This window comes from Aythya ferina (genome assembly GCF_964211825.1).
Source record: "Aythya ferina genome assembly, chromosome: 3".
In the NCBI taxonomy this organism is placed as follows: Eukaryota; Metazoa; Chordata; class Aves; order Anseriformes; family Anatidae; genus Aythya; species Aythya ferina.
In genome coordinates, this window is record NC_140298.1 from 116,527,037 (window position 1) to 116,587,984 (window position 60,948).

At 51.0% G+C, this 60,948-nt stretch overlaps 3 protein-coding genes and 1 long non-coding RNA gene across 5 annotated transcripts; 3 read left to right on the top strand and 1 right to left on the bottom strand.

Moving 5' to 3' along the window:
• Window positions 1–7,756: 7,756 nt before the first annotated feature.
• Window positions 7,757–18,137, bottom strand: MCM3 (minichromosome maintenance complex component 3). Its single transcript, XM_084516314.1, has 17 exons — window positions 17,870–18,137; window positions 17,589–17,701; window positions 16,857–17,065; window positions 16,395–16,525; window positions 15,553–15,791; window positions 15,069–15,177; window positions 14,314–14,467; window positions 14,102–14,233; window positions 13,172–13,380; window positions 12,601–12,775; window positions 11,969–12,095; window positions 11,526–11,676; window positions 11,191–11,331; window positions 10,702–10,805; window positions 10,366–10,448; window positions 10,121–10,196; window positions 7,757–9,320 (listed from the first exon to the last, which is right to left on the bottom strand). Exons 1-17 carry the CDS (start codon window positions 17,948–17,950, stop codon window positions 9,122–9,124), a joined length of 2,433 nt encoding a protein of 810 aa, XP_084372440.1. The 5' UTR covers window positions 17,951–18,137; the 3' UTR covers window positions 7,757–9,121.
• A 648-nt stretch (window positions 18,138–18,785) lies between these two features.
• Window positions 18,786–21,641, top strand: LOC311434234. Its single transcript, XR_014691332.1, has 3 exons — window positions 18,786–19,631; window positions 19,818–19,894; window positions 20,283–21,641. It is a non-coding gene; the product is annotated as an uncharacterized lncRNA (long non-coding RNA).
• A 2,698-nt stretch (window positions 21,642–24,339) lies between these two features.
• PAQR8 (progestin and adipoQ receptor family member 8) lies at window positions 24,340–36,510 on the top strand. 2 transcript variants are annotated; one of them, XM_084514256.1, is made up of 2 exons: window positions 24,340–24,807; window positions 32,252–36,510. In XM_084514256.1, exons 1-2 carry the CDS (start codon window positions 24,355–24,357, stop codon window positions 33,350–33,352), a joined length of 1,554 nt encoding a protein of 517 aa, XP_084370382.1. In that variant the 5' UTR covers window positions 24,340–24,354; the 3' UTR covers window positions 33,353–36,510. The 2 variants fall into 2 exon arrangements, with proteins under 2 accessions (XP_084370382.1, XP_084370383.1); XM_084514257.1 differs by lacking the exon at window positions 24,340–24,807 and adding an exon at window positions 29,315–31,655.
• A 3,592-nt stretch (window positions 36,511–40,102) lies between these two features.
• Window positions 40,103–60,637, top strand: EFHC1 (EF-hand domain containing 1). Its single transcript, XM_084514255.1, has 11 exons — window positions 40,103–40,215; window positions 44,376–44,597; window positions 46,084–46,371; window positions 48,098–48,247; window positions 49,362–49,554; window positions 49,864–50,084; window positions 50,925–51,065; window positions 52,290–52,503; window positions 53,098–53,245; window positions 54,052–54,268; window positions 56,255–60,637. The coding sequence occupies exons 1-11, from the start codon at window positions 40,153–40,155 to the stop codon at window positions 56,324–56,326; spliced, it is 1,929 nt and encodes a 642-aa protein (XP_084370381.1). The 5' UTR covers window positions 40,103–40,152; the 3' UTR covers window positions 56,327–60,637.
• The last annotated feature ends 311 nt before the right edge of the window (window positions 60,638–60,948 follow it).

Consider the following 60,948-nt stretch of genomic DNA (forward strand, 5'->3'; position numbering starts at 1 on the left):
CCCTTTTTGCCCCTCACTGATGGCTTGCAGCGAAGGGAAAGGAGCATTGCCATGAGAATGGGTTGGATTTGGCAGATACAGAGCTAAGTGGAAATTGCTACGTGTGATGAAGCAGTGACATGATCGTGCCGAGTGCTGGCTTATTAGCCGTGACCACCACTTTCCACTCACATCTTCTGTCTTCAGCAGCTCACACTTCCAGCGAGGATTCCCTCTTTGACAAGGTATTTCCTACGACTAAGCTTACCTTCAGCTGAAGGTCGCTGAAAATTTGATCAAAAAGAGATCACCTAATACGGATCATTACAAAGAAAGAAAATTTTATTTCAAAATCATTATTACAAAAAGCTATTTAGTCCTGTGTTTCAAGGGCTCGGAACAGGAATAGGGATGAAGACTTGGAAATCAAAGAGAGGTTTTTAACTTTACATGGAAGAACTCTTGTATGCTTGAGTTATGTTAAAAAAAATAATAAAAAAAAAACACGTTTGCACTGTAGGGTTGCTTCAGGCATGTGACATGACTGTTTTCAGATTGGGTTTGGATGTCACATCCTTTTAAGCTCCTCTGGATATTTCATATTTAAGCCTCCACAACTCACGTGAGGCACCTCTATCACCCCCAAAGAGACGTGGACCAAGGGGACAGAAACCAAAAGTACTCAAACGCCTTTACACCTAGAGGAGCAAACTCTGATAGTTTCACTAATGTTCCTACAAGGCAAAACAAGTGACATTTCCTAGCTGCTCGCCTGCAAATATTCACAGCTGGTAGTCAGGCATCGATGACGTGAGCATTTTCAGCTTTGGAAGTCTATCCCTACCATGCAGGACCAGAGGGAATGGCCTCAAGTTGTGCCAGGGAGGTTCAGGTTGGAAATGAGGAGACATTTCTGCTGAGAAAGAGCAGTCAGGCGTTGGGACGGGTTGCCCAGGGAGGTGGTGGAGTCACCGTCCCTGGGGGTGTTCAAGGAGAGATTGGATGTGGCACTTGGGGACAGGGTTCAGTGGGTGACATTGGTGGTAGGGGGATGGTTGGACCAGATGATCTTGGAGGGCTTTTTCAACCTGAATGATTCTATGACTGGGGAGACAAGGTGTAGCTGAAATCCTAAAAAATTTATAGGATTTTTTTAGAAGTATTGTTACTCTGCTGCACTCTGCCTCATTACCACCTCATCCCATGGATGGGGTCCAGCTGACTCAGAGTTGGTGTTGGCACCTAAGCCCCCATGATTTCTGCTATGAGAGGGGGCAATATTTGGGGGCAGATGCCCCAGCCAGCTCAGCTGAAGTACATCAGAGGACCTTCCAGAACAGAAGAAACAGCAGAAAATGAGATAATGGGGTTGAAATAGTGACCACCTCTGGATCCCAAGACAAAATTAATATTTCAGAGTTGAGCTGAACAGGTCAGCTGTAGCACAAGCCCAGGGCAAGGCTCCTACCTCCAGCTCACGCTCCCACCTCGCTGCCCACCCCTGGTATTTCCCTTCAATGCGTGTGACACCATGAAGTCACCTATGTTCTGCTTCAGAAAGCTGACAGCACTTACCTGGGTTTGCTGACAGGGCTTTATCACACCAAAAAGGTGCGTGACCAAGCTGCCAACCGCAGACCGGAGATGTGGAAAGAGCAAATTTTGAGGGCAAGCATGCCTGGCCGAGCGTGCCACAGATGCTGGCAGCAAAAAATATCTCTGAACCAAGCCATCAGTAAGTATTGCCCCAGCACGACAGCAACCACAGCCCTGTGTCATCGCAGCCAATGGCACTGCCGAGCTCCCTCTATGGGCGATGGCCAACCTCACTTCACAGAATCACAGAATCACAGAATTTCTAGGTTGGAAGAGACCTCAAGATCATCGAGTCCAACCTCTGACCTAACGCTAGCAGTCCCCACTAAACCATATCCCTAAGCTTTACATCTAAACGTCTTTTAAAGACTTCCAGGGATGGTGACTCCACCACTTCCCTGGGCAGCCTGTTTTTTGGCTTTCACGCCCGGCTTGGCTTCACTCTTTGGCCAGGGCTGTGGGTTCAGTGGGAGGCAGGGATTAACTGGTGCTGCTCGCACCAGCTCGGGGATTTCAGCCCTAATCCTGCACCATGGGCACTCACCCATCCTTCAGCAGGCAAGCAGGACATTCAGTTTCTAGCACCAGTAACCCTGTCGAAAGTGAGGTGACTGAGGATTTATGAAGTGGAAGACTAAGGCACAGTGTGATAAATCAGGCTGTCTGCATGACCCGACTCTGCCTTCATGCCTCTGATGTAGGGAACAGCCCTGGTGGCACGAGCACCAAATGAGGGGATGCTAGGGGACACAGGCACTTTGCACCACATCACTCAACCCAAAACATGGGGCAGGGCCAAAACTGGGATTCCTGTTCTCCCATCCAGCAGGGATGACACCAGGGGAATCGTTAGAGCTACACTCGAGAGGAGGCAGCAGGCACTGCATGAGACCAAATGCCTCAGTTGCCCAGATTGGATTCACTGGCCCTGAACCCTTATCACTTGTGATCATCTCTTGTAAGAAGCATGATGACCCTCTAGAAATTGCACGCTCCCCATTTCCCAATGGAAGCTGAAGGTTATGCTCTTATCTATTTCGCAGAATTAAGATTAAAAAGGTCAGGTGCTTGCCATGGTCCCGCTGACGCCGCCAGCTTTGTAATCTGATTTTTTTCCCACCGAGGTAAGATTCAGTCAGCACGTTATCACGGCCACTCTGGGGAAAGCCCAGCGACTTCTTGCTCACATACAGGCTCTTCCTTAGATAATGTAGGTTGCATTTGCATTTCTACTCTGTACACTGCTGCCTGGTAGGTCTTCCCTAGGTCAGGTCCCAGAGATATCGAGGTAGCTGGCCTCCTTTGCTTCCAGCTCCCTTGGAAAGTTTGGGTCCAAATGCTTCTTAGCATGCAGTGTTCTGGGATGGCATCCCACAGCTAAAGGAGGTGGTTACAGAAACCTCATAGGCTTCTGTAAGCAGTGTAAAATTTCCCCTGTGTATTGCAGGGAATTGGGCTGGAAAGGATCCTGGATCATATCATATATGTATATTAAGGCTTATTTCTTTTTCTCTGAAACAACCGCGTCTTTTCTCTTTTAGACTACAGCATTTTAAATATCATATGGGGGTCCCAACAGCAGCATGACACTGTTGGCTCAAGTTAAGATTGTTCAATATCAAGTCTCTTCCTAACGGATTATTCTCTCCCCATCAGCCTCCCATCTCTGGGAGCTGATTTTGAAAAACAGTTGATTTTTCCTGCTTCGGTTCAGAGGTTTGTACACATCTTGACTGAACTGGGCGTTATTCATTTCATATTATTTCCTCAGTTCTAGCTGTGTCTTTTGGATGCTCATGGCCCTTCTCAATCAGCCATCACCTGCTGCTATTAGCAGGAAGATATGATTTTCCCGTGCCCACCCGCTAATCAAAGCAGTGACTAGTACTGGTTCGAGGTCAAACCTCTGGGGGAGTCCTGCTCTTGTCACCCTCCCATATGACAACTACACTCCATTAGGGTTTTTCCAGGCAGGTATTAGCCCACCAACTTGTAACTTCACTTCTAGTACACTTTTTTTTGGCATACTTATGAGAAAGTGATGTGCAAATTTATCAAAAGGCTTAATAACACCAAGATAAAACACACCTGTGGTTCATCTGCTAACCACAAGTCCCATAACCAGCCGCCAAACAGCACTGGGTATGATTTGCTGTACAGTTTTATTATCTCTTTATTGCATACAACTTCTGCTTCATTATCTGCCCCTGCAGCTGTCTACAAACTGTAGTTTTCCCTGTTTTCTCCATTTTTTAAACCACATTTTTTAAAATACTCTTTCCAGTTTTCTTCACCTGTCCCCCAACATTTCCAAAACCGAATCCAGTATATTCATTCAGTTCAACTGACATCAGTCATCTAAAATGTAGAGCTAAGCTTGACAGTTTAGGCTCACTTTAGACCCAAAGGAGGTGCATTTAAACCACAGCTAATCTCTATCAATCATAATCCCGATTAATTGTAATGCCTGCAGATGCTCAAACTTAGTTACATCTATATAGGAAATAATCATGACCTATGGGAATCAAAAATTTTCTTCACCTGGTTTACATTTAATAGTGTTTCTTCAATATTTAGAAATTATTTTCTAGAATGTCTTCCTGGGGGATATTTCCTATCAAACCCCTAATATTACTCAACCAGGTTTCTTGAAAATTGCAATCTTTATTCTACGGTCTCCATCCCTTTCTTTCTAAGTATCACAAACTCTATTATCATTTTCATCCACTCTGGAATTTTCAGAGGGTTCTTCTACATCAGCAAGAATGAAGCCTACAAATGGAATTTCCTTGCTCTTTTATGCAAATAATCAAACAAAAAAATCTCTAACAGACTCCAGGGACTTGCTTGGCAGATTGTGTCTGGTACACAACAGAGTTTGGGATAGGCACAATCCACCCCAACCCCACAGTCCTGAGCTCTCAATGATTTAGTCCAAAAGCCTCCAAAAAGATCATCTTGTCTGGAAAGCCAGCAAAACACCCCTACTTTGGCACCATGATGCCACTACTTTCAGGTTGTCAAGAAGAATGGCAAAAATCTTTATAACTGTCCACATCCCTACATGGACAAAAGCTCCCAGCCTCCAGAATGCGGTTACATCAAAACTGCTCTTTGGTCCACGCAGACTCCTGAGACATGGCCAAAACTTGTTTGGGACAGGGCTAATTAACCCCATCAAAACTGTGCCAAGGACCAATGCAGTAACAGAGCCAGAGGAGGTACAGTGCCCAAGTCTGCACCCTGGCACCATGAGCTTTATTAGTGCAGATAGAGCTTCAGTGCCCACGTAGAAGAGCATCCAAGAACTGGAGGACCTCTCCTGTAACACAGCAGATTCAGGCTGCTTGCAGGCAGCTGATCTCCAGAATCTCTCTGTCTTTGGGGCTTGTATGCCCAGGTCTTCCAACCATGGGGTTAGTTGACCTTTCACTGCCAAGACAATTTTCTTTATGTGGACAGAAAGCTGATGTTTTTCCTCAGGGCAGACCTTATTGTTCTCTGCAACTGCCTGAAAGGGAGGGATGGGGAGCTGGGGTCGGCCTCTTCTCACAGGTAACCAGAGATAGGACCAGAGGGAATGGCCTCAAGTTTTGCCAGGGGAGGTTCAGGTTGGAAATGAGGAGACATTTCTGCTCAGAAAGAGCAGTCAGGCATTGGGACGGGTTGCCCAAGGAAATGGTGGCATTACCGTCCCTGGGGGTGTTCAAGGAGAGGTTGGATGTGGTGCTTGAGGACATGGTTCAGTGGTGATATTGGTGGTAAGGGGATGGTTGGAGCAGGTGATCTTGTAGGGCTTTTCCAACCCGGATTCTGTGATTTTATGATTCTATCTCGCTGCTGCCTTCCATTCCCTAAGCTGCTGAGTCAGGGACACTTCTGGCACAAACCCATCCCTCCTCACGCGTGTGGCCGGGATTTACACGTGTCGGAGCAGGGATGCTGCAAGGCCTGCACAGGGAGGGAACTGACTACTCCTGACCTTCGTAGGCCACAGGATGGGAAAATAAACCTGAGGTTTGCCTACCCTGGAGCTCCCTCTGGTGCCTTGTCCTGGGAAATACACTATTTCTGCAGCTGTAGGGACAGGGGACACAAAAGCCTTAGAGGATGGAGAAGGGGAGGTGGCTCTGAAAAACCACTTTCACCACACACTCTCTGCTGTGACCCACAGGAACAGCCTCCAAACAACCTCCAGAGAAGTGGGGAGACAGGAAAGCCCTACAACAAGGCAATGTGGGAGCAGCAGAAATCACCAGGGAACATTTTACAGGTGCTGAGGCAATTTTCCACCCAGCTTTTCTCTCCTGGAAAGTGCAAAGGCTGCACAGACAGTATTTTCGTGGTAGCTCATCCTAGAAAGATTACCCAGCTAAACACCGACAGCTTCATCTCAGGCCCAATCTCTCCCTTCCATTTGTAGAAGCTGCATTTGTGAGGTTAAATTTCCAAGATTCTGGATTTTTATCTTTATTTTTTTCAGAGCATGCAGGATATTTGTGGTTCCCAGACGTGGAAATGGTGGTGTCGGTGCAGTGAATGGTTTTGGATGTCACACAGACATGGAAACACACGGCTTTGTAGCTGCCCTTTCATTTGAGCTGGAAGAGGCTCACGTTTCAGGCTCTGAGGATCCTCTTGTGCTGAACAACCTGGTGATCATCAGAGGCAAAAAGGAAGGAGAAAACTGCATCATAAGTTGCTCAACTCAGAGAAATTCAACAGCCAGGGGACTAGCCCAGCCTTTTTGACCTGCGTTACGTCCCATCTATTATTTAAAGTCCAAAAAAAGCAGGACTCTGTCCGTAGTGTCATATGTTTCTCATATGTCATATGCTCTCTCATATGTTCATGTCATATGGACTTGAAGATTTAGGTTTGGAGGATGCTCCAGGGGCTTAGCAGCCTGCCCAGAGTACCCAGCAAGCTTTTCCTAATGGTATGCATCAAAACCAGCTTTGCAGATTTTTTTTTCTTTGCTACAGCATCCAAAGTACTTAAAAACTGCTTCCCCTTTGCTTGGTCATGCTGCAGGGAGGACAAAACCACACATTTCACTTCCCTGTTTTTATTCTGGCACTGGGAGATATATATATATATTATTGGCAAAGAGATCAAAGCTGGCTGGATGCTTGCAAGGAGTGGAAACAGACACCCTTTGAAGAAAATGAGGAAAAGGAAAGCACTTTCCCCAGCATATTTCTGTGCTAGTTATGGATTTTGGTCCCCAAAATACACGTGGAAATACGCCGCCAGTTGGTGTTTCCTCCTCATTTTTGGTCTTTATTTTAAGTTATGTGTGTGTGGGGGGGGGGTTGTTTTGTTGGTTGGTTTTTGTTTTTTTTTTCCTCCAGCCTGTACACAGGAGCTTCCTTTACTGCTGCCATCAGGCTTTCTGGTCCATGATCCTCATGTGGATCCTGGGGCACCTTGACACCATGTACAGTACCCCCACACCATGCCCACAAGGTAAGGGCTTGCAAAAGCCCCAGATTTTTTTCCCTTATTGACAATAACACATCCCCCTTATTGCATTTACACCCTTACTGGTGCATAAAGATGATCTTTAAAGGTCCTTTTCAACCCAGGCCATTCTATGATTCTGTGATAAAGCTTGAACCGTCAAGACCTTATCCAGAGCTATTTGTGAACAGCGTGATTCCCTAGAGAGCAGGAGTGGCGTTTAAGGAATGAGAGGCATGCTAGGAATAAGGTCTTAAACTGTTTTTTTCAAACTGCAGCAAAGCTGACCTGCCAAATCCTGCACGAGGGAGCAGACAGCTCTGGGAAGGAGCAGACATCTTACAGAATTGCTGGCTTTGGGTATTTCCTGGGGGGTTGAGGCTCATAGTTTGGATCTGTGGAACCAGGCAAGGCTAACAGCAGATTTCCATCATCTCCATTTACTGGATTTTTATCTAGGACTGCATGTCTCCTGCTGCTGAGGGTGCTCAGTTGAAAGCACATCCTTGTTCATGCACAAGTTGGTAAGAAAACCACATCTACCTCCAGCAAAAGGTGTCTGGGTACATTCATCAGCCACCCACCCCCAGGGCAGTTCTGCAAGGTCCTGGTCCACCAAGGTGCCTGAAGAGGCAGGGTGGTGGGGAGATGTGTCCCAACCCATCCCTGAGCTCAGTCAGCAGCAGCCTGAAGGCTTTTTATAGCAAATCACGTGAGAAACGGTATCTGGATGCATTTTATTATTCAGGGTGATACTTACGGTGTCACTGACACAGAAATGAAGGCACATGAACCACGCAAATGCCCTGAGAAGGGCAAGGACACCAGAACAAGCCTGTGGTGCTCAGGGCCTTCTCCAAAACCTAACCTCAAATTCACCAAGACAAAGTTTAATAAAAATAAAATTAAAAATGTTAAAATCCCAAACCATCAACAGCTCTGATCACAGAGACAGTTTTGACCATATGTTCAGCTTTTCTTGAAAGCCAGGCCTGGCCATGGAAGCGTGCTGGTTTCTAGGAATATCCCATCTCCAGGAATTCGTCACCTAGACATTCCCAGAAAATCACTCAAGTTGCCCATGGGCAAGGGAAGGCTTTCATGGTTCAGTGTGGTCATCTTCCATGGGACTCAGGAAGTGTTGCAGCAACACAGCCTCAGGGGATGTACAGAGGACGTAGGATCCCAGGCCCCAGAAGTGCTTCTTAAACCCCTGACCTTTCTTAGCTACAGGTTTCCTCCTATTTTACATTCATACAAGAGCCACCCCAGACTAGAGAATGGCTGCAGACCCAAATCCATGCGCACTGGGGGCACAGCTGAGCAGCTCAGAGCACCCCAGGTCCTTCCCATCAACTCCGGGCTAAAAATCCCAGTAGGGCTGCAAAATCCAGCAACGGACCTGACCGTGAAAAAAGTGGGGGGAAAAAAGCTTCGCTATTAATAGTGAGTTTCCACGTTGCTTCTTACCATCACTGCTATCTTATATTGGATTCCTAAACCCATTTTGTTTATTCAAAGGCTGAAACCATTACCACCAAACTGTGGAACCTGCACATGGTTACACTGAGAGGGAAAACACATCTTTTTTAATTAAATGATAACAGAAAAAAAAAAAAAAAAGATGTAAAAAGGCTCCTTCAAGTCTGGGAAGTCCATGGTAGAGTAAAAATATAAAAAAGGATGATTTACATGGGCAAAAGCCCATGGGAGCCCTGCACTAAACCAAACTGGCCTTGAGTAAAATCAGCCTGAGCTCCCCAGCTTGCATAACCAAGACCAAAGCTAAAAACACTTTAAAAACATCAGTAATGTGCACATAAATTCTTCCTTTTGGCTACTTGCAAAACCAAACCTCTTTCCAAATACTCCAGCAGCTCAGAGGTGGCATGTCAGAGAGCTTTCAAGGTTTCCTGGCTTTTTGGTGCCAGCAATGCACAGCGAGGAACAACTAAAGTGCACAGGCTCAAGCTCCCCAAAGTTCAGCTCAGCCAGACGAAGCATTCAGGAGGGAGATGAAGGTAAATACAAAGAGTCTTCAGGCTAAAAGTCCATGAGAACTCGGGTTCTTCCGCCTCGAGGCTCAAATTAAGAAGATGATGTCATCGGACACCATGATCTGGTTGTCATCTTGCATGTGGGCCAAGGCCAGCTTCACCTCAGGCAGCGAGAAGGGCTCGGAGTTGTCGCGGTTGATGGACTCCATCACGCTCTTCAGGCCCACGGACTGGGCATGGGAAGCTTTGAAGACCTCCAGGAGCGCAGCCTTGAATGCTTTCAACCTAGGTGAGAAGCAATCCCCATCAGAGACCAAACACAAGCTCTTCTTCTCCCTTCCCAGCCAAGGATATCACAGCCCTCGACCATCCCAGAAGATGACCCGGGAGGAAAGCTAAAACCAGAGCAGGGAGCACCCACCAGAGGCCTGTTTCAGAGACTTGGATATGCCCCCAGAGCTGCTGCACCCACCCCACATGTCTCCAGCCCGTGGATACCAGCTCCAGGCCTGGGGCTGACCCAGCCCTGCCTCCTCCTGCGCCCTCTCTGCACCCACTCATCCACATCCAGCTCCAGCATCTGGCTGCAGTCACCACCTGAGGCACGGTGTTATTAAGCAGAGCACCCTTTAGTCCAGCTGAGATGTCCCCTGGCTGAAATTCAGCTGTCCAGGACAGAAACCAACATTTTAGACAAGAGTTTGGACCCACCAGCTAGGCTCCAAGCAGCATCAGAGCCTAAGCAGCAGCCTCGTGACTGCAGGGAAGAAGGGAACTGACTCTGCTCGCATCCCAGACAAAAGGCAACAGCCCCAAATATTGAGAGCTGTAATTACCAGCACCTCAGGAGGGACTGAACAGAAATCCCCTCTCCAAATCTAACTCAGGCTGCCTCTGCTTGGCTCACACAGCTGGGAAGATGCCACCATGCAACCCTACAACATGCTCACAGCTTTCTGCAGCAAAAAACCCTCCCACACCTGAGCTTTATGGGTATCAAAGCAGGAAAGGCTCAACCAGCTCATCCCTCCACGACTCTGGCAGGACAAACACCTCCTCCTGCTGCTTCTCCAGCCCCCACTCACCTCAGATCAGCCAGCTCCGGCTTCTTTGCATCACCAGAGGCTGAGGCTTCGGGTGTCTTGGGCGTATGTGCCTGGACTGGAGGAGGAAGAGGAGTTACCTTCAGCCTGCCTGGCGCCCAAAGAGCCAAAGAGCCAAAGCACGAGCTGCAGCAACCAAACCAGGCTGTGCTCGGCCTCTCTGGATGGGGTGGGTGAACCCAAACTCCCAGGAGATACCACACACCAACAAAATCCCACCGACTCACCCTCCGGCATCTCCTGCTCAGCGTCGCTGAAGTCATAGGGGTCATAGGACTCCTCCTGGCCCTCCGTGCGTGCCTTCTTCCTCCTGGGTGAGGGAAGAGGAGGTCACCCCCGATCCAGCCCAAGCACACACCTCAGAAGACCCCCTCAGAGCTCTTTCAGGACCACACGGGGTAGTTGTGGCCTGCGGGTAAGCCCAGGGCTCATCCACCACTCCCCAGCCACAAAAGTTGAGTTTTAGGGCTGTCACCAGTGGCTCCCCTATTACAAGTTTGGGCCAAATGATCTGCTGGGTTTAACGAAACGGGGAGTATTTCCCCAAGGCCTGCCGTAACTACCTTTGCTTCCTGCCCTCCTCCTTGGGCTGTGTCTCCTCGTCCTCCTTCTCGGTCTCCGAGTCATCCTCCACCTGTTTTTTGCGCTTCTTCTCCTTCTCCAGCACCTGCACAAGGGTGGCAGGCAGTTCTCAGCCCCCTTTCAAGGTGAGCAGGATCCCCCCCATCTCTCTTCCCTCCAAGAGCTTCACCCCGTTTGCTCCCAATGCAAACCTGCCCCCTACAAGACCCTCCCGAGCTTCATCCATCCACGCAGACCTGCCGTGAGTTTTGGGGCTCACCAACCTCCCCCAAAGCCTTATTCTGCATTCCCAAAGCCTTTTGCAGCTATTTTTGGGGTCTCTCAGCACTGCATGCCAAGATGCATCCTTCCCAACCAGGCAGATGGACACCAGCCCCACGTGCTCAGCCTGCACTCGCTGACCACCCAAATCTGCCCCTTTTAATGACCCCTGCGGGACCCCACAGCCACTGAGGGACGCCTTCCCCCACCTTTTTGAAGTAGGCAAACTGCACCAGCTCCAGAGCCGCCTCCGCGTCCTGCAGGTCGACCGTCTTGTTCATCCTGGCCTTGGCGTGGGCCGTGGAGAGGCGGATCAGGGTCTCCAAGGTACGGGCTGTGACCGGGGAGGTCTGGGGTGAAAAAAGAGGCAGAACCCATGAAGCTGTGACCCCCTAACATAGCATCTGGTTCACCCCTTTTACAACCCCAAAAGGGCTGCATCCAGATGACCTTCACCAGTCTCTTCCACTTCTGTGATCCGAGGTGGAAAAGACCCGTAAGGGGAGAGGTTTCCCTGCTCCTGGCACGGGTAGAGGGAGCTCACCCTGGCGATGTCCGAGCTCATCTGGTTCTGGCTGCGCAGGCGGGAGTACTCCTCCGCTATGTAGTTCGCCGACTCCTGGGTCAAGACGGGCTTGATCATCTTGGCTACGTGGATGTACTTCCTCATGAACTCCATGCTGACGATCTTCTCCCTGTGGGACACAAACACACACCCGTGTCCTTCAGGAGAGCAGAGGGGACAAGCAAAGGGTGCGTGCAGAAGCAAGGCTGCATCCAAGGAGGGCATTGCCCTTCATGAGCATCCAGACACGTGGAAAATTCAGCTCCAATGTTCCCCATCACCTGCCTCACCATCATTCTGACCACTTCCAGCACCCCTGACCCCAGGGGTAAGCCACCAGCTGGGTGCTCCAGCCAAACCCATAACGTTTTGGCATCGACTTGTCACCCCCAGAGCTACGGGGGCACGGGACAGGGACTCACTTGCGGCGATTGGGGCCATGCAGGAGGTCATCGTGCTTCTCGTACACTTGGAGCTCCTGCTCCTCCTCTTGTGCAAAGTCAGGGTCGTCCGTAGCCAGGATCTCCACGGCGCTGCCCAGGGGCATGGCTGGAGAGGGGAAGGTTCCCAAAAACAGAGTTTTAGCTTCCCGCAGCCAGAAGCCACCTAACTAGTAACTAGCAGCACTCTGCAAAACCAGACACTGAACTGCCAACATGTGACAGGGCAGAGAGGACAGCCACGAGTCTGGGGCAGAAAAGTTCACCAAGGACTTAGAGCAACACGGTGCTGCTCTTCTGCTCTCCATCTCAAGACAAACTCAACCCAGCAGCTCTTCTCCTGGTGCTCCCACCCAGAGAAGCTTGGGTTGTGCCTCAACACAAGGAGCCCAACTACCTCCTCCCCCATCCCCTGAGCCACACCATCCAAGACAAAGATGGGCACCAGCTAGAGGAGTGATGGATGCTCTTTTCCTCAAGGTCACAGCAAAGAAATGACCAAGATCCCATTGAGGACAAGGGTTCAGTCTCTTCTTGCCCCAGGCAAAAGAAAAGCAACCACAGGCAGAGAAATCCCATAACTTCTGGGCTCACACATGGCAGGAGAAACTCACCGTCCCCGTCCTGCTCGTTGGGGTTGCGGTAGCGGTGCATCCGCAGGACGTGGTCCGAGATCTCCCTGTCCTGCTCGGGGTCCATCTGGTCCAGCACGATGAAGAGCAGGTCGAAGCGGGAGAGCAAGGAGTCCTGCAGGCCGATGTTCTCCATGGGCGTCTTGTACTGGTCGTACTGCAGGAGGTTGAAATGAGAAGATGAAATAAGGTTGTGAGACTCTCACAACCCAGACAGCTGAACACTGAAGACACCACGCTAACCCCAGCCTGCTGCAGCACTAAGGCTGCTTTTTCATCCACAGAGATGGCTATAGCTCTCCCTTGCAAGGAAGTCTCCTATTTTTTGTGATCCTAGGTCAAACACCAAGCCTGGAGGTGACACAAGACACCCAGGCACCTGAGCTGGGCCGAAAAACCCCACAACCCCCCAGGAGATCCTAGCAAACAAATTCTCAGCCCCAAGCACCCCAGTCCCACTCCCAACCACATCTCCATTTCTGGGAGACCTTTGAGGTTTCGCCAGCTGCCTCCACCACAAAAACAGCCCCCAGCAGCCTTCCCCAGCACTCACCCGGCCGTAGACGGGGTTGGCGGCCGCCAGGACGCTGCAGCGGGAGTTGAGGCGAGCATGCATGCCGGCCTTGGCGATGGTGACGCGGCCCTGCTCCATCACCTCGTGTATGGCCGTGCGGTCGATGTCGGACATCTTGTCGAACTCGTCGATGCACACCACGCCCCGGTCTGCCAGCACCATTGCCCCCGCTTCCAGGCGCCGCTCGCCTTGGGGGTGAGGGAGAAAAAAAGGGGTCAGGACACGGCGGATGAGAAGGAAGCCCCCAAGGAAGAAGGTGAGCCCCAAGCCAGCTCCCACAGGGGGTACGCCTGGTAGAACAGGAGACCATCACCCACCAGAGGTGGGGAAGACACCCCTAAAACATCGTTATCATTGCCCTCAATCATCTGGACAAAGCAGGTCCTGCAAATGCCACCACGGAGAGGACAAGTCTTAGGAGGAGCGGCTGAGGGAGCTGGGCTTGTTCAGTCTGGAAAAAAGGAGGCTCAGGGGTGACCTTATTGCTCTCTACAGATACCTTAAAGGAGGCTGTAGCGAGCTGGGGGTTGGTCTGTTCTCCCACGTGCCTGGTGACAGGACGAGGGGGAATGGGCTTAAGTTGAGCCTGGGGAGTTTTAGGTTGGATGTTAGGAAGAACTTCTTTACCGAAAGGGTTGTGAGGCATTGGAACAGGCTGCCCAGGGAAGTGGTGGAGTCACCATCCCTGGAAGTCTTTAAAAGACGTTTAGATGTAGAGCTTAGGGATATGGTGTAGTGGAGGACTGGTTAGTGTTAGGTCAGAGGTTGGACTCGGTGATCTTGAGGTCTCTTCCAACCTAGAAATTCTGTGATTCTGTGAAACAGCAGGCGTGGACCTTGTAGAATCCCTCCCGGGTACTAACCAGCATCCCTCCACTGGTTCCCACTGGGAACCAGCCCGTTCCTTACCAGTTTCTTGGTCAGTGGTGATGGCAGCAGTCAGGCCGACGCCGGAGGAGCCCCTGCCGGTGGTGGCAATGGCGCGGGGCGCAGTGCACAGCACGTAGCGCAGCAGCTGGGACTTGGCGACAGAAGGGTCTCCTGAAAAGGGGAAGATCTATCAGCAACCACCACCTCGATCCCATGAAACCTGCTTCAGCCTCTCCTCTGCCCAGCCAGACCTATCAGCAAGATGTTGATGTCTCCTCGGATGCGGCTCCCGTTCTCCAGGATTTTCTCCACCCCTCCCAGCAGCATGCAGAGGATGGCCTTCTTGATGAACTCATGCCCATGGATGCTGGGTGCCAGGGACCTTGCCAGCTGGTCAAAGATATCCTAGGGCAGAAGAGGCAAGGCACAGCCCATAAGACGCACTGTAGCAATTAAGAACAAGGAGCAATTCTTCACAAGGGCATTTCAGCACAAAAAATGAGATTATTCCTATCACAGAGCCACACTGAAAGAGTATTCCAACAGTCTTCTGTTAAGTAATGTTTATCGATGCAGTTCTGAAGTCCTAGACCATCCAGCAAGCACTGGAAGCAGCAAACCCCATGAGAATAAGGTTTTATCCTTTCCACACTATAACGCAAAGAGGTGAACAGAGGACCAGGCTGGGGCTGCCCCCCATTCCCTCCCTAGCCCAAGGAGTGGAATTTTGCTGTGTTCCCTTTCAGAGATCCACGCTGTCACCTCATTCTGTTCTTGGGTTTGAGGAGGGAAGATGGAATTCTTCTACAGAGGAACTTTTCTGGCAATCAGCTAGCAGAGTTAGGGCACAGACAGATCTCTATCTCGACAGCTATGCACAGCAGAGCTGCCAGCAAGCTTTGCTACAGAAGCAGCAACAATAAAAATCTAACAGGAATTGGCAAAAATCTAGGCAGAAACGCAAAGAAAGCAAGTGGAAAATCGTAGAAGGCAGACAAATCAATACCTTGGATCGACTCTTGCTGAACCTCTTGATCTTGGCCACATCAGTAGCAGAGTAGAGAGGCCGAGCGTCTTTGCTCATCTGCTTCACGTGGCAGGCAATGAGGATAGTCCTGGGAACGTGACACAGCCCTGGTCACACACCTGCAAACCTCACCGAGCCCATGCCACAGCAACAACACAGCAGAAGCTTCCATGGGATCATCTTTGGCTCTAGGAAGTCCTAGAGAGGGATGGGAAGCTCCGAGAGCTGTAATCCCTCTGTCTGCCTGCACTGCTCCATCCGTGGAGCATCTTTAAGGGCTCCCAGCCCACCCTGTGGGCATCTGGAGCTCACAACTCGACACTGATCCCAAGGAGCAAACCATTTCCAAGTGATTTAAGCCAACTCTCAACTCAAGTGATTTAACCCAGCTCTCTGGTGACCACCTGCCTGCCCTAAACCTCCTCCTCCAGCAATGTGACCCTACTAAAAATGGGATGCTCACCTGAAGGTCCCCGAGGTGTAACCACCTTTCTTTCCCGGCAGGCAGCGGTACGTCCCCACCACCTGGATGCGGTCCCCGGGCTTCACCTTGTCCACCAGGTCGTCGTCCAGAATGACGTCCACCGAGCGCGGCAGCTGCCCTGCCGGGGCCTTCTCAGGCATCTCCTGGATGGTGATGGTCTGGTGGTCCTTGTAGACCGAGAGGCCAAACTCTGTCTCCAGGGGGTTGTTCTCTTCATCCTAAAGGAGGAAGTAAAAGGATTAGCAACTTTTTTTGGGAGCACAGGGAAAAGGGACTGCATCACCCAGCACACAGAAGACTACTGCAAGTTGTTGCCAGAGCCTGGGGGTCACCAGCTCCCCATATTTAACACTGCTGGTCCATTAAGTCCCTCCAAACCCTGTCCCTAGCACATGTGGTGGTAACACATCATACATGCAGAAGGTGTGGGCAATGTGGACAATGCTCAGGTCATCCTTTTCCTTCCTCCATTCCCCCTCTGCCCGAGGGTCCGTGTACCCTCTCCAGGGCAGCACAGACATGCTCACGGGTCCCAGAAGACACAAAACTGGCTGACATCCCACCAAGAAGCCAGCTGAGCATCCTACAGCAGAACCAAAATCATAATTGACATTTGCTAGTGAGTCTGCTGACCAGCAAAAACCTTTGTCATCTGTTCCTAGCAATTTTCTCAAGCCGTCACACCTCACATGTGATGTGTCCTCCCTGTACTCCGTGGCCACATTAGATGAAGAAGCCCAAAGGCATCTGAGACCCTCGGCTCAGAGCTGGTATGTTCTCCCCAGAGGAACCTGCTGACACTTCCCACGAGGCCACCTCACCTTTGTAGGGTAGACAGAGCTGGATGGGAAAGCATCCAGGGACGTCAGGTCCGTGTAGCGGCGCTCGATGGTCTTCTTGGTTGCGGGGCAGTAGTGGACGCTGCGGACGACCTTGGGACGAACCAGAGAGCCTGGGTTGGGAAGGAAGAAAGGTTAGGGGCAGGAAAATCCCACCTGGCTGTCAGCAGGCAGTGCCCAACGGGGTTGCCACCACTTGGGACACGACCTCTGGCACCCAGGGTCTGTTTTGTGCCAGGATTTGCTGAGTTCATTCCACAAAGACCACCCCAACATCCAGATCTTCTCCAAGTCCCCTGTCCCCCTCACACATGGTGGACTCCCTGTGGACAACCCCTCCAAACCTGGTGGTAGAAGCCCTCCAAACCCCTCCACAGCAAACACCTCGACCTCCTCAGCCCGCACAGATACACCACCTGCACCCGGACACGTCCCCGGGCTCACATTTTGTCACGATGCCCTCCACGCACACGATGCAGCTCAGGAAGCAGGCGGTCAGCGTCCGTGGTGAGACGTGCTTGGAGCCAAAGCTGCCCTCCAGCCCGATGTAGAAGTCCTCGTACTGCTTGGCATAGGTGGCATCGACGGAGGCTACGAAATCCTTCAGAGCACGCTGGAAGGCGACGAGCTCCTCGAAGGCGTTGTTCAAAAGCCTGCAACAGAGGGAGAGGATGACCAGGAGCTGTAGGTATGCTGGCAGCCCCCTTCTAGCCCTCCTCCACGTGCAGCTCTGGAAAAGCACTCAAAGCTCTTCCAGGTGCCTCCACACACTCAACATTTACTGAAAATGTGAGGCAAAAACAACCTAAGCTCCTAGCCACCACCAGCCAGGAGCTGAAAAATAATCAATCCTATGTGAAAGACTTCTGAAAAAGAATCAGTCCTATCTGAAAGACTTCACGTGTACTTAAACAGACCCACAAGCTCACTCAAGAATGCCCCAAAATTGTAGAAACGGGATGATTTGCATCACGCAAGCAACTGCTGCTTGCTACAAAGTCTTTCTGCCAAATGAATGAGCGGCGAGCTTGGAAGGGATGGATATGACGGGGAAGGAGAAGGTCCTTCCACTTTTCCAGGGGCCCCCAGCTCCCTGTGGAGCACAGGACGGGGTCTGGCCCTTCTTGGCCAAACCGCAGGGACCCGCAATGCCACGGGGTGCCCGGCCCCACGCACCGGCTGGCTCTCTTCTCGTTCTTCCGCCGCAGGTCGTTGATGCTGACCAGGAGGCGGTACTGGTTCTCACTGATCATGTCGCGCACCTTGCTGTGATAAACCCCTTGGTCTTCCTGCGGAAGAAAAAAAAAAAAGCAAAACCCCACAAAATACAGGTTTGTATCAGTTGTGCTGAACAGAAGATGATGGGGGGGGAGAGGAGGGAAGGGGGTAATCCTCACCGCCGGGAGGAAGGGATGCAACACCCCATCCCCCCCATCCCAAAGCACCCCCCTCCTCACCTCATCATCCAAAAAATCGAGGTAATCGCGCTGTGCCTCCCGCAGCTCCGCATCCTCCAGCCCTCCCGCCGGCGCCGCCATGCTGCTGCTGCTGCTGCTGTTGCTGGAGGCCGCCGCCTCCGGTATCGCAAGGTGAAGAAGAAGCCGGAGGAACCGGTGAAAATGGGGGGAAATCGGTAAAAAGCGAAAGGCACCGGCTAGGACCCGGTACAGGCCCCAAAGCGCAGCGCAGCCGCCGCGCTCCCCGCTTGGCGCCAAACCTGGGAGGTTTCCCGCCAGCCGCCGGGCGCCAGCCAATGGGAGCGCAGAGGGAGGGCGCGGGAGTTTGACGCGCCAAAGCGCCAGCCAATCAGCGGCCAGCAAGGGGCGGGCGGGGGCGCGCTTTGGGCTGCCGGCGGGGGCTGCGGCGGCTGGGGGCGGGGATCGGGGATCGGGGATCCGGGACCAGGGACCGGGGATTTGGGATCAGGGATCACATAAATGGGTATTTTGGGAACAGGGATCACGCAAATTGATATTTTTGGAGGAAAATACCAATTTCTTCTTTTATTATCTTTTTTTTTTTTTTTTTTTTTTTTACTTTGTGTCTCCGGAAAGCCCCGTTTCTGGGTGTTTTCGCCCCAAAACGTGCCGGCTGGGTGTTTCTTTCCCCTGATTTTAGTTGTGGATGACATTTTCTTGGGCTTGCTCTTTTCTTTTTTTTGAAGGTTTTGGAGCCAGGGGTCAACGCAGAGACCCCTCTGTGCACAGGAACCCACTGATACCCCTTCAAAAGGAACGTATTACGTATCTGATATATATTACCCCCTAAAATTTATTATAATATAACCCCCTAAGAATAATTAATCCAAACCGTGATCAAAAAAAAAAAAAAAAAAAAAAAAAAACAAGAAAAAAAATGGAAAAGCTGGGAAAAGTCAACGTGTCACAGCAGGCACCCCACCCAGGCTGTGTCCCCAGGTGCTGTTTTAGCCAGAACCAACTTTTTGGGGTCTGCTGATAAATACTGACCTGGGACAGAGGCGTTCTCTGCAATTCTGTGACCTGCAGGAGATGCTGGAAGCAGTTCCTGCCCCATTTCTCCTTTTCCTTTCACTTATCTGCACCCGATCCCTCTAAAATGACAGGGACTATTATTATTAACCAACATCGCTAGTTTAGGACATGCATTGCGCAAGTCCTCCTGGAGATGTGTCCCACTTCTGCAAGTTATTGTTTGTTCTTTTTTTTCATGTTTTGCATCAGAGTGGAAGCTCAGATTTTCCTTCGCACGGTGTTGGGCCCTCCTCTGGAGCAACTTGATGGAGTGTTATTGCATTTGGCAGGGTGGCAGGAATGAAGGATCTCATGCTCTGTTGCTGTTTTCTCTCTATTTTTCTCCTCTCTCTATCGCTGCTCTAGCTCCAGAGCCGCTCTCCGCAGCAGGAGCAGCCTCCCTGCTGCCTCTCCTCAAAGCCAGCCCTTCCCGTGATTTTCTGGAGATTTCTCCTTTGCGTTGCAGGTGACTTGAGACAGGGCAGCAGGAGAGAAGTGACAGCAACCAGAAAAAGCCCTCGGTGTGCCCCTGTGTTAGCAAGAAAAGTCAAAGTACATAAACTGGGGAGGAATCAGTCCGGGTGTAATTCCCAAAAGGAAGCATAATGTATCCTACAGATGCCAGAACCCGGCATTAAATTGCAGCTCTGAGATGTTTTCTCCCTCTCTCTGCAACAGATGATGCATTAAATCCAGCGACGGGTGCAGCCTGCTGGCTTTGCTGCAGGTAAGAGCTGGCAGAAACCTTGCTTAGAGAGGCAGTTCCTCGTGCCCCTCTGGCCACGAAACACCCGATGAGTTCAGCTGCCAGCCAGCACATTCAAAGCCAGAGCAACCAGAGTTGGATTCACACCCGCAGATCTACATCACAAATAAATCTCACCCATGTTTTGGTTCCTTGCTCTCCAAACAGGTCCCAGCCTGAAGATGCCGAGCGTGAAGGGAAAGAGCAGAGAGGAGCTGCCAGGAACCCTCGCTCCTGGCCGCAAGGTAATGAGAATTAGGGCTAAAAATAGCTGCCCGTTGTTATTCATGACCGTGCCCTATAGCAACTGCTGCGGTGCATGGCTCTTGTGTGAATAATTAATTGCGACAGGGCGAAGACAATGGGACGGAGAGGTGGAGGTGGCCGCAGGCGGGTTGGGACCTGGGCACGGCCACAGAAACACGGTGGGTGGGGAGGAATCCCGTGTTTTTAGCCTGTGTCAGCCAGGAGCCAAACAGGACTTCACAATTTTGATTTAACTGTACCTGTGCTTACCAAGAAGTTCCAGGTTTATGATAAAAAATAATAAAAATAAGCATTCGAGGGGAAGGAATTGAAATAACAAAATTTGAGTGCTCGTTTCTGGGGCTTGTGCAAATCTCTGCCTTTCAGGGCTCGTTTGGGTTCTGTCCCACATCTCCAGGGAATCAGCGCCCCGATGTCGTGCCACATTTCAGCTGGTTCTGAGCAGACCAAGCAGAATCACAGAGATATTCGGGCTCCTTGCACCCACTAAAAAATAAACAGGAATTAGGCACCTAAATGCATGGAGAGCCTGGGCTGCAGAGCTCGCAGAGAAATGAATGAAAGCCCAGAAGAATCACAGGTGATTATAGGAATAATGTCCAGGGATGAGTTGCACCCAAGGGGTGCTGAGCAGAATACCTCAACTGCACCTGTTTACAGGGTGCATTTTCCTTACCTCTCTATCTGCACGTGCACAAGGTTTCTGAGATCCCTTTATGGGATCCCTGTGGTCCCTCCCAGTTTTTTTTTTCCCCTTGGTTTAACTAAAAATCAGTTTCCACAGCAGAAGTCACTTTTCAAGTTGCCATCTATTAGCTTTCCCTCATGCTGAGCAACCTTATCTCGCCTGTTTTGGGGAGAGGCTTGTGGTTCATTCACAGCTCCAAAAACGAGGAGTCAGCACCCCAAATCCAGCAGTGTCACCTCATCGTCAGGCAACGCTTTGCCGTGGAGCTTTTAAATATATTTGTAATAAAGCACAAGTGTAATGACGTGGAATAAATGGGGAAAAAAATGCTTTTTGTAATTGTAACAATATGGGAAAATTAAAACTACCCGTGATGTGGTTTTGTCGGTGTAAATTTTAAGTTTTGCAGGGGATGTAAGGGGTTCGTCCGCTCTGGCTGCCCTCCAGCTGCACTTGCAGCAGCTGAACCCAAATCAGGGAATTTGCCCTTGCAAGAGGAGAGCCATGGTGACTCTTTCCCCTGCAGGACCGAATGTGGAAGATGTAATTCGGTGCTGGCGGAACCCTTCTTAATCCTCTGATCTGACCTTTTTTAGGTTGAGGAATTTCACCCGCTCGCATCTGCACCGTCTGAGGCATTTCCAACATCACTTTCTTGAAGTGTTTGCTATTCCCACGCGCTCTGGTAAATCTTTAAACTGATCTCACTCTTTTTTTTTCCTGACGTCTGGGCAGAAAAACACTGAAGACAACTATCAGTGTAGCTGGACGGGATATCTGTACTTAAACACACTGGGAACTGCTCGTATCTCCCCAGGAGAGCGCAGCAGGTAGGTAAAAAGCTAGGGCTCTGACCTTCAGCATACTGGCACGCATCGTGGCCACCTCCTCGCTTCCAGGAGCAGGAAGCCTGGTGTGCCCGGCTCTGCTTTCCCTGCTGGGAGCAGCTAGCACGGCATTAGCACAGCCTGTAAAACCTTGTGGTCCTGCATCTGATGCTCAGCGCCTCCCGGATCCCGTGGGTGAATCGCTCCCTCCTGTCATGCTGGAGGAAAAAAGGGCAATTAAATACAAATTAATCATAAATAAATATATATTTTTTTAAAAAGCTACCCACAGGCCATGATGGAAAATGATTCCCCGGGGAAACAAAGCCCGAGGAGAGGCTGAAGCACCAGCCAGGAGCATGTCTGCAGAATGTGGCAACCCCGCCGTGTTTCCAGGGAAGTCCGGGTGGCCCAAATATAGATCCCCAGAGGTTGTGCCTTGCTATTTCTGGCTGCTCATCTGCTGTCATGAGTTCTGACCGTTCCTACAGACAGTGACAGCTGGCTCTTTTTATTCCTCATTTTCTTTCCTCCCCTCCCCAAGCCCGGGATTCACCGATCTGTATGCAAACCACGAAGCAGGGATGCTCCCGTCGATTGCTGGTGATCTCAGGACCTGCTTCTGGCCACAAGGCAGGATCCAGTGGTCGCTTCTCCAAGTGATGCCCGGTTCTGGGAGACAGGGAGCTGCAGCAGCACATGTGGTAATGGGGTTAGACCCCATTAGCAATCCTCATCTGACTGTCACGACTTGTGCTCAGCCCCACTGAGCCGTACTCAGTGCTTCCCTCTGACTGCGTGGGCTGGGTTGGGTAACCCGGGGCTTTTAGGGCTGTTTTTCTGAATTATTAGTTGCAGAAAGCATAGAAACAGGATTCAAAACTATTGCAAAGGATTCACGTAGCCCAGCACCCTGAGACTTGCACGTGTTCTTACAGAGGAACAAGAAGTAAAAAGAAAATGAAAATCCCTCTGTAAGTTATGGATTCCTCCATATACAAAGAAATTTCCTTCCTAAGACCCATAAGCTGGAGATTTTTTGAGTCAAGGTTTATATCCTTTCCAAAATTGTCATTTTTTGCCATCTTTAATAATATCCAACTTGCCTAAATCCTGCCACATGATGAGCAAAATTTCTGTGCAAAGGAAATGAGTTTGACAAAGCAAAGGCTGGTGTGTAGAAGTCTCTTTTACCCAGTTATGATTCTGCACCTTGATATTATTTATTACAACCTCATACGGGGAAAGGGTGGCTCCTTCTGCTTTCTGTATCCCTTTCGGGGTGAAGATCTCAGTTGTCTCCAATGCAAAGTTGCTGTGATCTCCCTAATCAGCACAGTGCGGACACAAGGTGTTTGGATGCATTTTGGTGAAAAGCCCTCCCTAAAATATAAGAGGAGGGGTTCACACCTATTTTACTCACGGTTTACACCCTGGAGAGATGGCTGGTGCAGTTCTACGTCCTCTGGGGCATTGCTGCTGCGCCATCAGGTCCTAGCCTTGTGGTGATAATTCACAGCAGCCAAAATAATGGCACGACCACTTTGCACCCTGCAAAAATAGGGTTTTTATTGCCCGGTAGTGAGGGTGTATGTGTGTTTGGGCAGGGAACAGAGGTGTACGGGGGCTGTTTGAGGGCACCAAGCCTGCTTGGCTCGTATCAGATGAGTGCCAAGGGCTGGGAGAGCGCAGGCTGGCACAGCTCAGCCTAAACCTGCTGGGAACAGCCTGCTGGGCAAACACAGCCACACCTGGGCTTCGCCTCAGAGTGAACCAGGTGATTCACTGCAGGGTGTGAAATACCAAAAGCAGGGGGAGCGCTGAGCAGCACCGCTGGGCAGGTCCCTGCCGCCTGGGAGCAGGTCACACAGGGCGAGCAAACAAAATGCCCTGAAAGGTCTCGCTGCAAGCACCTGCCAAGCCTGGAAGATAAATGGGGGAGAAGTCTGTTGGTGGAGAAGAAACCTGGCAGGGCCTCAATGCAGGCATTGCAGCAGGGATGTCCTGTATGCTGTCCCCTTTACCCTGCCCTGCTTGGTCCTGACCACCTGGGCTTGTGTGAGGTGTTCCTCAGCATTGAGTTGGGTCAGCATTGGGACTGACGCTGTTTAATGTCTTTTTCGGTGACATGGGCAGTGGGATTGAGTGCTCCCTTGGCATATTTGGCAATGACACCAAGCTGTGTGGTGTGGTTGGCACACTGCAGGGAAGGGATGAGATCCAGAGGGACCTGGACAGGCCTGCGAGGTGGGCCTGTGCCAACCTCATGAGGTTCTACAAGGCCAAAGGCAAGGTCCTGCAGATGGGCTGGGGCAATCCCAAACCCAAACACAGGTTGGGTGGAGAATGGATGGAGAGCAGCCCTGAGGAGAAGGACCCGAGGGTGCTGGTTGATGAGGGAGGGGATTCTCCCCCTCTGCTCCAGGCCCAGCACCAGGAGGACGTGGAGCTGCTGGAGAGGGCCCAGAGGAGGCCCCGAGGAGGAGCAGAGGCTGGAGCCCCTCTGCTCTGGAGCCATCTGAGGGAGCTGGGGGTGTTGGGCCTGGGGAGGAGAAGGCTCCGGGGAGACCTCCCAGCGGCCTGCCCGGGCCTGAGGGGCTGCAGGAGAGTTGGGGAGGGACTCGGGCTCAGGGGTAGGGACAGGACAAGGGGTGGTGGCTCTAAACTCAAAGAGGGGAGCTCTAGATCAGGCATTAGGGAGAAATTTATCACTATGAGGGCAGTGAGGCCCTTGTGCAGGCTGCCCCGAGGAGCTGTGGGTGCCCCATCCCTGGCAGTGCCCAAGGTCAGGCTGGATGGGGCTGGGGGCAGCCTGGGCTGGGGGTCATGCCCATGGCAGGGGGTTCAAACTCGATGATCTTTAAGGTCCGTGCCAGCCCCAACCATCCTGTGCTTCCATGGTTGTGCGGGAAATGATGCAAAGATGGGTGGAAGAGGAAGAGCAGCGCCGTGCCCACCACCCCCCACCCTGCAGCTTCACAGAACAGCCGGGGAGGAAGGAAGGAAGCAGCAGTCGGTGTTTTACGGTGGGAAATGCTTAAAAAATTCAGGAAAGAAGCAGGAGATGTCTCTGAAGAGCCCGGGAGCTGCTGCTCACATCCCCGAGCGAGGCAACGAGCCTGGAGCAGAGGAGGCTCCGGGGGAGCTCCCCCATGGCCGTCAGTACCCGCAGGGAGGTGCGGAGAGGCCGGAGCCGGGCTCTGCTCAGCGGTGCCCCCCAAATCTCCCCCCCCAGGACCCCAAATCCCACCATGTCCCCTCCTCCCATCGCTGTCCCCGCCCGCTGGGGACACCCCGGGGCGGAGCCCCGCATGCGCTCGGGGCCCGGCGGTGGCCGCGGTGGCCCCGGGGACGCGGAGCCGGCGGTGGAGGCGCGGTGAGTGCGGGTGGGGACACCTCGGGGACACCTCGGGGACACTTTCGGGGACACCTCGGGGCTGGCAGGGGTGGGGACAGGGAGCTGGGTTTTGCCCCGGTGCGGGCTGGGGCGCGGTGCTGAGCATCCCCCGCGGGTCCCCCCGCCCCGAGTGCGTCCCCGCGGGCGCATCCCTTGTGGGTGGCTCAGGGCAGGGGGAGCTGCCCCTGGTTTCCACCAGGTTTTGTGCTCCGAAATTGTGCCGAGTGCTGGTGCTGCTGCTCCGCCAGCGGTTTTGGAGAGCCTCGTGTGGGTTGTCCACGGTGGGGCTTTGGGACAGCCGAGTCCCCTGGGGACACCCAGCTGTGGTTTGTCCCCACGCTGCCACCCACCCTTTTCCTCCAAAATAACCCCAAATGTGCCAGCAAAGAGCTTGTTTCCCGCTCCCACTCCCCTACACCCTCCTGACCTCATCAATCACCTTCCTTTTACTGCCCACCTGGATTTTTTCCCCGGAGGAAACCACCGAGAGCATCTCGCTTTTTTTTTTTTTTTTTTTTTTTTCCCAGACCCCTTTCCCCTGCCCCTTTGGAGACCCCTCTTTGTGGGACTGCAGCTGGGCAACGATTCCTCCGTAATTCCCAAATCCCTCGACCCTGTGAAATTACCCTCTGTGCTATGGCTGCAGGTCGTGGGGGGAGTGCTGAACCCGAAGGGGTGGTGAGGATGAGGATGTGGGCACCGCCGCCCTGGCAGCGGTGGTAGAAAATGAGTGAAATCAGGAAAAGGTCGCGCAAAAGGGTGAAGGACGCGGGCGATGCTCTGCAGGAGTGGAAAGCAGGCTGCTGGGTCTGGTTTTGCTCCCTTCCAGGGCAGGGAGGGGACGTTGAGCTGTGAATTCCTGCAGCTCCCTCTCCCACCCTGAATTGGAGAGGGGACCGTGCACCGCACGCAGTTCCTAGAAAGGCACAGCCTGGCCAGGCCAAACCACAGGCTGCTGCTGCACGTTTCCTCCCCGTTCAGCACCCATGGGAGCCTCCTTTCTGCTTTGCTCCTCTTCATTTCCCCTCAAGCTGTGCCTGGAGGGAGGCTGGGTCCCTCTGGCACAGGGAGATGTGCACCCACGGGCTGAGCGAGCAGCCCCGAGCACAAAACGGGGCACAAAACGGGGCAGCGGCTGAGGACGCCTCACCTGCTTGTGCTCACAGCTCTTTACCTGCCTCCCCTGACTCATGCACCGGCTTAATATTTAGCTGCCGACGCACTTTATACTCTCTACTCCAAGGGTCAGACCAATATTTGATTGCGGAGCTGTAAGAAAGTCCCCGAAGCAGTAAATTGCCCCAGGAGGCTGCAGGTTGTGGGGCCATGCCGTCCGTCCCTTGCCCTTCAGGCACAGTGCTTTGATTTTTTCCCTGCGAGTCTTTGGGACCGAGCAGGGATTTAATCATGCAGATTCCGCCCAGCATCCCGCATTTTGGGGGGGAAATCTGTCCTCTGATCCTTGCTTCTCATTGCTGAGGGCTTCGGAGCCCCCCCAAAGGGCAGTGCCACTCGTCCCAGAGCTCTGTCAGCCAAACAGGAGGATGGGGACAAGGACAAGGACGAGAGCTCGTGGCTCCAGGGGGTTGGCACGGAGCTGCAGGCTCTCCCCGGCAGCCCGCATGATTTATATACATTTTTTTCTCATGACCGAAGCTCTAAAACGTGCAGCCTTCAAAATGTTTGCAGGCAACAGGCAGCGGTGGATGACAGCGTGTTTGCAGCAGAGCCCGGAGGCTTTTGGGACATCCTGGCAAAGCTCCGGATCCCCCAAAAATGCGCAGCTGGTTTGCTTTGGGTTTCTCTGCCTCCAGGCAGGTGGTTTTGGGGCTGTCCCACCAGCAAATGGATCTGAGCGAGGAGGGATTTGGTGGTTTGCTGAGGTTGGCACCGAAAGGTTTGTCCCATCAGCGGTGCTGGGGCTGTCACCTGGGCTCCTGGGGCTGTAGGGATCAGGACAGTGACCCCATATGCGGGCAAACTGGCCCCAGAGATGCTGTGTGCACAGAGCTGCGCAGGGATGGAAGGGAAGCGCCCCGTATCCCACGGACATCACGGGAGGAAAATCAGGATGTGAAAGCAGGATGCAGCTGAAACAAATCCCAGCTCCCTTTTCAGCCCGCGGGGAGAGGAACGGGCATTTCTGTGGCACCATTCATCTCCTTCCAGCGCTGGCATCCGCAGCAGGGCAGGTCACTCACCCCGCTCCATCAGTGGTCCCGGCACGACCGAAGGCAGCAGGCGGGGACGGATCTGGTGCTCGCTGGCAGGGGACAGCTCGCAGCCACATACCTACACCCTCTTTGCCCCAAAACAGGGCGGATTTACCCCAATCCCATTCACAAGGCTGGACCGAAACCACATTGGGAGCGTGCTAACACTTCAGCAACCTGACAAACGCAGGTCCTTGATGGGGAACGTGCCTATATCTGGTATTAATACCAGATATTAACACATTTAAATACCAAACATTAACAGTTTTGCATCTACCGAGTTTCACAGTTGGGTTTCTTCTCCTTCTAATTTTTTTTAATTCCCACGTCGCATGCATCAGCTGCATTATCAATGCAATCAATGCAATCCAATAATTAGCAATATCAACGAAGCAGAGACCCGGCGCTGCAAAAATCAGAGCCCTGCACGCAATGGAAAATTTTCACAAGGTTGCCTTGCTTCGTAGCAGAATTGAAGTTATTTGTAGGCTTCCCCTTCAAGGTCTTCAGTAAATCACGTCCCTAAGGCACAGGGTTTAGTGATGGGACTCAGCAGGTCAGGTTGGGTAGGGTCTTGATGGTGGGGTTTTGTGAGACCCCCCTGCAGCCCCGAGCTCAGCTCCAGGCCCAGCCCCAGGAGGACGTGGAGCTGCTGGAGAGGGCCCAGAGGAGGCCCCGAGGAGGAGCAGAGGCTGGAGCCCCTCTGCTCTGGAGCCATCTGAGGGAGCTGGGGGTGTTGGGCCTGGGGAGGAGAAGGCTCCGGGGAGACCTCCCAGCGGCCTGCCCGGGCCTGAGGGGCTGCAGGAGAGCTGGGGAGGGACTCTGGGTTAGGGGTAGGGACAGGACAAGGGGTGGTGGCTCTAAACTCAAAGAGGGGAGGCTTAGATCAGATATTAAGGAGAAATTTGTCACGATGAGGGTGTTGAGGCCCTGGCACAGGCTGCCCTGAGGAGCTGTGGGTGCCCCATCCCTGGGGGTGCCCAAGGCCAGGCTGGATGGGGCTGGGGGCAGCCTGGGCTGGGGGCAGGGGACTGGAACCAGATGTCCATTTCACAGTCCTGTAATTCTATGACTTGATGATTTGAAAGGTCTTTTCCAACCTAGGTGGTGCTGTGGTTCTACCTCAGCTGTTTTCCTTCCAGACCCGGGCAGCCCCTGTTGGGTGAGCCCTTGTAGCACGACCTTTGGGCTGATGTGGGTGTAAGGGGGCACGCAAGCAGGTCAAGAAAAATGAAATATTCCCTGCCGTGTTCTGTTATGTAGCCCCAGCACTGCCTGGTGCATCAGAGCAGTGCTTCAAGAGCACAATATCTCGTTCTCCTTAGGCAGGTGGGGATTTCTGTCCTCATTTTATAGGCTTGGAGGTGGAAGCCCGCTGACAGGAGTCCCGAGCACCCGAGGTGGTGACACCCACCTAAATCCCAGTAACTCCCTCTGGGAATGGCATCAGAGGAAGGTTAGCACGGGCAGGTTTATGTGCCACCGAGGGAGGAAGCAGATAGTGCCAAGAGGACACAGGAATTCCTGCTGTGAGCCCTTGTAGGGTCTCCTCCTCATTTCTTGTCTCTGCTGGAGCCTCTCCAAAACACCAGGGACTCAGCATGGGACTGAGGATCTGGCATCCTGGTCCCAAAGTGGTCTTCCAAAGCGAGCCCCAAGCAAAGGGGAAATGCCCCAAGGTGGTGGGGGAGATGCCCCAAGGTGGTCGGGGAGATGTGGGTGCTTGGGGAGGACTGGGAGGGCTTTGGGGTGCAGCTTGCAGCCTGGGTGCATGGGCTGGGTGCAGTTTGCAGCCTCTCCCTGACCCCCTGCCAGCCCTGGGGGGGCGAGCAGAGCTGCTCTCTGCCGTCCTGCTGCAGCACAGGCTGCGGTTCCAGACTTAATCCCGTGTAGAAAGTGGTCAGAAGAAAAGCCCAGGGTCCAAAATGACCCGAGGTCCTTCCGAGGGGCCTCTGCTCGGCTCTTAGAAGAAAGGAATTCAGGAATTCATCACGTGCAGCTCTCCAAGCTGCCCTGTCATCCGCTGCTGCGAGATGCCTGCGGTTATTTTCATGCTGCCCACAACCACTTTTCTTTTAAAATTTAAATGCATTTATTAAAGACTTCCCCACAGCTAGGTTCCCCAGGCCTGCCTGCTTTGTGTACCAGGAGTTGCTGCCTTTCTGGAAGCAGATACACGCCCAATGCCTGCACACTGTTCTGCAAGTAAATATTATCACGCTGCTACAACCTCCCTTGCAGAGGGTTAACGCTGGGGCCAGGCTGGTGGGAAAATCAGCTGTACCCCGCAGGAAAATTTCTCATTCAAACCCTTCCATTAGCCTGTGAGCAAAAGAAGAAGAAAAAGCTCGGGTTTCCAATTACTTCGGAAGAAAGGGAGAGGAAAAATTGGAAGGGGATCGGTCCTCCTGGGTGCCGCGGCTCTCATTGTGGCTGCGATGATACAGCCTGGCCAGCGTCCACTCTCCTCCTTCCCTCCTGGCAGCTCCGGCCCCGAAACAAACGCCACTTGGTGGCTGGTAATTGGGAACAGCCAAAAGGACTGAATCCCCCCGGAGATGGGGGCGAGGACGGAATCGCAACGAGCCGCCCCGGGCGATGAATGTGGCTTTCAGCCGCGCCGCGACCGCCCCCGCCAAAGGGAAAGAATAAGGGCTCTGTGAAAGCAAAACAGCCAGTCCCGACCTTGGGGGTTCTTTTTATTTATTTATTTATTTGTTTGTATTATTATTATTCCCCTTCTTTTCTCCCTTCCCGAACGTTAAAGGCTGTGTGTCCATCACATGATCGCTGGAAGCTGCCAGCTTGCTCCTTCGTGTCACAAGCTTGGTTTAAAATAAGCGGCCAGCCGGATTCCTGCTTTCCTCGCCGTTTGATTTTCAGATGTGTTTTCCTGGGGTTTCGGGCTGTTCTTTTGAAAATCTCTGCACCACCCCCTGTACTGGTAAAACCTGGCGTTTTCCAGCTCCTTGAGCCTGCCTGGAAGAAGCCCTGCGCTGGCAGGGGGGTGAGCAGCGTGGAGCCTCCCCCTCGCTGAGCTCCAGGGCGATGCTCGCTGTATCTGAGATGAGAGACTGGGGCAAAATCCAAGCGTTAGCAAAATCCTGGCTCTGTACAAGCCAGAGCCAGCCTGTGCCTGGTGCAGCCGCTGCTGTCCCTCCCGTGCACTCGTCAGCATGCAAAGCAGGCACGCCGCCGTGGTGGAAAACACGCCGTGAGCCCCGTGTCGGCACGCATCCCTGCGCCCAGCCTCCATCGCCGTCTCCTGGTTGCCCTTGCTCCTTACAGCAGCCTGCAGCGTGTTGCTGCTCCTCTGCAGGAGGTGAATGTCCTGACCCTGCTCTGTTGTGCTTCGTTTGGCCCATCCGTGCAGTGTCTGAGCTGGTTTTCTGGGTCCTGGGGTCAGCACTAGCAAAGCTGGGGGGCTTTGGGAGCCCTTTCTCCTCGTGTTTTGTCACCGTGAGCCCCATCACCAGTTTTGGTGGAGCTCAGGACACCCAAAGCACCACAGGGTTCATACTCTCACCTTCCCACAGGACATCCAGACCAGGAAGCCAAATACTGTCTCAGTAGAGGCACAACCATAAAACCTCCCTGCAATTCCCACCGCATCGTGCTCAGCCTCAAGCCAAGCTCTGGCCACATCATCCCAAGAGACACGGGGCAACAGAGTGGGGATATGACAGTGCCACATAGCCACGGATGGTCCTGCCTGGACTTCGCCTGATCCTGAAGCTGAAGTCAATAATAAGATGGATGAATGAGTTTTTTCTGTTTCCTTCAGTTATCGGGAGCCAGAACAGACTGGCTCAGGTGAACATACCTACATTAGAAGTGTGGAGAGGGAACGTTGTCCCTTTTTCATGCCATCCCCTTGTAGGAACGCTTCAGAGTCCACATTTACCTTCCCAAATGTTGGCATGTACCCCCATGGGGGCACACAAGCTGCTGAACAAAGCGTGTGCCCCATCACGGATCCAGGCCTGCAGACCCTAAGGAGGGAACTACCATCCCTGTGACTGTGCACAGCGTCAAGCCCCAGCAAGGGCCCTGCCTTCAGTCTTGCACAACCGTGAAACTAAACTACCAGGCGTGGGCACCACCTTCCCTCCCACCTCCCGCAGCCAAAGCAGCTCCGTCCAAGTCAGCAGCCAGCTCGCCCGGTGGCACAGAAGGAAGCAAAACGTCCTGAAAGCTGCTAACGGAGAAAGCCTGGAAAGCAAAACGAGAGAATTGGCTGGAAAACGCTGTCACCGTTGGCTCCCATCTGCTAGAGGAAGTAACGTGAAAACAGTTGGTGTGGTGTCGGAGGGTTGCGAGGGGAAGTGGGACTGGCGAGCCAGCGCGTGGCTTGCTCTGACTTTTTGCTCTTGGTGCTGTCTCACCCCGGGACTGTGTGGCGGGTCCCGTCTCTCTGCTTTCGCTTCCTCTTGGTGGGTGACACCGGCCTCTGTGTCGCCTGCCTGCTCTGGGGCTCCCGTCGTGCACCCACTCTCTCTTCCTCTGCCTCGCCTCTTGCAGCGGATGCTACGGAAGAAAAATAAGACGTTACCCACGCTCGGGCAAAATACTCATTGCTGTTTACTTATTTGGGGCCAGCTCCGTGCCCTGCAGGTCGGTAAGGGTGTATGTAAGCGTAGGAGTCAGGCCCCGGTCCCACAAACACGCCTGTGGTGGCTGGGGAGGAGAACAGAGCCCGGTGGGGCTCCCATCAGCATCCAGTTCGGTTAAAGCGTGGTCATGTGTGATGAGTTCATTTTTTCAGTGCGATAGAAATGCCAGCGGGGAAGGGAAGCATCTCGGGTGGGAGAGGAACAGAGGGTACTAGGAGTGAACTCAGCGCTGTGAGGTTTGCTCGGGTGCAAAAGGGCGAGTTAATCCCATAGGTGAATCATTACACCCAGATTTCATCCCCGAGTGGTGTGTTTGGGGGAAAAGGGCTGACAAATCCCCTCCACAGGTGCTTTCTTGACATCTGAGTGCTTCTTGAAAGCCTGTATTTGCAGCTACTGCCTACTCCTAGACGTGCTCCAAGGCGGAGGAGGGACACGGCGGTGCCACCTTCCTCCACACTGAATTTAGGTGCCACATCAGGAGATACCCCTTGCCTCTAAGAGCAGGGTCAACATCTCCAGGGTTTATACCCCTGAGGAGAAATCCCCCACGCTTTCCTCCTGGTATTAACATTTCCTCCATCTCTTCTCCCGCAGGGCACGAGGACGACGTCCCCCAGAGCCGTGCTGCCGGGGGAGATGACGGCCATCCTGGAGCGCCTCAGCACGCTGTCCCTCAGCGGGCAGCAGCTCAGCCGCCTCCCCCGGCTGCTGGAGGACGGCCTTCCTAAAATGCCCTGCACCGTCCAAGAGGCCGAGGTGCCTCAGCTCTTTCGGGAGCCCTACATCCACGCCGGGTACCGTCCCACCGGCCAGGAGTGGCGGTACTACTTCCTCAGCCTTTTCCAGAAGCACAACGAGGTGGTCAACGTGTGGACTCACCTCCTGGCGGCGCTGGCCGTGCTGCTGAGGTTCAAGACGTTCGTGGAGGCCGAGCAGTTGCCCGTGGACGCGTGGTCCTTGCCTCTGTTCATCTTCGTCCTCTCCTCAGTCACCTACCTGACCTGCAGCCTCTTGGCCCACCTGCTGCAGTCCAAATCGGAGCTGTCCCACTACACCTTCTACTTCGTGGACTACGTCGGTGTCAGCATCTACCAGTACGGTAGCGCCCTGGCCCATTTCTACTACAGCTCTGACCAAGCCTGGTACGACAAGTTCTGGCTTTTCTTCCTCCCGGCCGCAGCTTTTTGCGGCTGGCTGTCCTGCGCCGGCTGCTGCTACGCCAAATACCGCTACCGACGGCCGTACCCCATCATGAGGAAGATGTGCCAAGTGATCCCAGCCGGGCTGGCCTTCGTCTTGGACATCAGCCCCGTGGCTCACCGGGTGGTGGTGTGTCACCTGGGGGGCTGCGAGGAAGACGCCGCTTGGTACCACACCTACCAGATCCTGTTTTTCCTCATCAGTGCTTATTTCTTCTCCTGCCCGGTCCCCGAGAAGTACTTCCCCGGCTCCTGCGATATCGTTGGCCATGCCCACCAGATCTTCCACACCTTCCTGGCCATCTGCACCCTCTCCCAGCTGGAGGCCATTTGCTTGGATTACAAGACCAGGCAGGAGATCTTCCTGAAGAGACACGGGCCCTTCTCCATCTATCTCTCCTGCGGCTCTTTTTTCGGCCTGGTGGCTTGCAGCGCCCTCACAGCCTACGTCCTGCGAGGCAGGATCAAGGCCAGCCTGGCGAAAAAGGACTCCTGAGGGGCGCGGAGGCCACGGGCACGACACCACCGGGGTGGTGCAAACCAAGGAAAGGGGCATAGCGTACTAGAGACGTAACTGGCTTGTTTGCCTAACACACTGTGACTAACCTGGACCTTGGACTTGGGTGGAGGGCTGGGTGCTGGATGTGTTTTCACGGCAGGGGCTGCCTTCTGCCCTATGGGGGGACAGAGAGGGATTAAGCCAGAACAAGGCACTTAACCAAGGATGCTGAAATAGGCAGAGGTTTCTTGTTCACTCTGGCAAACCTAGTTATCTAGCTGGGAGTTATCTAGCTGAACTTCAAGGAAGGTGGCCTGAGGGCTGTGAGGCCGTAGCGGGGTCTCACGAGGCAGTGGAGAACCCACCATGAGGCCCAGAGGTGCACGTGGTGACCTCTTTGTGTTTTGCTGTCTCTGAGAAGACCTGTTAGCATCAAAGGCAGTAACAAGGTTTCAGGAGGAGTCCACACTTGTAGGGTTTGGTTGCAAAGGGTATGGGTGGAACAGTGGCTGCAATAATCCTTCTCCTAGCTGGGCTAAGCCAGGTTCTCTCGACAACCTCCTTCTTGAGTATCTCAACGCCAGGTGGCATTAGCAAAGCATCTAGACCTGGACTTGACCTTCTTTAGGATGAACGGGGTCCGAACCTACGTGTCTGCCAGGCACTGGTGTAGGCTCAGCCACCTCTGACCCAGGTGGGGATGTCAGCTCATCTCCATCTCCTCCATCTGCATGGTTGCACCATTTTAGAACCACAGAGCAGCTGGAAAAGACCTTAAAGATCATCTGGTCCCAACCCCTTGCCATTTTGGCTGCCTCTGTGTGACAAGTTCGTGCATTCCTGCATTGACTGACCCCGTATCATCTGCCACAGGAGGCTGGCTGACTTCCAACACAGCCCACATGGTGTAGAAGTAACTTGGGTGTGATCAGTCTGATAGGGGAAAGGCTCCGGGCCCCGGGCCTCCAGCAGCCCTAGGATGGTCGTAGACAAAAGGGGATGAAAGTGAAGTGGATGTGAAGCCTTTGTTCCCCTCTTAATGGTTCTTTTTAGGATGCCAAGCGATCCTTGGTGGGCCTTGAAGCTGACAGTGAAGCTTCAAGGTTGCTCTTCTCTGACACATAGAGCTGTGGGTCGGGCATGTTTTTATCAGCACTGGATGAAGGTAGAGTGGCGAAAGGCAGGAGCAGGTTGACAGAATTAAGGTTCTTTGTAGTCTTTGGGATGGGTTTGTCCTTGGAACTTGGTGAGTTCCAGTTCAAGTGTGTAGGAAGGGTTGGTTTATGGTGTCCACAAGTAGACGAGTCTCTTCTGGGTTTGCTGGGGGGAATATCAGGTATGGAGCCGCATACCTGCACTGGAGTTGGTAGCACTTATAGGACTGATGCTGAGAGCCCTCGCAGGGACCTGTTCCATTCAGCCTAGACACCTCCTGTCCGACCCACTGCTCACTTCCCACACGAAACTCGGGGTCCTCCCAGCTGTACGCTGTGCAAGACCTGAAGCCTCAAATGCCCTGATATATTCAGGAGGTGCAGCTCTTTGCTGAAAGCCAGGGAGACTTGGGATCTACTCCAGCCAGGGATCTCTCTCACCGAATCCAAGGGCAGGCAAACAAATTGTGGTTGCTGGTCCTGAGCAGGCAGGGTTTGGGGTTGGGGATATGATTTATCATGACAAGCACTGATTCCTGCACTTGATCCGTTTTTTAACTATTGAGATGTGTTTATGTGTGTGTGTGCGTGCCTGCTTTAATATCCAGGAAGGCTTTGCCTGTGGCTTTTTTGTCTGCAGAGCTTCCTAGTTGTGTCCAGATGGGCTAAAACTGAAGGAGTGGGCACCGCTAGCAGCAAGCCGTGCTCTGCTCCTACCTGGTTATACCGGTACCAAAAGGCAGAGATCACCCGGGCGTTTCCTTCTCTAAGGCTTTGAAACTAGGTGAGATGTTCAGCCCCTGGCTAAGGAGGATGACTACAGTAAGGCCGCCCAGTTCACAGCGGGGTCGGAGGTGCCCCATGACTCTCCCAAGGCACTTCTGTCATCTGCCTGCTCCAGCAGAAGTGAAACTTCTCCTTGTGGGGCAACCGTTGTGTGGCAGCGGTGCTGTTTCCACATCCTCCCACGTTAGCCCTCAGCTGAGGCCACTCCTGGCCCCGTGGGGCCCTGCGCTCAGACCTGGAGCTGACCTCCCGGTCACTATGATGGGTTAATTTAGCAGGGAGCCGCCACACGGGTCGCTGCTGCTGTGAGGATGCGCCCTTGGTGTCACAGGGGGCTTGTCTCCACTGGAGCTTCCTCCATCCCTGTCTCCATCCTCCTCCTCTTCCTCCAACGAGATTATCTCTTTTGGGACTTCATCCTTGTGCCTTACACACCTGGTTACCTACCCGTGCAGGCTCCACACGCCGTGCCATTGATCTAGGGGAGAGCAGGGCTGCGTCCCGAGGGAGGAAAAGTGTCTCTGTGCTAAATGTTCAGCCCACCTGAGGGCCTGTCGGGGTCTTCTCCTTGGGCTCGCTGCTTGGAGCTCGCCTTCCTCCATCCTGGTGCTCCTAAGGAGGCACGGCTGGGAAGGGCAAAGAGGAGGCCACCAAAGGTTGATCACGAAGGGACCCAAGTCCTAACCCTCACCCTGAGTAATCTCCGCTCCTGAGATTGTTTTTTAGCAGCCTGGATCTTCAGAGATCCACTGAAAAGTCAGCCCAACATGCCTTACACCGTCACCTCCTGGGATTTACACTCTCTGCTGGTCCACTTTTACCGGGGACTGGCTTTGCCCGGTGTATAGGGCAGAAGGGGAGGATGGAGAGAGGTGCCTTCAACTTGCCTTAAACTTGCAGTTTTGCCCAGTGATTTGTGTAGCAGGGCAAGGACGGGTTCCTCATGTGCCTTGCAATTGACAGCTTTTACTGATGAGATTGTTTTTAAGCACTGTTTGTTACTAAACCGAAGTACAGAAGAGTTTGTATTTTTTTTTCCCCCCTGGGAAACAGGGAAGGATAAGGGTGTTAGATACTAACCATCCCCTTCCCGCCTCCCGTCTGCTGATGTCACATTGTTGGAAACATTGACAATATTTTAAGCTTTGTACTGTACTGATCATTATTTAAAAACCTAAAGAAAAGAAAAAAAAAAAAGAAAACTGTGAAAGTAAACCGATTGGTGTGGTGTGAAATTGCCAAACGCACAAAGGTTGTGAGTCACAGGGAAGAAACTTTGGCCTTACGGGAAGAGTGGGCAATAATAATAACAATAATTAACGCTGGGGTGTGATTTTATCCGTATATTTCAAAGCACCTTCCAGGTTTCATAGTAATTCTGTGATAATTACGCCCTGACACTGATTAGAGGGATTAAGTTCATAATCCACAAGAGTATTTGGGTGCTCAGTATTCCTTAATTTCTGCCAGAGGCGAGTACCTTAAGTGCTGTGGTCCTCTGCTCCAGGCCCAGCAGCCCCAGCTCTTTGCCCATACAGAAGCCCATCCTACAGCCTTTGACATCCCTGCCCAAATTCAGTGCCATCTGGGCTTTGGCTTTCCTAAATTCATCCCTGGATGCTCACCATACTCCTGCGTTCATCGCAGGAATACAGGAACCTGTCCCTGCTTTCACCCTCTGCGCGCTTCCCTTCCGTGTCAGAGTTTCACGTTGAGGTTTTGGGGATTTCTCCATACTACGGCACTTCCTCGCTTCTATGCAAACGCTGTGGGTGCCCCCGCTTAAACTTTGCTCTGTGGGTTTTAATATCCGTTTCTGGCATAGCTCTCCGAGCTATTTGCTTATCAACCTTGTCCATCGCTCCCTCGCAGGGGCTGGTAACTCTCCCTCACCTCTTATTCCTAGTTTCAAGCCCTCCTTACCATGTGCAATCTCATACATGCTTCATCCCTAAGATATACTCTCAATGATTCAGTCCCATAAAAAAAGATAAATTGCACTTTTTCCTTTTATTAGCACCATACGAATAATTCTAGCCATTATTTAAGACCATGTGCAGAGCAAGGCCTCCGTACCAGTATGTTTTCGCCCAGCAGAGGGCGAGATGTCTTCATCTGGAGCACCAAGAGGCCGCCCGTGCCACGAAAGCAGAGCCTTCAGGGCTCTCCAGACAAGCTGAGGAAAAAAATGCTGCCCTTCAAGCGGGCCCGCAGCCAGCCCTGCGAGGAGATGCATTGCTTTCCGAGCGAGGGATGTGCTTTGCAAAAGTCTCGCCCTCTGCGTAAGCGGCAGGGATTTTGCCAGATGCGTTAGGGCAAAGTTTTACGTTTCCATCAAGCAAAAACTGAAGAAGAACGGGACAAAATACCCAAAGAGGGCTCTTAACCTTTTCAACGAGAAGCAAAAATAGAGACTTTTGGTATGCTGAGAAGTTGCTTGGCAATGCTGTTTCAGGGAACATGTTCACTACATGCCCTTTACTCTTTGAGTTTACATATACAAATCCTTAATGGATGAAAAGCTAGATACGGTTATTAGCAAACGCATCTGCTTATCCCAAGCAGATGAAGTCAAATGCAAAAAAAAAAAAATAAAAGAGCTTCCGAGTCAGAGGAGCAAAGTATTTTATTCTGGTTATTTCCTGAGTCACCGGCCACAGAGGGGGTAATGTGAGGGAAGGTACAATTTTTAGTTCAGGCCCCAGGTGTTGCAGCAGATATTCTGAGTTGCCTCAGGAGAGGTCCTGTTACCCAAAGTCAGTCTTTGCCTGGTCTTATCCTTGCAGCTCTCTTGAAACATGGGTTAAGAGGCCAGCAGCTCTAAGTGGGATGTTTCCTCCTTTGCTCTGTTAAGCAGCTGTTGAAGATGGTCTTGGCAACTACGTCAGGAAAAGAATAATTCTCAGTGTTGTCTGCTTCTCCTGTGGACTCCAGAACAGAGAAGTAGAGCCTTCGCAGCCTGAAAATCAGGATTGAACAGACCTGAAATAAAGCATCAAGCTACCAGCTGGGCCTTAAGCTTTGCAGCTGTCCCCACTGATCTCTTTTTTGTTATCCTGTAGTTCTTTATTTTCTTCTGGTTGAAGGTAAGACATGCTCTCAATCAAAAACAGTTCCTTCAGATATGAAATATGAGATATCCTATCTCATATCTGATATGATATCCTATCTCATTTGTTAGCAGTATCCTAACACACCTCTATCAAATACTTGTCTATTGAGGGCCAGTAGATGAGGTGGAAGAAAGACGACTATCACATTTCACCCTGCTGCCAACAAGCCTATGCTTCCAAGTGTTTTCTAACAGACCCATTGGAAGCAGCCCTCAGATCTTTCGGACCACAGATGGGGTGTGCTGAAACATTGTCCACTCGGGACTCGCAGGTCAGACTTTTTGTTACCATGACAGGGGTGTAAGTACACATACCAGCACAGCCTTTGCTCCAAAATATACGAGCTTTAAGTAGATAAGAGCTAGGAAATCTTGCTATAGGAAACACTGATCCTTTTCCTTTTTAGGAGAAGCACTGTAGGGATGTAGGAGGCTAGAGGCTTGCCTTAACCTTTGCAATTCTGAGTCGCCTGTAACAGAAGCAGATGGGTGTCAAAGATGCAGCTGAATCAAGATGTTCTCAGTTCAATTCTTTATTCCCCATTTCTCCCCTCTCCTGCTTTGTTGTCACTATTTCTAACAAAGTATTCACTTCTGCCATGGCTTTGCTCAGTTGTCATTTCTTCATTCCCATCTCCCCTGAGTGTTTACTCAGGGGGAATGTACTCGGGGGGACTAAAGTGTCCTAATCCTCTCCCTGCTCATGTCTAGAGCCTCAAATCCCCCTTTGTGATGGCCTCTCTTTGCTTTAGTCCCCCTCCCATGCAAAGTGGGGGACAACACCAGGAGAAATTGGAGAGACGCCTGGGTCTCAGCACCCTCATCCGAGTCCATAGCCACGCTGGCTGCTTGCTGTCTCTGACCCTGTTCTTTCAGCCCTGCTTGGCCTTCAGTCTATTATTTTCCTTTCCAGGCTCATCAGACCCATTCTTTATCTCTCACTGCCTGCTTTTCTTCCCTCTCCCACAGCACGCTCAGACTGCGTTCCTCTCCGCTTGACTTCTGCTTACAAAACTCCCTGATCCCACTGCCTGCCCTTGAATCGCAGCCTGGTCTGCCTTGGACACCGATGATAGACACCAAGGAAAAGAAATATCAAAAAATAATAATAATCCGTGGTGACTGATTTGGCTTTCTTTTTATCTGTTACACTCAGCAGTGAATTTGCCCAGCAACTTTCTTCTTGGTGACCCTCCTGTGTTTTTTGTTTGTTTTGTTTTGTTTTGTTGTTTTGGTTTGGTTTGGTTTGATTGTTTTTTGTTTTTTTTCTTCTTTCTGGAGAGAAAAAAACACGCAGAGAAGAGGGAAATGATGTCAGTGCTACGACCGGCTGCTAATACACACACTATACACATCATAAATCACCACAAGCGCTTCTGCTGAAGTACTTTGAGCACTCTGGGCGTGGATTTGCCCCCCCCAAACCCCTTCTCTCCCTGGGCTCCACACAATGCACAACCCCTAGAGGGGAAGGCTGGGCTCCCACCACCCTTTGGGGACATTTTAACAGGGGGGTGTCAGCCCCAGCTGTGCCATGAGGGCTCCCACAAGGCAACACCCGAGGGGCCCCGAGGCCTCCCAGGGCCGCAGCCAAGGCCGCGGGCCCGCCCGTTGCCATGGCAACCGCGCTCCGTCGCCCAGCGCGCATGCGCGCTCCGAGGGCGGGCACATGCGCAGTGGGCGGGGGGGCCGGCGGTTGCCATGGAGACGGCGTCGCCCTCAGGGGAAGGAGCGCGGCCGCCGCCATGAGCTCGGAGCGGGGCCCGGCGCTGCCCTTCCTGCCGGGCTGCGCCTTCAGGGACCCCACGGTGAGCACAGCCGCCTGGTAGCACGCTTCCCCGGGGCCCCCGGCGTCCGTGCTTCTGCTCCCGTCCTCCTGGGACGCCTCCCCCTTCGACAGCGGCCTGGCCTAGGGGGTAAACGCCCCCTCCCCCCTCAGGGACTCCCTCAGGGACCCCCTCAGGCCCTCCCCTGGCTCCCTGGCAGCGCTGCTGTCCCCACATCTACCCGCTGTCCCTCCAGGGGACATGTTACCCCTGCCCGGAGCCCAATCCCAGGGAACCCACTGTTCCCACAGACCGCCCGCTGATTCCCCCAAGGGCTGTGGTAGGTCCCCAGTTCACTGGAGTCCTGTCAGTCCATGCCTGGGGAGTTGGGGAGACTGCAAACGCACTGGGCACCCTTTGGGGGTACCCACCGAGGTGACTCCCGCTGAGGTAACACCCACCAAGATGGCACCCAAGGGACCTGGTGCCCTCTGAGCTCTCCTGATGCTGCCCAAGGGACCTAACACCCACCAAACGTCCGTGTCCTGGTGTTTCCCAAAGCCAACAGAGAGCTGCCGATCTCACTCCTTGGGGCCTGAACTCTCTGACCCCACCTGGAACCCCTGAGGTCGCCTGCAGGAGATCTGGTGCTCCCCGAGTGCCCCCAGTGCGATTTCAAGCCTGTTCCCAGGTAGCTGGGTATCCCTGAGCCCACCCTACAAGGGATTTGGTACTCTTAAACTCATCCCCGAGGAACCCATTGCATCTTGCACCCATCTGATACCCCTGAAATTGTCCTGGTAGCTTTGGAGAGTGAGGTTTCCCTTCCCATATCACATTCATGTGATACCCCAAGGGAAGGGGTTCCCCCAAAGTCACTTTATAAACTTGAACCCCCTGGGAAAACTGCTGCTTCTCTGCCCCATCTCAAGACCTGCTACTCACCAGGCACCTGATAACTTCCACAAATGCCTTCTCTGTATCCCCTGGAGAACTTAATCAAACCATAGGGATGCTCAGGAACCCGAGAATCCGATATTCTGTTAGAGAACTGGGATCCCTGCGCAGAGCTGATGCCGTCACAGCCCCCAGGATCCTCCCAAGGAAGCGAGACCCACTCAGCTGTGCCCAAACTCCTTGAATTAACATCTAGGCAAAGAAGCAACCTTTCCTTTTCCCCATTCCCAACGATCCACGCACTGAGGTTCTGATAACCCCAAACCATCCCGATAACCTCTTGTGAAAGCAGTAGCACAGAAGAAAACTGATACTCCCTGGGCTCCTTCCAGTACTGATTTGGAGTTTCCTTCTCCCCAGGGAGCTAATATCTCGAGTCTTGATGCCATTACTCATCTTCAGATGAGAATCCACTATCCTTGAATTTTCTGGAGTGCTTCCCTCAGAAGCAATGCTCCCAAACTTCAGCAGGGAGCTGATATACCAGGGCATGCCCAATGTTCCCCTGGAGCTTCATATCTCTGAGGATGGGCTTAATATCCCATTTCCAGAGAGCTCAGTACTCAAGTGAGGCCTATTTGTCCCCTTTTTTGTCCCCTGATCTCTCCCAAGACATTTAAATTCCCTGGCAGGGCTCCAGCATGCTCTGATATTGCAGGATAAGGAACCTCATACGTGGAAACCTTTGTCATGGATGTGCTCCACTGAAAAATTAAAAAAAAAAAAGGAGGGATATGCCTGGAGGTGGCACTCCTGGTCCTGGATGCTCCTGTTGAACGCCGACCCTTCCAGACTCTGCACTTCAACAGCTTCTGACGCTTCCCTAGGTTGCTTCCCTTCCATCCCCTTGCCACCACAAGGTTATTTCTGGAGGAGGCTGCAGTATTTCCCAGGTGCCCTCATGACAGAAACTTCCATAACTCTTAACTGCTCTCTTATTTCTTCTGCCTGTGTGTGGATTAGCCTGGGACACGCTGTCGCTGTGCAGTCCCCGTGGTGCCCTCCAGCACAGTCGAACTGGTTTCTAAGTCAGTGATGAGTTCTTTAACAGTAAGTGGAGTCAGTTACTCCTAACAAACACTCTCAATCAGGTTATCTCTGCGTTATTCGCATGCTTGGGTTGGAAATTTACAGTGCAAATCTCTGCTCCTAGCAAAATATTATTTCCTCTATCGGTAAAATGCTGCCTGCTTTAGTCACGTGAAGGGCTGTGCTGACATCAGCCTGTAGGAAACACCCGCAGGACTTAACAGAGCAGGTAGTTCAACACTTCAGGTGCTCTGAAATAATTTGTAATGTTTTAAGGGGATCCAGGCTCCACAAATGGCTTTGCACTGTTCCTCAGGACGAGCCTGAGCGAGTGAAATCAACTCCCTTTGCCAGTCTATAAAATGAGCATCGTGATTCTTGTTTTCCAATGAATTTTTGAGATGTGCAGAAGAAAATCTTTGTGTTTGAGTGAGGCTGTGGTTAGTTAGAGCTTTGTGTGTGTGTGTCTGTGCACAGAGACACCAGCAGGGGAAGCAGCATTTGTGTGAGGCTTTATAGACTTAGCCAAGGACTTAATTCAGCTGATTTTCTCAGATAGGGACCGGCAGCGACTGAGATTAGGAGTTTACATTCTGGGCTTTCCCTTTCAAAGTTACGTTAGTTACCTGATACTGCCAGATGTAGGCTGGCCTGGCGACCTGGGAGCCTTATTCATTCACGGGAGGGTTTCTTTAGTGAGCTGTGGCCCTTAAAAGCCCCTCTGCCTCTGACAAACACCTCCGTTGCCCAGTTTAAGGCCAAACTTCTTGGTTTTCCCTTGAATGTTTTCCCCACAGCTTTCCCTGCATAAAGGCACTTAGTTACCGGGAGGAAATGGCAATCCTGTGGCACAGGGCTCATGTTTATAAAGCACTCAGTTACCACATCTTCAGTAAATTCTCTTGTTTTCCCCCGAACCTGTTTTCCTAACTGCTCTGCCCACAGCATTGCAAGATGCACAGCACCAGTTCGGAGAGAAAAGAGGCAGTTACTTGAAATTCAAGTGGGGCCTGGAAGGTACGAATAAGATTAGAGGCTTAACCATGAGGGGCAGAGAGGGGGAGGAGGAGAAGTAGTTCATGTGCCCGGGGTTGGACAGATCGCACGTCTGGGTCTGGAAAAGGAGCTGAAGAAAATCTAGAAATGCCTGAAGTTCTGTTTTATTTGGCAAAACTCAAGGTAAAGCCAGAGGCTTTATTATCAGGGACTCACAGTTTCTCCTGTTTTCCCTGGAACACTGAGTGCTGAAGGCCTGCTGCGAGCAGCCAGTCGTGCGCTGTTTCAGACGGTTTTGGGATTGCAGGTGAGGTTCCAGTTGTGGTCTGTGGGTGGACTCGCATCCGATCTTCATCTTCAGCAGTGAAGAACACGACTGGGCAGGCAGAGATCCCATCATGTTTTCAGCTCTGATATTCTCTTGTGCATCTGTGAGCAAAGCAGGGACCTCCCTGTGCCATTGGAGAATGATTTAGCTTCAAGAACAGCTCAGGAGCTGGCGTGAAGTAGGGAGCAAAGACAGGTGAAGAGCTCTTCACCAAGAAGAAACCATCAAAACAAAAAATATCAGGTGAATCCTACAGACAATGTTATTCAGTGCTCACAGACAGAGTTCTGTTTGTCTTATCAGGCCTCACAAATCGGCTACAGGGCCTTAAGCTGTGGCTGTGGCTTTTTTCGTGTGTGGACCTTTGCACAGGCTGTGGAGGGATGTGGTAGGTTCGGTGTGTTTCACGACTGCAGTTCTGTGAGCACGACACGCCTGGACTCAACGCAGCAAGGAAAACCCTCTGAATATCATCCCCAGGAGAGTTTCGAAAAAATATCAACAGAAAATGCAGCAGGTGCATAACAGTGAGGTCCCTTGGTGCTCTGTACTGCAGGAACACACAGAAGGGAGCAAAGAGTTAGTGAGGCAAATACTAGGACAGACAAAGTGCTGTCACCCCATTCTGGACACCGAGGCTTGTGGTAAGTCTGCACCAGAGCTAGATTTGAGATCACTCTGCTTCTTTGTTCCTCCGGTCACTGTTTGTTTTTTTTATTTCAGCCTTTTTGATCTAAGCATAAAATTTGATTGTAATTTACTGCTGCAGTAGGTTATAATAAAACGCCGTGGAGGCATTCTGGGTGTCCGACTCGTACTGTTTCTCCATGCTTTCAGTAGCTGTCTCTGCTGAGTGCGTGTAGTGTTTTAACATCTGGTTTTTCTTCCCCAGAAAACATCCTTTCATCGCTCGCAGACCCTGGGCTACAAAAATGGCTTTGCCTTTTCCCGGCTGCCAACAGTGGGGATCGGCGGGGAGCGACTGTACGTGAATCAGCTTTCGCAGGCTGAATTAGATGAATTATCCAACACGAGACCCACGCTGACCTACGGGCAAGCCAGGCAGGCTCCTCCTTCGGGCTTCATTCCAGCGCACGTGGCTTTTGACAAAAAGGTAGAAAGAAGCTTATTCCAGGAATATCAGCTGGCCGAGCTCGGAGACATAAACAGTCAGCTCCAGGGTTCATGGGACAGCGTACAGCAGTTTTCAGATGCCATTGCCCTTAGTCAGAGACAGCTGAACCCCAGTCTGAAAGAGGCTTTCTTTGCTCAGGAGGAGGATTATAATACGTACACGATGTAAGACATTCCCCACGAGTTACGCCGGAGCATTTCCAGCAGGAGTTTGAAAAGAAGTTTGATTAACTCTGAAAAGCTTCCGTTTATAACCGTTGCTCTGTAAAAGCCAGCCTGCCCTTCTGAATTTCCAGAGCTATATTGAGGTTGCAACCAGGCTTAGACTGTAAAAGTCACTCTGCAGTGGAGTGCTCGCATACTGTCTGGCTGTGGTCTATCTATTTATGCTCGTGCTTGTCACCGCAGCGTGTTAGAGCCTGCGCTGCCCCGTTAGTACTTCCTGCATTGCGTCCTGGTGATCCTATCGGCCTAGGAGGTGGCTGTGTGTCTGCCCGGAGCAGTCCTGAGCTGACCTTCGATTTTCAACGTTGCTCAGGCTGCACGAGGGCGTGTGCAGCCCCAGGCAGAGCAGTCCCTGCAGCGTGTGCAGGGCTCGGCAGTCCTGAGCACACCCCAGGAGTTGCACGCTGCCAGGCAGCCTGCAGCCAACCCTCAGCCCATCTGTGAGACAGCCTGGGGAACAGATGTGCTGTGTTAATTACTGCTTCAGAGGCCATTCTTTCAGAGTCACGTAGATGTTGCCATTTAATCTGTCAGACACTTCATGGCCCCTTCATTCAGGCCAGAGGAGCAGCCACTTGCTTACCTAGCTCTGTGGGCTGACGTAGGCTGGCCGTGCAAGGCTTGATTAGCCACCTACATCCTCTTAGGGGCAGTGAATGTGCTTGGAGGGAATACTTGTGCTTCTTTCACGCACAGGAACTGTGAGCAACTGGCTTTTGGCTGGGTATGCAGCATGCATTTTCTCTGGGCCCTGATTTGTCTCCTTGTTTCTCCAGCACACACTGGCTCTTCATGGATATGAGTTCCTGAGCCATGCAGCTCCTAAGGTCCACAGGTGTGGTGAAACTCAACTAAAAATCACCAGGTAGCTTTGTAGACCCTGGTTTAAGGAGGCTGACTATTAAAGAAATTCAGGTGTGTTAGTTAGCGAGATAACTGGCAGCAACCAAGCACCTGGCAGGAGGTAAAATAGCAGGTGATCAAAGGAAGAGGGAAAGGACTGCATTTATTACAAGTGTCTCATGCCTACCAAACCAATAAAAGGCAAACACTGATAAAATCCCTCATGATGCCTCCACCATTAGTCACAGATTAGGCTACAGTAGGCTCTGATGATTTTATAGATTACAGTCCAGTAATTTTGCACTGTCGAAGCACATTACAAATAAACTATTCGGACTAATGATGATGTTCAAGTTGTTTCTTTCTCTCTCCCTTCGGGATGTTGTCCCAAACAACAGATTTTGAAGTTCGATGCCTATTTCCAGGAAGATGTTCCTCTCTCTACAGAAGAACATTACCGTATTCGCCAAGTGGGTATCTATTACTACCTGGAAGACGACAGCATATGTGTCATAGAGCCGGTTGTGAAGAACTCTGGTATCCCTCAAGGCAAACTTATCAGACGCCATCGCGTGCCCAAGAATGACCGTGGGGAGCATTACCACTGGAAGGACCTGAATCGAGGCATGGACATCACCATGTATGGCAGGACGTACCACATCGTTGACTGTGACCCGTTCACCCAGGTGTGTTGCTGGTACAGAGAATACTGACACGAAGAACCCCAGGAGTTACAGGTGGCAAGAGCTGTTAGAGTCCCAGTAGCCTGCACCTGCAGCTTTCACGCTGAGGTTGCTTGAGATCGTTCATTTTGTGTTCTGTGGAGACTTCTTTCTGTAGATCAATAGGTAGTTTGGGGTATGATACTTGCTGAGGGCACAATAACTGCCCAGTATTTTTGCCCTTTTGCTGAGGGCACAATAACTGCCCAGTATTTTTGCTGCTTTGACTCCATGCTCTGTCCTCCAGATACGGTACAGCAAAAACTCAAAGCTCATTTCTGTGTTAGCAGGATTGGTCTGAGTTCATTTCTCTGTGTACAACAGTTTAACTGCTTGGAGTCCTCATGAACCATTTTGCATATATGAAAGGGAAATTACTGATCTTAGCTCTTTTCCAGCTTCATACTCCTTTGGTAAGAACAGGGCACGGGAATGCTGTCAGTAACTCTGCGTTGATCCACAGCCAGCCCAGAAGAGCACTCATGGTCAGTGGATTGAGAATCGTGGTACAAACTGACCTAAGAGCGCTTACTCATTGCTTACTTTTCTATTTCAGGCTATTTCTGTACCAGTAAATTAAATAATAACAATGCATTAACAAAAACAACAAATACCAATGTACTGGTATACTCTTAGTTTGTCCCCAGTGTAATCTGGGTCCTGGCTAACCACTGTTCTTCCAAGCACTTCCCAGGAACAATCCAGGAGTTAGAATGCTCCGGGGACCATTCTCAATAGATGAATTGCGTGCAGCCAGCTCATCGCGGAGGCTGAGAGAGTTTAGATGAGGGTTATTCCTTGCCAGTTGGCCTCAGTGTCCAGGAATGTTCCCAATCGTGTGTAATATATTAATATATATCTGTCAGGAGCATGTGGGGCCTACTCTGCTGGAGCTGGATGGCCGTTAAAGTCAGTTGACATCAGATGAAGAGCTGGCTCACCTGTTAATCTTGGTTGCTTGATGGAAAACGTGAAATGAGCTACGTGGGTCTACATCTCAAAGTCTCTGGTCAATTTTATCATTAACTGGCATCCTCTAGACCAGAAGAGTCTGAAAATGTGAACCTGCCTTGTGAGTTTTCAGGGTTATCTCACAAGTCTGTTGGAGATGTTTGCACAGGTGCTTTCTGGGGTGAATATTTTCATGGGCCACTTCCCAAAGCCAAACAGGGAAGAAGTCCAGTGACTTCAGAGGTTGTTTTAAGTGACAGAGGTGAGTGCACAAGCAATGCCCTAGAGTTTGTTTATGCATCCAAGGTAAGCCAAAAAGCCCTTTATAAACAAACAGATTGTTCTTCTGTGGGAAAAGTGCTCCTCCTGGAAAAGGAGCTAAAACTGTTACTCTGGACACACATCTTCCTGGCCACAGGGGCCACTGGTATGGGTTGCACTAACTTCCATTGTCTGATGGAATGGAGAACCCTGGGTCTTTTGCAAATTTAGACCAACTACATCCATGGTTATGCATTAACTTAATCTTTTTGTTTTACATAAAAGAGACCAACCCAACTGTTATCCTCTATTTAAAGCCCCAAGGCCAAGGAAGATGGTGCTTGAGTAAAAACTGACTTAGGACATTGAGGGCAGGACTTCCCTGCGTGTTGTAAAGGCAAACAAAGTCACCTATCGCTAGTCACTTTGTATCATCAGAATTTGTGGCAGCAACTAATACCTCAGATGACTTTCCTAGGCGTTCCTGGAGAGCCAAGGAATTGAACTGAACCAGCCAGAGAAAATGGTTTTTGATCCTTACACAGAAATGCGTCGGATGCCCCTGCGCATGTACATCACACCATCAGACTTTGACCAACTGAAGCAGTTTCTGACTTACGACAAGCAGGTGAGTGTGCTGGCAGCAATTACCCAAGTTATAGTCTACATGTGTCATAGAAACTTGGGTCTTGTGAGTGCCTGCAATTTTAATCATTCTAAACAACTCCAGTCCACTGCACAGACTCCAGATTTGCTCCTTTCTTGGTGTTAGTGAGAAACAAAATCTTTTTTTTTTGCTCAACTTTGTGCCTTGTGAACGGTTTCTCTTTGGACTGCAGAGCCCATTCTCCAGATCCTTCATCTCTTTCTTGCTTTCTTTTGGGATGCTGTAAGCCACCTGCCTTGGGAAGTTAGCAGACAGGAGCAGTTCTAATATGAACGGGGATGATGCAGTCACGCCTGGGCCAGCTCTGCCTGTGACAGTTATTGGGGTGTGTGTGTAGGAGCTGCACCTTGGGGAACTTTTGAGCTGTTCCACTGAGTGAAGCACTCCCAAAGCAGTGCCTGCCACTTGGATTTGTTAGGTTGCCATTAGGTCAACATGATCTCACAAAGCCAAGCAGGCGTTGCACCAGTAGGCAATGGACTTGGAAGCCCTGCAGAATGAAGTGTTTGACTTCTGTGGCGTTAAAACATATTTCCAATAGTAAGAAATAAGATGGGGTTTATAGTGAAGGCAGCTTCCTTAGGACAGCTCCGTACATTCCCCTCTGCCTTGTTCATCATGAAAATGGTAAAGAATTGGCCATGAAACCTCAAAGAGGTGTAAGAGTCAAAATGATAATTATATCTCACTTTGTTAAGTTTCATTAGAAATATCACCTCCATTAAGAGGACTTCCCTGCTCACCTCAGGTAATTATTTTCTGCTAATTTTTAATCACTTTTTCCCCCATTTTTCCTCACACTTCCTGAACTAAATTTCTTGCCTTAGCCCATATTGTTCTCTCTCATGGCTGCATTCAAGGTAAGCCAGGCCTGTTCAGCTCTCCAGGCTCCTGATGCCCTTCCCCCTGCTGCCTCAGCAGCTGAAGAATCCCAGTGCCCACAGTACGACAAGGGCTTGGTTCTTCTGTTCCTGGCAGAGAAGAGTGCTGAATCCAATCACCTAACCCATTTCAATCAACTTAATCTGGACAAAGTGCTAGTAATTCTAACTCATGTTTGTTTTTTGTGCCCCAGGTCCTTCGCTTCTATGCCATGTGGGATGACACCAACAGCATGTTTGGTGAGAATCGGCCTTACATCATACATTACTACTTGGCAGATGACACGGTGGAGGTTCGGGAGGTCCACAAGCACAACGATGGCAGAGACCCATTCCCAGTACTGATAAAACGCCAACGCTTGCCCAAAACCTTTGTGGAGAAGCAAAGTAAGTTTAGACCAGCCAGCACACCTGCTTGTGCTAAAGTGCCTGGGTGGGTGGGTGTGGATGTGGAGGCTGTGTCAGAGATACATCAAGTCTGGAGCATCCGTGATGAGAACACTGCAAGTGTCATCAGCTTTCGGCCAAATAAAAGTTATTTCGATGATCACTCGAGTCTTTATCTTTGGGGAAGCAGAGCAATACCAGCAGCTCCCTGAAGATTTTTATACAACTTGCTTCTGTATCCCTTTTTGCAATGAAATATTAACATCTACCTGAATGATTTATTTTTCTTTTTGCTCCCTTGTGCTTTAGAGACCTTCCCAAGCTGTGTGCTGGAAATCTCTGATCAGGAAGTACTTGAGTGGTACACAGCTAAAGATTTTGCTGTTGGCAAATCCACCACTCTCCTTGGACGCAATTTCTTCATCTATGATTGCGACGAGTTCACGCGAAACTTCTATCGCGACAAATTTGGCATCACAGACTTCCAGCCAGTGGAGATAAAGGAGAAACCACCTGAGGAAGTGCCCCAGGTACTGTAAACAATTTCCCAAAGGCAGGGAGGGAAAGCTGCAGTGCGTGTAAGCTCTGGTTGTAAAGTGTAGGTTCAGCTTAGCAAGAGGTTGTAAAGAGGTTCAGCATAAAGGAAAGCTGTAAGCAAGTACCTTGAGGAAGACAAGGCAAGGATGGTCATAATTCATATAAAAATGAAAGTCCTCTGAAATTGTCAATTTTGAATACTGTAAAGGACAGAACACTTGCTAATGGTGATAGAAAGCACTCTGCTTGTGCCTATACTAGAAAATTAAATAATGTCAGGGTTTGTTTCCTGACTGGGAAGCTAACTGGCACAGTCTGGCTGCAGTCATACCACTAAACTCTCCCTCATTCTCCAAAAAAGGGTTGCGAAGTCCAAAGTGCTTGCTGGGGATAGTCATTGCCCATGTTATCTCCCAGACTGCGCCCAGGAATAGTGCGGAGTGTTAGCTGGCCTAGCCCACAAACCTGATGGGGTTTTGATTAGCAGTGTAACCAGTTAGATGATTGAGTTCCTCTGCACAGGAAGGGTTAAGTTATCAGCATACCATTAATCTCTTTATTCAAAGAAATTACCTGGCTTTCTGACTAAGCTTTTATTAGCTCTCTTAAGTGTTTCTATAAATAAGGAGTCCAATACATGCTTGGGCTAGTAGCCTCTTTACTGGGCAGGGTGGCACAGCTCTTGCCACTTGGTGACAGAAGAGGTCTTTCCCAACAGATGGTTTCTGATAAGCTGTCTTGCAAACATTGTCTTGTTCTTAGTTTGAGCTGTTTCTGCTTGGTTCTTGTTCTTAGTTTCAGCTGTTTCTGCTTGGTATCTCCTCTGGCTGCAGGTAATTCCTCCCTATAATGGTTACGGCTTCCTTGAAGACTCTCTTCAGAACTGCTTTTCTCTGTTTCCGAAGCCTCCCCGGAAAGATATAATTAAGATGCTAGAGAACGACCACAAAGTGCTGCGATACCAGGTGGCCCTGGTAAGAGTTTTCCTTGATGATATAGTGGTTACATCAGGTCATGTTTTAGAGTCAGAAGGATAGGAAAAACAGGCTGCTCAGACAAGGCTGCTAGCAAATTTTCTTCTGTGCTGGTGGGACAAGAGATTTCCCCGAGCCAATGCTCGTGACCCTTAGGGGATGCCCCTGGGTTACTGTGTGCTTGCTGGGACAATTAGAAGCACGCAAAGGTAGGAAAAAAAAACAAGGCCAGGCAGTGCAAAACAGACGTGCTACAAAACCACAGCCATTTATGGAAAAACTCCCACTGACATCAGCACGTGACAGATGGCCCTAATTGAAACTGCATTGCAACTGGGCACCGTGCCTCTGCCTGCCTCCGACTGCTGCCAGAAGCGTGAGCTTGCTGTCTCTCTGCTGCTGGTTCTCAGCACCTGCCCTTCCCCGGGTCAGTCCCAGCTGCAGCAGCCAGCAAGGGGCTGTGCTAGCAGAGCAGCAAAGTGCTGGAGCAGAAGCTGGGGACAGAGCACGGGGACAGCGCTTTCCAAAACCCACGGCATTCAGGCCTTTGCCTTTCTGCCAGCTTTGCAGCTGGTTTATGCAAGGAACCTCTGGCACGTCCAGCAGCAGCAATGGCATTTCCTGTGCTGCCTGGTGCCTGCCCTCTCCAAACACTCAGGGTGAATAAGGGCTGATTTCTTTTCCCTTTTGTGCAGGAGTTCCTAAAGGTCACAGCTGACGAGTTAAGATCAACTTACTTTTAAACTAAGCAAGTAAACCCACTGGTGTGTCAGGGGAGTGTCTTCCTGTGAGTAAGAGCACCAAGCAGCACCGGCCCCTCTCAGGCAACCATTAGAATGAAAAATACAACTTCAATAGTAATCTTTACAGCTGGAATTCCTCTGAGTGATGAGTCATTCCATATAGGATATTCCTTTCTCTTGGATTACTCAGTCTGGAAACACTGAATGCATTTGGTCACTGCATCCCAAATTCTGCTTGTTAGCCCAACAAGAACAAGCAACCTTTGGAATTCAGGTATTTAATGCTGTCTAGGGCTTCGTTACCCAGTGTCAGTGCATCTGCAGCTTTTGCCTACATCAACCGCCTTGTTTAGTCAGCTAGAAAAAAAGCTATGAAGTCCGGGTGCTTATTACTAGTAGGTTACATGGTAGTCCTGAGCTCCTGAGGAAAAAAGAAACCTGGTTCAAATGTTCTTTTCCAAAGCCACTCCCTTTCTTCTAGGAGTCACCAAACCCTGAGGACAGGAAGCGTCGTTTCATCCTCTCTTATTTCCTCTCCAATGACATGATCAGCATCTACGAACCCCCAGTCCGTAACTCCGGCATCATTGGGGGCAAGTACTTAGGAAAGACCAGGATTGCCAAACCAGGCTCTACTACAGACAATGCCGTCTACTACGGGCCCTCCGACTTCACCATAGGTTCTACGATTGAAGGTGAGACCCAGCCTGGCTTAGGAGTGCTCTGAGCATTGGTTTTCAGTGCCTGACCTGTCATCTGTGGCACAGACAGTGCATTTGCCTTCCTGCATTTAAGAGATCTGCTCCTTCTAGATCTGGTTGCATTGAGTTTCCTGGTCACCAGCTGGTGTGAATGGATATAATTCTCCTACTGTCACATAATTAGGAAAAGGGATATGTTCTTCATTGTAGGTGTTCACGTTTTGGGAGCTGCCAGGATTCACGGGGTTAAAGCTCTGCCAGTAACTTTGTTACTACGGCCAGTAACAAAGGCCATTAACCTATCCTGTGTGGAAAATAAATGTAATACTGAAATGTTAGAAACACACCAGTGCTAATGGGGGAGTCATTTTAAGCCCAGGCATGGGGTCTTTGCTTTCAGCAGCTGCTCTTGCGACAAAATTCCCTCTGGGTGGGTGAAACCCTTCACACTCTAAGGATTGCAACAAATAGCCCAGTCAGCTCTGACCCTAACCGCAGGGGAGAAAACACGCTCCCTCCTAGCTGATGAAGTGACTTACCCATGCTGAAAGGCAGGTAGCACTGCTTGCTTTAATGCCTCTTCCACAGTGTTTGGCCACAGGTTTGTTATCACTGATGCTGATGAATACGTGCTTAATTACATGGAGAGCAACGCAGAGCGCTTCCCTGCAGCAACCCTGCAGTCCCTGAGGGATCATTTTCGCCCACGGCAGGTGGTGGAGGAGACTGCCAAAAGGTAGGCTTCAAAGGATGGTGTTGTGGAGCTAAATGAGACTCAGGGCTGACAACGAAGGGGATTTCCAGCAGCCTCCATGGGCTCCAGCCTGCTGTCTAATGGCTGCTCAGCTGATTATTCAGCTCCAAGATCCTGTGTTTGAACACATACAGGGGGTATGAGGTGTGTACAATATAATGTCACTGCTGCCACTGGCCCCAAAACCTTGTGGGGCAGTTCTGTCTCAGCAGAAGAGACACCTTCAGCTAAATGGACGCAGTCATCTTTTTCCAGAAGGGAGCGGTGATCTGTAATAGGTGCTGCTAACTCTGTCTGCGGGCAGTGGAGTCTTTTTCTTTGTTTGCACTGGCCTTTCAGAGCCTAGACCATATACCCTTTTTAGGTGTCTGTCTGGATCCATTTTAGGTGACCTAGTAACAATCCTATAACTTCACAAAGAGTCAGCTCATAGCATGGTATTTCAGAAGGTCTGCTTGAAACTGGAGTTGCACTGCAATTCCTCAGACTGTATGAAGTATACAAGAAAACCCTCCTTATCCCAAAGGAATTGCAGACAAAGGGTTTACAAAGCAAATGCCATGCAGATGGTAAAACATATTTACCTAATGTCCAAGATGAAGACTAAGCTTCATCTCTCAGTCCAAGCTGAGATGAGCTTGCCATATAAACCAAGCACCCCAGAAGCCTGCTGTGTATTCAGAAATAAAGCCTGGCCAGCCATGGTGGGCAGCCAGCACAGAAGCATCACAGTAGGGCTGCCAGAAATAGCTTTTACATGAAATCCTCTTCTCCATTTCCTTCTACAGTGATGTCCCTGCACTAGGGTCCAGCCAGCAAGAACTGGATGAATTAATTGTGCGGGTTCAGGAAGAGCTGAAGCTCCATAATTACTTGAACAACAGCAGCATCCGGGAGGCGCTTCTTCAGTGTGACAAGGATGGCTCTGGTGTCCTCGACAAAGCAAAATTTTTATCCCTTTGCAACAGCCTAAGCGTGCCGACCAATGCCGTTCTGGTTAACAAGGTTAGAAGGAAGGGGTGCTGTGCATGTTGAATTCCCCTCCTGTGGGTGTTCCAAAAGAGCTCTTACACATACCAGCCCAACCAGGCTAGGCCAACAGCTATTCTGTCCTACAAAGGGGAACAGCTTCAAGAACGGGGTGAGATTCAGAAAGGCCTCTGAGCTGCTGGACTGAGCCTTTCTTCTCTTAGAGGATGAGATAATGATTAATGTCTGCTAAATAAAGGGAAGAAATGTAACCCAGGTTGCCCCCAACATAAGCAGCCGAGTTTTCAGCTGCACTGTTACATGAAGCTGAAGGTGCCTGCTGGGTCAGGTCTCGGATAGAAGCAGACGAGGAGGTTGTAAATCATGATGGAGATGAGGAATAGGCTACTGCAGAGCTCCTGAGTGTCTGTCCTGACTTAAGCACGCCTGGGCCTGAGAGGAGTTGACACTGAGGTGCTTGGGGGCTCAGCCTTAGGAAAGCACAGACACATTGTGAATTCAGAGCAGCTGAATTGAATATTTGAGAATTAAGCATAGTACAAAAAAAATAATAGTAATAATCATATCCATTACTAATCCTTTCCCCATTCAGCTGGCAGCCTGACCCTTCTGAGTGAAGTCAGCCTGTGATCCTTTTTTTTTTTTCAGTTTATAACGTTTGTGCCCATTTGTCACTGAAGTTCAGCAAGCCCACAGCTCACACAGCAACCCAGCTTCCTCTGCTGCCCATAGCTCAGGCCACCTGTGACCAGTTGGTTAACCCAACTGAAACAGACTTGCAGGGCACAATGAGCAAAAACAGGAAAGAAACTAAAAATTCTTGCAGAGAGGAGGGAGAATGCTTCCAGGAACATGACTGGCAAGGATTCTTGCTTAGCATAAGGAGATATACAATAGATTAAGGGCCAGGAAAGGCAGTCTCGTGCTTTAAGGAAGCCTAGAAACCAGGGAGAGTATTTCCCTTGCTAAAAAAACATGTTCTAACCCACAGATGTGAGCATCACAGCCGTGGTTAGAAAGGTGCATAGGCAGGGTAATTAATTCTGTGAATGTGCAGTGAGTAAAGGCCTTTAACCAGTGCCCTGAGGAATTTAAGGTACAAGGTGGTGACCATCCTTCCTTCTCACACACAGGGAGCCTGCGACAAATGAGGCTCAAACCCTGTGTCTGAATCCCCACCTAGGACCCGAACACTAAGAGCATTCCTCTCCTCTCTCCTGAAATCTTAATAAGAACGTGCCCACAGCCCCTGGGACCGTGACGGTGCGATAAATTAAGCATACGGCAGATAGTTAACTACTGTCTGGCCCGGAGAGGAGCACAGCTGTCAGTCACACAAGAACAACACTAGTAAATCTGTCTCCAGGCGACAAGGGGAAGAAGAATCCTTTCAAGGAACTGTGATATTAGACCTTTTCCATCTCCCTGGGTGTCAGAAGGAGATTAGTTATGCAATTAAAGAAACAAAAGCCCTCTTTCTTCCCCGTAAGCATACAAAGGCTATAGCTCTGTAACACAATGCAGGGTCAGGCATGGATACCAGAACTGGCTCATTAGCAGGGCTGTCACCGAGCTCAATTATCTGTGTCTCCACTTTATGCCGTGTGCACACAGCAAGCGACATCACTGAACAGTGACCGTTCGGATATGCTGCCTCCATCACGCTTTTGGCAGGGATTTCTATGGGGTTTCTGAAGGATTTGCTGTGACCTATGCCAGTCTGTGGTCACACTTCATTTTCCGTGGCTCCGTTGTCACTGTGGTGACACTTAGAGGGCAATCAGGAGTAAACTCACACGCTTTAAGCTCTTGTCCCTGCATAGGTCAGCCATAAGCACTCGAGGTTACCTGTGATGCTACTGAGGTAGGAGGCTCTTCCACACGGGGAAACGAGATCTTCTGCTCTGTCACATAAGGCGTACCTCTGGATACTTCTCCCTAAAAAAATACATGTTTGCAGCTTCTTCCAACTCTTCACGCTGTTGCTTTTTTTCCCCCCAGCTGATTGACCTGTGTTCTTGTGGAGAAGACAAGATAAACTACCGTGACTTCCTCAGAGCCTTCCCCTCGTGAAGCTGAAGCACAAGACCAGCAGTAATATCCTTAGCTGAGCTGACTGGACGACATCATACTTCAAAAACGATGCTCTAGTTTTCACCTTTGCTTCACTCACCCTTCCCTCCTTACTAATTTCACCCTGGCTTGGTTAACTTTTTTCTTTCCCAACCTCTCCCTGCCCTTTTTGCTACCACCAAACTCAGCCCTCTGAACTGCTGGATATTGAAATGAAACTCCCAGGAAAAAAATGTTTTGGAGAACCAAAAGCCAGGTTCTTCTGTTGTCCTCACAACTTTTAAATGCTTGAACTAGCAAGTAAGGCTAGAGCAAAAGAGCTCTGAAACCTGGAGTGATGAGCACTCTGGATTTCTCTTACAGAGTTGAAAGGTGCCTTTCACCTTCAAGCAGCAACGACTGCCAGTTTAATTTTTTGTTTGCATTACAATAAGACCCAAGAGCCCTGCCACGGACCCCAATAAACTCATGCTTGCTAGTCTGAATGTAAGCAAGTCATGTATGGCTGCTGTAGTGTTAACAAGTCCCCTTAAAATAAATGTACCTCAGTGCCTGGAGTAGCTAAGGATTAAAATGAGAAAAAAAAAATATCACCACAAAAACAATTCTGATTCTTGATTTACTTGAAATGGAGTAGTGCTTTAGCTCTCACATATCTCATGGAAATGGCAGGGTTTGTACACAGATCCGCTGACAGCAGCTTTGCATTTTTTAACAAAGGTTGCGAGAATGGCTTTCGAACCGAGATGCTGTCTAAACCCATCTCAGGCAATCTGTCAGCTTACAGGCTGGGTCCAATGAAAAGGAAAAACTTAACAGTTGGCATAGCAATAGAGCTCTGACACTTTCGCTCAGATTGCTCATCTCTTCGTGAAGGTAAACGGGGCAGGAGCCTTCTCAGCCCCGATGACACCTGCCAGGTACTGCCGTTGAGCACAGATGAAGGGCAGCTATCACGCAGGCAGCAGAGAACAAAGCTCTTTGGAACGAAGTGCTTATTTAAATCAGCTTTTGTGCTGTGGATTCCCGCTTCCCCTCAGCCAGCTGAGTCTCCACACGACGGCTCCCTCCTGCCTCCCCTTGTTCAGAAAGGTCACCGCTCTTCCCTTCTGGGCCCGTTTTGTGCTGCTCTTCGCTCTGACCGAGAGTCGCTCGAGCTATCTCGGGTCCACCTCTGATTTCAAAGCACGGCTTGGCGTTGCACGAGGTGCCTTCCAAGCAGCAGCTGACAAAGGCTAACTTCTAAAGGGCACCCTAATCAGCTTTGCCGGAGGCCAAAAACTTACAGATGAAATTACTGGAGCTGTAGGCCATAGAAAAGAAAGTCGGAATTTGCTGCACATGCTATGAAACGGTAACCTAATACCCAACCAAATCGTGTAGCGTGCCCAGGGCCAGCTGCGGAAAGTATACAATTTAGCTCACCAGAAAGCATCCACCAAAGCCACATCAAATAAATCATATCCCCCAAATGCCCTTATCCTCCACTCCCAGCGAGCGAGGCAGCCACAGATAACTAACTCAGAAGCAGCTGCCTATGACACGGAAAATTCAGGAATGGGAGCCGCAGCTGTGGGGAATCTGAGGGCAATAGATGCCACAGCAAAGGGAACAGACTCGTCTAGCACGGCAGGAGGAGGAGAAGTACAACCCACCCCAGCCTGCTCTGTGAAACCGTACAACTCAGCACCGCGATAAAGCATCGGTGAACAGCAGCAGTGGAGGAATCTATGCCTTTTCTTTATTTATTTCCGAAAATACTTTTGTTGAGTTTATCACAAAAGTCATTTAACAACAAACGTCAACAAACAAACAAAAAAACGTACAAAAAAATTTGAAGTGACAGGAAGGATGAAACAAATGAGATAAAATATCGGAGGCGGTCACTTCCCCCCCCGCCCCCTCCAAAATCAGGAACTTTTTGCACTAAATATGGAAGAACAGAATTTTTCCTTGGGTTCCTTTGCTGAAGTTTGGTCCGTGGAGCCCAACGTGTCCAAGGAAAAGCTTTGTGCCTCCGCCTGGCGTTTACAACAACCCACTGCCAGCAACCACCGCCCCCGGCCCCGAGGCTACGTAACATACTTCACAGTTTGAGTGTCGAGCCTGCCAAACTGTCTACAGCACGCTCCTAAAGCTTACAGGAAGGCTGTAAATCACAGCCCAGCATCTCCACCTCCTGTTGATGCACGTCGGGGTCCGTCTACCAAGAGTTCATCCGAGGCAAGAGGCAGGTGCTGCCGTAAATCCCCACGCACTGCAACAGAGCCGGGGTACCTACAGGCTTCGGAGTAACTTGGGGTCAGGGGGAGGCATCCTAGAGCAGTCCTTTCTCCCCTCCAGCAGGGAAGCCTACCAAAAATACATCTTCAAACAGTGAGTCAAGGGCAAGGGGACCTACGGGGAAACTGGAACTTGTTTTCTTTACCACTAACCCCAAAATGAGTAAGAAGAAAGAATCCTAAACAAAAAACAACATAACCGTAATGCCCCATAATGTAAGAGTCACTCAGACATTGTAAGTGAAATGCTACATCTGTTCTTCCTCAACCCCCTTCTTTTCCCAAGCCCATTACCCCAGCTATCTAAGACAAAAAAAGAGAACTACTGTCGGGTTTTTTCAAAAGCTTTCCTAGGCTAGGGCAGGAAAACCAAAAATCACACCAAAAATCACGGAGTACTCAGTCCCCGTAACGAACACAGACTACAAAAGCAGTCTGATGCCCGCAGGAAGGGTGCAGAGCAAGCAAAAGCATTACACCAGGAGTAGGAACTTGCAAGTTTTGCATAGTCTTTACCAGTTTCCACGCTGCGGCAGACAAGAGCTCCTGTTTGGGGTTGGGTTTGTTGGGTTTTCTTTTTTATTGCAGAAGACACGGGGCTGGACGGGATGGGGTGCAAGAAGAGCATCGACTCAGTCAAAGGGGGCTCTCAGCATCTCTACGCAAAGCAGTCGAGGACTGCTAAGGGCTTGCAATGGAAATTCCCCATCTGAGGGAAGAAATAGCTTTTTGGGCTGAGAAGAAGGCTTGGTCTGCTGAGAAATGCCGTGGACACAGAGGAGCTGCTGCAGGCTCGCAGCCCGGGGATGGTGTTTGCACTACAAGACGGAGACAGAAGCAGACAGACTGGAAACCTCTGGGACGAGGGTGAGTGCTGCCTCGCAGCAAAGGCTCAGCACAGAAAAACAACGGGGTCATGCCACGCTCAGGCACAACAGGAGGAGATTTCAGAAGACTAAAGACCGGAGGGCAAAAAAAAAAAAAAAAAAAAAAAAAAACCAACAAACAACCAACAACAAATATCAGCTCTAGGTTTAAAAAACCAACCCAACCCAAAATAAGCAACGTGGAAATGTTTCCAAACCAAACCGTCCCTTTTACTGGTAGCTCTATGAAAAAAAAAGACAACATAAAAAACCAACAAACAAACAAAAATACACAGATGTGGCATATGCTGTACAGAAGTCGTAGAGAGGGAAGGCTTTCGGGTACACAGCACACGGATCTAGCACAGGAGGCTACCTGGCAACGTAAGGCACTTGGGATCCAACACACAAGTAGTGACTTCGTGGAGACGCAGGGTTGTGCAAGTGGGAAAGCTGCCTGAAGCGAAGCAGGCAGGAGGAGGAATCATTCAGCAGCCAGTTTTTTTGGGGATTGTTTGTGTCAGTTGTTAACAGAGCCAGTGCCCCAGCACTGGCTCCGGAGATGCCGTCCACCGGGTGCTCCTGGAGGGCACGTGGCAGCGGGTGGCCGAGGAAGGAGGAGGCAGTGGAAAGGAAAAGCGTCTCGCACCAGACCTTTTTCCCCATCTTCCCTCACATGAAGCTCTTTCCCTGCCCTCTCATCACGTTGCACTGCCTCTGTTTGAGCCAAACGGTGAATTATCTGCCCAGCAAGGACTACGAGGAGCGACTGCAAGGTGCCATCAAGGGCTCTGCTCCAAAGTCTCCTTCCTCAGTTCTCCTGAAAAAGGGGGAAAAAATCCTTCCCCTAGAATCCTGCTGGTATCTCGTTTGACACCCAGAAGTCACAGAGATGGAGGAACAAGCAGAATTTGACCGACTGTACTCATGTCCCTACGCATTTTCTCCCTCCGGTGCCCAGCATTAGCTGAGGCTCAACACGGAGAGGAAGAGGAAAGAAAAAAAGACACCTACAAAAAGAGGGGGAGGAAAAAAAAAAATCAAAGTGTGGCAGAGAACCAACTGTCTCCCATTCCCCAAAACAGGGATGAAGAAAAAAAAAGTATGAAAGACAACTGTGCCAGCCCCACCGCATGAGAGCCCGAGCTCGAATCGCGCTCGGATTCAGCTCAGCCGCCCGCGGGGCTGAGCGAGGGACACGCCACGAGACCACGCGTCCCCCCTGCCCACGAGGAAGGTGGGCTTCGATCCCGACTTGCGCACCAAAGGCTTCCCAGCCTCTCCCCAGCCCTGCGCACCGCTCGCCTGCTCCTGCCGTAGCGACGCAGAGCGAAGCCCTACAGCCGGCTTTGCTGCACAAAAGGCACCAACAGCAAAGCCCGGCTACAGAAGCATCCCCGGAGGAGAGCTATGGGGTGAGAGGTGCCCCTTCAGCGCCCACCTGCCCAATCCAGGCTGGTGCACGGCACCCAAA

What these genes read in the sequence shown, in the direction of transcription:
- MCM3 (XM_084516314.1), bottom strand. Translation starts at nt 17,950, where the DNA reads ATGGCGGCGCCGGCGGGAGGGCTGGAGGATGCGGAGCTGCGGGAGGCA. An exon ending in CACCACTGACCAAGAAACTG is followed by an intron (nt 13,381 to 14,101) that starts GTAAGGAACGGG and finishes CTCACCCCCAAG; the next exon opens with GCGAGCGGCGCCTGGAAGCG. An exon ending in TGAGCAGGAGATGCCGGAGG is followed by an intron (nt 10,197 to 10,365) that starts GTGAGTCGGTGG and finishes TTCCTCCTCCAG; the next exon opens with TCCAGGCACATACGCCCAAG.
- PAQR8 (XM_084514256.1), top strand. Translation starts at nt 24,355, where the DNA reads ATGGGTGGAAGAGGAAGAGCAGCGCCGTGCCCACCACCCCCCACCCTG. An exon ending in GAGCCGGCGGTGGAGGCGCG is followed by an intron (nt 24,808 to 32,251) that starts GTGAGTGCGGGT and finishes CTTCTCCCGCAG; the next exon opens with GGCACGAGGACGACGTCCCC.
- EFHC1 (XM_084514255.1), top strand. Translation starts at nt 40,153, where the DNA reads ATGAGCTCGGAGCGGGGCCCGGCGCTGCCCTTCCTGCCGGGCTGCGCC. An exon ending in ACTGTGACCCGTTCACCCAG is followed by an intron (nt 46,372 to 48,097) that starts GTGTGTTGCTGG and finishes TGACTTTCCTAG; the next exon opens with GCGTTCCTGGAGAGCCAAGG. An exon ending in TGCGATACCAGGTGGCCCTG is followed by an intron (nt 51,066 to 52,289) that starts GTAAGAGTTTTC and finishes CCTTTCTTCTAG; the next exon opens with GAGTCACCAAACCCTGAGGA.